The sequence below is a fragment of the Macrosteles quadrilineatus genome, unplaced genomic scaffold (assembly GCF_028750875.1).
Source record: "Macrosteles quadrilineatus isolate MER2022 unplaced genomic scaffold, UCM_ALF_1.0 Scaffold_2__2_contigs__length_208266976, whole genome shotgun sequence".
Taxonomy (NCBI): Eukaryota; Metazoa; Arthropoda; class Insecta; order Hemiptera; family Cicadellidae; genus Macrosteles; species Macrosteles quadrilineatus.
The window spans coordinates 85,445,780-85,506,727 of record NW_026542595.1 but is presented as its reverse complement, the minus strand read 5'-3'; the positions used below and the strand labels follow the sequence as shown (position 1 = coordinate 85,506,727).

The following is a 60,948-nucleotide window of genomic DNA, read 5'->3' as shown; positions in this document are numbered from 1 at the left end:
TGAATGCAATGAAGCCAGTAAATATTGTAACCGCCGTAAACGATAAAGAGTGAATTGTCGTCTGAATTAGTAGACTGGATAAAGCAAAGGTCTATTATCCAAATAAACAAATAAAACACCATGGACAACACCCTATTATTTTACGTGAATGCATATAAAACTCTCAAGAATTTATACGAAGCAAGGCGTAGGGGTCATAGGATATCTGCTGGCCGGCTACGAGGACATTAACTGCAGTTGGAGTTCGTGCTCAGAATGTTTTGAGAACTTTTCTTACCTTCTACGACATTTATAGCCACCCAACATTACATTAGATTTCACAAATAGTTCTCTATCATACTTTTAGGCTATTGTTTATTTATCGAAAAAGAATGGTTAACTTAAAATATTATTGTATTTCAAATATATTTTAGATAGTTTCAACACATGTTGTATGATTTCTAAGTAAATTATGCAAAAAATGTCAAGTTATATGATTACATTTTAATAAAATGTCCTTTCAAGCAAAAAATGAAAAACCAATTAAAAAAATACAAGTATGAAGTTATAATTTATTGTAGATTGAATATCAGTAACTAAATGTACAAGTCACTGATAAGATAAAGCGCTTAAAACAACACAAAGAGTGTAAAAAAACTAATTTATCACATCATCTACTAATACAAAATAATAACATATTGCTAAAAACCACCCCATAACAAACGTAACTGTCCAAACATTGAACAAAGACAACAAATTAATATTTGGAAAAAGAGCTTTAACGGTAGAACAAGCAGAAATGCTGCGCACTTAAAAGCCTCAACGTTAAAAACAATGTATTGTGGAAAATTAGCAAACGTAAAAAGATATAATAATGGTTTTAGCAAATATGAACAATTAAATAGCAATAACATGATTACAGTCACAAACCTAGGCTAACAATAAGTTGAAAGAACATACACATTTTATTTTTCAAAACTATTATTTCTAGGGAAATGTTTGATAAATTAGTTGTTATCAATAGCTTATTCGAAGATATATCAAATTCAGAATTAGGTTCCTTGCAATTCACGAAGAAAATTCATTTTTAGTCGTGTCAGCCAATCCAATGAATCGAGCGAAGCTATTAAATAAACTTGATGTGCACGTCCAACAGTAAATGTGCGGATGAGCGAGTCATCAGTATTAGTTTGTCCAATTAATAAAACTGAGCTGAATCGATGCGTGGACTGAATGCTGAGGTTGACAAACGTAAGTGATAAGACGACGACGAGAATGAGTCTTGTTGATATCAATCTCATACTGTAATCAGATGGAACCATGCAGTAGTATGTTGAAAGGGGACACTTGTGCCCCCTACAAACCCTTGACAGCGAGGCGACGACATGCGTGCAACATGAAGGTGCTTCTGGCTTGTGTCTTCGGTGTGCTCGTACTGACTGGGATAACTGGTAACGTCATATCAAATCACATCAAATCATCTTTATTCATTTTTTGTATTTACACGAATACATTGAATAGAGTCAAATCTTATAGCTAATGTCCTTAATTAAAATATGATGGTTACAAATAAAACTGTTTTTATGTTGTTGTATGACAATAACACTAATACAATTTTTTTTATTTTACATACCTTGAATAAAAAAAAATCTTTACTTGAAAAGATAGGATGAGGAGGTATTATTTAAGGCGAATTTTGAAACTGTTATATTTTTCTTCACAAAGAATATTCTTAGGCAGATTATAAAGAAATTTGGTACCAATAAAAGTTGTTTTAGTTTCAAAAACCTGTTATTTATGTGGTTCTACATATCTTTTATTTCTCAATTTGTATGTATGTCACTTTTGACTGTATTTTTGTGTGTTAAATTTTTTTACATGTAAAATGGTTTCAAATATATATAGGTCATAAACCGTCATGATACTTAATTTTGAAAAATATGGTTTTGTAGATTTTCTTTTTTTTATATTAAAGATAATTCGTAATGCTTTCTTTTGCTGTTTCAGAATTGTTTTAAGGTTTTTATTGCTAGTCCCGCCATATATAGCAATACCGTAAGCCATATGCGAGTCGATCAGAGCAAAATAGATTGATTTGAGAGTATCAATATGTTAGTTATTTGTTTATTTTAAACTGTAAGCACCACTTAATGATATGAACGATACATGATATAAACATTAAGAATTCTAACAAAGCAGAACAAGTTATGAATGATACACGATAAACATTAAGAATAAAAACAAAGTAAAACAAGTTGTAAATGCTACGGATAAAATATTAACATCTACATACAACATAAACATCTACAACATCAACAACATCTACAATGGTGTGTCTATAATTTGAATAAATCTTCAAAGTAAACTTTGTAAAGTAAAGCTCTCATCCTTTTGCTAAATTTATTGCATGCTATAAATATGCTTCGTGTTGGTAACATTTAGAATTCACTGATGTTTGATAAAAGTTTAGTTTAAACATACTCCCTTAGTTAATCCGTCATTCTTATGGATCAGCTGAAGTCAATTTTATTGTTAGTCCCGTCTGGTGCCAAGAGGACCGTGTGTTTGTTTGCAATTTGTTTGTTTTTATTTTAGTTATTTTAAACTTTGATTAACCAATGCTAACGATCTAATCATAAACAATAACTCTCCTGCTTATGACCAACCAGTAAAACACAAATCATAAAATTAACCTTAAAATAATAGAAAGAAAATGCGCCCATTGTCACCAACATAAACTAGACATAAAAAAGCTTCAGATTTTATAATGGGATAAGAAGTCTACTTGTGTTGGTTAGTATTTGCTGTAATTATTATTCTATTTCTTTTAGGGTTATATTTTACGATTTGTCCTATAATAATGGTTGTAGCCCCTGGGGAGAAGCTGTTGTTTATGATAGTTGTAAGTTGTTGTTTTAACAATCTTAAAATAAGTTAAATCGCAATAAAGAAACAGTAAACATAAACGAACACTAACAGTACGGAAATAACTGTCTTCATCAGATTCATTAGAATTATAAGTCATGGATGCATCCATGCAAGTAGTTGATATGGTAGTTTAGCTTTGTAACAAACAGAGAAGAATAATCAATGTCTTAACAAATCTAAAGCCATACCATGCAAAAAATAATATTTATGTTTTGAGATAAATAAAATGTACAAAATCATCAAAGTACAACAGAAAATATTAAAACTTGTGTTATTCTAAAGAAACACATTAAGTCATCAAATCCATGAATTTATTTTGACAATAATAATATTCTTCCGGTACCGCAGTGTACTAACTATACTAACTAATAAAAATAATTTATTAAACGTAAAAGAACACATGCATAACATGTTTCGAACAGTTTCCCCTGAATCATGGACAAAACATGTTAAAACCCACACCAAGGTTTGTAAACTTAAAAATTTTAATTCCAAGGAACATCACAAAACAAACACACATTGGTTTGTATATTCTTTTAAGCAACGATGGATTTAGAATGCGTTTAATAGGCTAGTTAGTAATGAACTGAAAGCGGGAAAAAGGGATTGTGTGATAAATAAAATGAACAATGTTAACGAAACTTGTACAGTTTATTTCAATCGGTATTCAATTATAAATAAGATCAATGAAGGTCTAATTGATATTTATTGCAAATTTAAGAAGTTTTTTTTAGGTTTTTCTTTACTAAATCAAACTTAAAATTTACCAAATGTTTTTGATTGGACATTTAATTAAAACATATTATTAAGGTTATATTTATCGATGGCCTGTGCTCTACCACTAGACTAGCTACACACTTCTATACTCTGAACTACAGTTGCGTAAAAATGTTTGTTATTTTAACTTTTAACACATGCATTTATAGAAAAACTATTCAAGTCGTCATTAATTTGCCACCACTCCAGTAATGGAACAATATAACATTGAACACTTGTAATTTAATGAACAAAGTGACTCGCCGGAGTAGTAGACCGTGAACGTGACCAAACCAAACACCGATTCTGAGGGGATCTGAGCTGGAGAAACACGTCAAATTGTCCCTTCATTGCTCTTGTTTGCAGAAAAAGCACTCAGTCATTTTGTGTCAGCAACTCAATTGAATTAACAGTAAATTGTGATATGAAAATGAGAAATGCCAACTAGGCTGCAACATAGAGTTTGATATCCTCTTTAGATAAGATAAAATGTAACATAAGAATTATTTTAGATCATACACACATACAGCAACATACGTTCTTAAGCATTACACTCCTAGGCTTATATTAGATCCTGGGCAGTATTAACACAATATTTTATTTAGATTCAATCGGCTATCATGAATTCACATGAATAATTACGTAACGTTCTTAACGAACTCATGTAGGACAAATGCTATGAAATGTGATATGTTGGATGTGACATGATGGATGTGATATGTCAAATGTAAAGTATCGGATGTGATATGCTGAATGTGACATGCTGGATGTGGTATGTCAGATGTTAAGTATCGGATGTGAAATGCTGGACGTGACATGCTGGATGTGATATGTCAGATGTAAAGTATCGGATGTGATATGTTGCAGGACATCTATTCAGCAGGAGAGAGGTAACCACAAATCCACCACCGTCACTAAACCCTCACCATGAGGCCTTGGCTAAGCTCATCAGAACGTCTGAGGATGCAATCGGCTGGAGTACGTAATTACTAATTCACAATTGGTGTAAACAAAGAGCATTATGACGTATATAGTAGCGATTTTGCATACTGGTAGTCCACAGTGAATATGTTTCACAAAAACTTCTTTAAAATATTGCACACTTTGCTTGCACTGTATTCTTCCATTCGTAAACGTATATTTTAAACGATTCAGACTCAAACGTTTTAGTGTTATAATGTTTAACTATTATGAGAGCAGTAGGCTGGTCCCTAAACGGTCGTTGGATATTTCTAAATCATAATTATACCATCCAGATCTACAAATACACTATTTGATCTAACTATATACTTAACCTCGCAATTTCAATAATGCAAGTAGTAGAACGGTTTTGTTTCTCAATAGTAAACTTGGTCAGGTTTGGAGGTGTGGGTTATCAGCGTGGGATGACAGCACAGTGGGATGAGATCGCCGCTTTCTAGGGGTTAGTATTTCCAGGAAGGACATAAAACTCATTCGTCTAATTGCAACAACTTATAATAGTTTTCTGGGTTATTAGGTTAAGAAAGGATCAGTTGCAGAAGAATGTTAAAAAGCGACTCGTCTTGTTGGCAACCTCACATGAACATCAAGCGTCCAACTTAACTCTGGAAATAAGATTTTTGCGCTGGGGCAAACAGCACATATATATAAATTTATAAATTATAAGTAATCCCAACGCCCGTCCTGCTAGGTAACTGAAGTGCGGAGTAGGTCAAACATTTAGACTGACGGCCGTTTGATGAGGATTGTAGACTGAATCGTATATCTAGTGCGGCCTTGCTGTATCCCATTATATACGCCATTTTACATTGCGCGCTCAGCACACGGCGCTGTCATTCCACTAACATATTACCATTGACAGTTGGATTGTTGTATTAATAGTCAAAGCTATTACCTTCCTGTTCTGCTTCATGCATGAGCGTACCACCGTTATATCTTCTATCAATGAGTCGTAGTCAAATTACTAACGTAAAAAGCAAGAAATTAATTTTGTTATCCTTTGTTACTTTGGATCGTGATTGTAAGATGTTTATAAGGGGAAACTATTGGGAAGAACCCATTTTAGCGTACAAAATATGACAAACCACATTACGTCTCAGACTACCAATTTAGCTAATAATAATTATTAGCTAAATGGGTATTCTGAGACTTAAACATATTTCATGAAACATCTTAGAAACGGGTTTGTGCTAGGTATTTTATTTTCACAGGCCTAATCTTCTTGAAAAAATTTATAAAATACTAGATTAGGATATTGTAATATTTAGTTATTAGTAAATGTTTTTTCGTAGAAAAATCTATACCTTGAACATACAGTCATAATGAACGAAATTTGAAGATTTTTTTTATGTCAACTTAAATTATTGTGTCAAAGCAAAATTATTGTTCTTTAAAAAATTGCTGTGCATTTATAACCCAGAATTGTCTTAAAACCATTATAAAATTATGTGTTTACCTATTTTTAAAGGTTTGTCCTCTATTAGATATCCTTTAAAAATAAATATGTACCTAACCCCTGTATTTTTGGGGGGCCACCAGTTGACCGACAAGATACTTGGTCGTCTTGCCACTAGACCGTCTTTTTTAATTAAATAGATAAATACTGAAAACCAGTACGTCGACAAGTTATTTCATCGTCAGTCCAGTTGACCGGCCTGTAAATCTAAATTATTATATACGAGAAACCAACTTGTCGTCAATCCTCCCGACCGACTTACCACTTGCTCGTCTTTTAGGTGGGGATGTGTTGAGCGGCAGTGCCAGCGGCGCGCGCAGCTGTGGAGGGCACTGCAGGCGTACCAACTTCTGTATCTTGTAGCGGCGGTTTTCATTCCGACGATTTTCAGCTATCACAATGCAGCGGACTAGCGAGGTTTTTATTACGTGTAATTGTTTGTTTCTCAATCGATATTTTGTTATACACAGTACAGTGAATATAAATAGGCCTATATTAGTTTACTTCAATTAAATAAATGTTTTATTTAGCTAAATAAATAAAAATACGCCGATTGAACAAATAAAATTGTTACAGACAACAGGAAGTCCTTAATATGATCAAAAAAGTGTTAATCTTTATTAAAAAATTACTGAAATTTGTAAACTTACTGCTGGCGACAAGGGTGGTGCCATGCATAGGTTTATCAATAAATAAGATAAACATGGACAACCTTATGCAGCTATAAGTCAGGAAACATTTGTAGAAACATTAAAAAGCAATACCAATTTATGAAATATGATAAAATATTTACAGGAAATGTTGATTACTGTATATACTGTACATCGTGAGTATCTCCAGCAGTTACACACTGGTGATCTTTGAGTTGACTCTTTTAAACTCATTAAATATTACTTTTTTTCGTTTTGAAATAAATTCTGTAATACTTTGAAATTGCTCGAATTCGAGCAACATGTACACGAGTTTGAATATTAAATTAACTAACATATTTATGTAATAGGAGGGTCAAATATTGTGAACAGTGGTGAGGTAACTACCGTTACATTTATTCAATTGAGAGATAAATACAAATTGATAATACCGGTTATTTAAAGCTTTGTTGTCTATTTTTCCCTCTATTAAAAAAATAAAATAAAGAACGAATTTAGACTTTTGGTGACATTAGTTTGTACTATTTCTCCTGACACTGCTGTCTTGGTAAGCAATAGTTATCTCGGTAAACTATTTATTTGCTGAAGTGCACAGTGTGCTACTTAGCCTGAGAAACATCTTTTGTTTTATGATTTTGTTGTAGGCCTATTGAAAACCTTGTCTAGAAGGAATTCCCATTGCCTGTGTTACCGGGGAGAAGTTTTTCTTAGTAAAGTCTGTAGACGTCTTCGGTTTTACACAGAAACATGTAATTATAATTGAAGAAGTACATGTTTTATCCTCTCACGTTGTTGCATGGACAATACTATGGTGATTCAATTCTGTGTACTTCAATTGTCTAACTGGCCCTAACTGACGCATCCTTGTTTTTTTTACTAAATAATGTTAAGTCTTTACTTCCGTGGATCTTTGCGTTTTATTGTGTAACTGTCCTCAAGTAAGTCTGTGTTCTGAGTAAGTACTTCAAATGCACGGCACTACTGCATATTCAGATTTTCTAATGAACTATCATAGATAAAAGGAGTATAGACATGTATGTATGACAGAGTATGTCTACTCCTTTTATCTATGGTACTATTTCCAAGTTCATCTGGACGACCCTGCAAATCGTTTCTAGTAAAAAAAAATTTATTTGGTTTATGTTTATGAACTTGTATGAGTGTTGTTAACTAAAGCTAAATTCACATCAAATTAATTAATTTAATTTATTTTAATAGTATTTCTAATTAATTTCAGTTTTAAGAACATATAGTAAATAAATCCTTGTTGAAACGGCTGTACTATCCATGCAATTATTGTCAAACTATATGTTCAAAGATTCCTGGACGGCAATGTTATAATACTAGTTGGAGCAGAGGTACTGGATCTAGGGTTAATACAGTTTTGTGACGTGTAAGGCCACTGCAGAAGTAGTTAGCTCAAGAATTATGACGCGGATGACAAAGATTGGTAGCTTTTGCTATAATTATAAAAAAAAACCCCAAGTACATAAAATCATTCACAGTTTTTTTTCACAGTCTATTGAATAGCCTGCAGTTAAGTTCACTCTAATGAAGAATATAGACGTGGCCAGAGTTCCAAACGATTTAAGTAACAACTGTTTACATGAACTATCCTAGTGTGCAATGTACTTATTGAATTTTCATTAGTAATATATCATGGCTATATCGTTTATGTAAAAGTATCAAAAGATAGTAAAACGAAAACGAAACAATCAACCAAGACCAGTGACCGAAACAAGTGTCGAGCTGGCGGCGCCGCGCCTACCTCGGGATTCCCCGAGGGCAATAATTCATCTTTGAAGTAACACCGGTAACACTGACTCACTGGCCGACACGGATACCCGCCTACCACCCCCTTTGTGTCGTCACCCTATGACCACCGGTCGGTCGGCCACCCATCCAAGGAAACTCTAGACATCGGCGGCTCTTTGTCGTTCGTTGACCAGCGTATTTTCTAGAGTTGAATGTATACCCTCACTCACACCAGGGAATAAGTAAACTGTAGTAGTTTTCTTGTTTATGAAAATATTTGCATCAAATTAGAAAAAAATCATTTATTTATTTATAAAATGTTATTATTTAAAAAAAAAACACACTTTTACCCTCCCTGTTGCAGCAAACCTAAGTACTTGTTAAACTTATTCTATTTAAATATGGAATAACTGTGATATTTTCAAGAAGTCATTTTAGTGTAAATCCAATCAGGCAAATAGAAATTTGCTTAGTCTGCAGGTTTGTTGCGGTGGGGGTATATTTCGTCATAAACTCTTTTGCCACTTAAGAGTCTTCAATAGTAAAGTGGCAACTAAAACGCGACTCCAGCGACCCAATTCTGGCGGCGCTCTAGAACTACCCGAAGGCCTTTTCCGGTATTACGCGTGCCGCATCACACAAGTAGTTTTCCCGCGCCCCTATACAAACGCTTGTAGGCGAAGAAAAAGAAAGCGAGTTGACGACCGAGGCTAGGTCGACCCGATCGACTTCGACAGCTGTTTTACTGTCTCTCTCCCTCCAGGTCCAGGTGTATATGATTGTGGCGACTAGCGCAAAGACCCCACTACACTACAGTAGTGTAGTGGGGTCTTGACTAGCGCCACGTCTGGGGAAGTGCCTGCTCGCTGGGAGCATATACTTCCGGTCTGCTGTGGGTCCAAGCCCTGGTAGCTCAGCTCTCTCTCTGTCTTTGGATGTGTAGGGTTGGCGAGGGTTGTAAAATTGCTGAAAGTGAAAGGGACGTGGCTGGCGCTACGTTCCTAGTTTTTGGCCTCTTGATGCTAACACTGGGTCGGCTACTCGAGATCAAACAACAGCGTGTGTTTAGTACAAAATTGGGTCCACAGTCACATTTATACTTATTTAATACGCAAGCAGGATTTTTGTGACAATTACTCCTCCGAAACTACTGAACCGATTGACATGTTTTTTGGTGTCATTGGAAAGAGCGTAACGTGAAGTTGTGCAGGAAACTTTCTTTTTAGGTAAATAATTAAAGAGTAAGGCCCTGGGACCCTTTAAAGTTTCGTATTTCTCCATAAGATTAACATGGGAAACAAACATTGTTTTGAAACTCCAGCTGTTGTCAGGAATTAAATATTAATAATTAATTGCTCCCCATGGAAGCATGAGAGTTATGTAGAGTTTAAAGTAGCCTACACCTTATTGTCTACAAATTGGCTAAATAACCTAGGTACAGTACATTATAAAAGCTGACAGACTTTTTATGTTGACTTAAATTGTAAGCTTACCATTTCCCGTACATGGGCAGTTTGATAGTTAAAAAATAACCCTTTAAACTGGAATAGGACTGTTATGTAAATTGTGAGTATTTCCATTAGTTAATAATCTTTTAGTTGAATCTTTTAAAATCATCGGAAATTATGACTGTTATTAGTTTTTTAACAAGTCGTTTGTTTATATGTAACTCCTGTACTTCTTTGCAATTGCTCGATTTCGAGCAACATGTACACTAGTTAACCTATAATTTTATACAATAGCTAAAATATTCCACATTCCAACCAAATATCTGGCCGAAAGTAGTTTTTAATTGCATTTTAATTGAATGATTTGTAACGAATCGAATTAAACCATGGCTGTGGTTAATACTAGGGACTAACAATAAGGGACACTAGGTTCTAAATACTACAAGTGCAGAAGGGCACGGTACCCATTTGAGCCGTGTCCATATTTTGTTAAATTAATAGTAGTTTACAGCAACTGGATAAACATTTTACAATATTTATGTAGAAATATGTGCATGATTTAGAACGTCATTAAGCTGGAAAACTGCAATATACTACAGACTTTTCAGAGAGGTTACGTATTCATTCAGCTTAGTGAAAACATAATATAGATACGTATACAAATAAGAACTTGAACTCTTTGAGAGCCATTGAATGTTATTAGACGAAAAGGGTTGTGCATGTTTACTAGCGCTACTCAGCAACAAAAACCATTTAATTTATCTCTAAAATGTATATTCTTAAAGTGCACTGAGCAGCAGCCTAAAAAAAATCTATGTAACTTACCTATATAGTTACAAAATACTCAAACTCGCATTGTGACATTATAATTCCGCTTATATTTCTCCAACAGATAATTCATCTACAGAGAAGAATTTTATTGTACTCTTACCGTGTCTAATAACATCCAAAGACAAAAACCTTGCCTAAAAATGGTACCTGTCTTAACAAATTATTTGCAGTGGCCTATATTACGGACCGTGGCTCACTGGTTGGTAACATTATTAAAAATAACACGACATTTTGGCTGTAAAAATGGCCAAATTAGTAAATACTATTTAAGCAGCTACTGTCATAACAGAAAGGTCATATTCCTTTTAAACTAGATCACATCATCCTTTATATGATACGTTGATTAACAATGCATGTAAACGTCAATAAATTACGTAACAGCCAATTTATTTTTTTTGCTTTTTGGAAATGTCAAATTTCTATGTAATCTATATAATTATTACGCTACATGAAAATTTGTCGGTTGAACTCCTCCGCCATTTCTTAACCAATTTTATCCATTGACGTCTCATTGGAAAGAGCGTGTCGCGTAGATTTGCAAACTGGCCTTACATTTTTGACAAATTCCCTTGGGTTCTGCCCCAGTGGCTTTGAAAGTTCCCATGTTATCCTTATGAAGAACATAATTGTTTACATTTTGATCAGCTGTATAATTTAATTGCTGCTATTTTTTTTAGATTCAATCAAAAGGCATTGAGTAAATTTATTTACTATTCGAGTTTTAAGCTTTTACACGCACTGATCTCACTCCAAAGATTATTCGTAGAGTATATTTTTTGGCCTTATTGTGGTCAAGTTGTTGTTTTAGAGTAATGCAATAAGAGCCAAAATTGTTCGAGTACAATGTAAAGTTAAATGTAAATTCAATCTTTTTGGGATGCACGGTATCTGGAACCGAACCGACATTTATTTATAGTTTAGTAATTGGCATTTGCACTATATGCACTGACCTTCGAGTAATACTATCTCCGATCCTCAGTGTTTCTCCAGTTGTCGGCGTTGAATTTTTGGGGTAACGACGCTCCGAGGTTCAGGCGTGAATTGCCATTGTTGTGGTGGACCGGCGTCACCACTGACGTTATAAATTGATTAGTCTTTCGTGCGTAGTCCGTCGTTACTCATACCTTACAAAGCACGTTCTAGGATGGTAGTTATGATGGAATTAGTTATACAAATTATTTTCCTCTGCTAAAATTCAATAAACACGTATATACCGTAAATACCCGCCTAACCACCATCGGTGCCCTCATGAGTGAAATTCAAAAACGTGTGTATGAGTAAAACTACCGAAAATGCATATATGTATGTGTGGGTTGGCACTACTGGGGTGGTTATGAGAGGTAGAGGAATGCATAACATAACATGTTATGTTGAGTGTACATTACACATAAGTGTACAAACTTATACTGACTGATAGGTGTCGTGCTTCGAGCGCCGCGGCTAAATTTGTGGTGCGAGCGCTGAAGCCATAAATCTTGTTTCCATTATTTGTTGCCAATGAAGCCGCACACCCATATAAATGAGGAGGCCCCTAACAGTTCAAGAATAAAAGCTAACTTCACTTCAAGTATATTCCACTACACCTAACATTCCGTAGAGAGATTATATTGACATCTTTATGAAATTGATAAGGCTGAGACAATTAACTGACATCCCCCATGTCAAGGAATTCCAGTTTTAACAGTAACCCCACAACCAATTAATTTCTCAAAACTGTGCTAGAGGGTTATTCATTGGCATAGAAGTACGATACGAACTGACGCGACGTGACGAAGAAAAAATCAAACTTACGCTGTAAACTGATATACCTTCCTTTAAAGTTAAAACATGTCTTCCCAACAAACAGATATATTTTTCAAATAAAATCATAGATTAATAGGCTACACTGATGAAATCACGGAAGTGTTTAGCTACAAAAGATCCACCAATACTATTTTAATACTATTTAAAGGTTCTTTCAAAGGAAGAGATACCAGATTAACATACTAATAAAAACTCCGATTACGTACAGTATGGGAAATATTTTATTCATTAAATGGTCAACTATATTTGGCAACTAACGCAATTAATATCATTTTAGCGAATTTCCACTATAGGGAATAAGCTATTACCGTAGTACTCATGGTAAGACCTGGACCCAGGACCGATTTACTTTTTCGTTTTGAGGTCCCTAGAGACCAAAAACACCATCAGTTCAAATTTATATATATGTGTGTGTGTGTCCGTTAGCGCGATAACTCGAGCAAAAGTCATCCGATTGTGATGAAATTTGGTACAAACGTGTAAACCTACGTTTATTCGAACGAGTTCGCGAACCAGCATGATCAGACTATGGGAACAGGGGGTTATGGGGGGTTTTATGGGGTAAAAATAGATTTTTCCCATAAAAACTTACCAACAAATAATTTAGTATATTTAAGCGTTAATATGCGCCTAATGGTTACAGAGAAAATTCCAAAAATCTGTAAATTTAAAATTCCCATGTTATTCTTATGGGGAATAAGTAAACCGTTGTAGTTTGCTTGCTTATGAACATATTTTGATCAAATTTGGAAAATGCATTAATTTCATACTAAACTATTACATTTTACAAAAAAAAAACATCTTTGGCTTTTGGTTATTTTTTAGCGAATTTCCCTATAGGAAAGTAGCTATTACCGTAGGTCTCATGGTAAGACCTAAGCCCGGGACCGATTTACTTTTTCATTTTGATGTCCCCAGAGGCCAAAAACACCATTCGTTCAAATTTATATATATATATTTTATTATTTCGCTTATTAATTGAAAAAGTAGCCCTAAAAAGTGAACAGAACTATCAAAAAATATATATATATATATATATGTGTGTGTCCATCCGCACGATAACTTGAGTAATTTTTGTCCGATTTTGATAAAATTTGGTTTAAAGGTGTAAGGCGGGATAAACTTGAATGAGTTCGCGAACCAGCATGATCGGACTATGGGAACGGGGGTTAAGGGGTGTTTTATGGGGTAAAAATAGGTTTTTCCCATTTTTGACCCTAAAACACAAAATTTCACAATTTCTTTTTAAACCATTTTGTAGAGCTTAAAAAACAAATAATTTAGTATATTGAAGCGTTATAATGCACCTAACTGTTACGTAGAAAATTAAAAAAAAATTGTAATTTTAAAATTTCCATGTTATTCTTATGGAGCATAAGTCAACTGTTGTAGTTTGCTTGTCTATGAACATATTTTGATCAAATTTGGAAAATACATTAATTTCTAACTAAACCACAGTACCTTTTAACATTTTACATAAAAAAACTGTTTACCCTCCCTGTTGCAGCAAACCTAAGTACTCGTTAAATTTAATTAGGAAATAAATGTGATATTTTTAAGGAGACATTTTAGTGTAAATCCAATCAGGTAAATGGAAATTCGCTTAGTCTGCAGGTTTGCTGCGGCGGGGGTATTTGTTTTTACACTTATTAATCTTTAAACAATGCTAAATGTTCAAAATATGTAAAATTTCACCCAATTTATCGCAGTTAGATGAATTAGCCTTGAAAGTAACTGTCGATTTCGACGGGTTTCACCTAGTTATAACACAGAATAAACACGACATAACAATGGAACAGTTCGAACATTTATGTTAAAACTGGATTACAAATATGATATAATTTTATACTGTGTATACAAGTATAAAATTATATTTTTGGATTGGTTTTTCTATGATTATTCTAAAAAACTCCCTCCAAAAAGTTAACTTAAAACAATATAACGAATAGAGACTAATCACACTATAACAATGGAACAGTTCCAGAATTTGTGTAAAACTGGTTTACAAATTGTTATACTGTACTGTATATACAACTTTATTTTACTTGGTGTTTTCTACGAAATAAACTAAAACAAAACTATAATGCGACAAGATGGTAAGGTCATAAGAATACTAGAATGATAAAATCGTCCATAAAACAACTACAAAAAAAAATACTAAAAAACCCGCCTAAGCCGTTTGAGTTCCAGATGGGGATGGGACTGGTTCTGACGACTTGGAGTTTCCTTGTTTGTTAGGCATTTCTAGGAAGACGCACTTTCTAGTTTACAGCCCCAATGTGCGGTTGTTTAGTTTGATCACATTTTTGCCACCCTTTTCGGGACACTAAATCTCCACAAAGGCAACACACAACACTACTAAACTTACCAATATTCGAAACAGATGGCTTTTAAAAACATTGGGCCCAATCAATACATTTTAAAGTACAGAATTTAATTATGACATTTAATATGATTAAAATCTTATCTCTAATTAAATTTAATTAGAGTACAGGTAAAATAAGCATCGCAACGTAAACAATGTCAAGCGTAAGTATTTTGTGACGGTTTGCTAAAAAAATGTTCACTTAAATGTGTTAAAATTTTGGTAGCATGAACTAACGTTTCGGAATCCAGACAGATAACGCAAAACTTATACAGTACGGTATGACATAAATTATAAATTAAATGTAACATGACTGTAAAAAATAAGATAAAAAATAAGATGGGACAACAACGATAATTAAGTTGTAAATAGCGATGTTGTGTTGCCTTCACTTGATGTTGATGTTCATTATCTGACAAGGTTTAAGTCATTTGTTTCTGTTTATTAATGTAAAATGTGACAATGTTTGATTAATACACGAGTATCAGGAGACCAAGCTTGCTCGAGGTGTCAGGTTATTTCATAAGTAGCGATGCATATTTGGCTAAATACACTCTCGCCAATTCAGTCAATACAAAAAGACTATTTGAATGCCTATCGTATTTCGTATTCGTATTTCAAGAGAAGACCTCTTGTTCATCTTTACATGCAAACACTACGTAAAATACCTTCTGGGCCGTGACAGACAGACAGAAATTGAGATAAAACACTAAAAGCTTTTTAATGTATAAACGCAAAAATAACCGAAAATAAATAATTCTGAACAGTGTACAGACAAAACTCTAATTTTATTTGTGATCAACTACCGTACATTAAAGTAAACAAAAATCAGCTGTGTGTGGTTTCTAATGCTATTCTTATGGAGAAAATGTTACGTTGTATATATATACAATATGTATGTATATGTATGTGTGTATATATATGTTATGTTGTTATATATAATTTTGTGTTGAAATTTGGGGAAATTAACTATTTTTCCCGCCGTCACGGAATCGAGTCCTTTAATTTGAGCCCTCTCCCGTCCTTCTACGACTTCCCAGTCACCCACAATTTTGAGGTAAAGACCCGCGGCTTACGTAATTAATATATAGATATGAGGAGTCTACTTGTATGGTATAATGTACCAATCGTAATAGACGAAATGATTAAATCCATTGCTAAACAGCTGCTTCTCATTTTGATAGGTTATCTATACACAAAACCTTATTCGTTTTCTAGTTTAGTTTGTTAATTAATTATGCATATGACGAAAAATATAGTTCACCACACGGGCAATTTTCAACTCTCGCTCATTTACCGACCTCGGCTTTGCCTAGGTCGTAAAACTTGACCTCGGGTCAAAAAGAGTCACTTGAGGTCCTAGTGATTAAATATTCTAATAAGAATAAGATAATTGTTTTGACACTATTATGCAGTTTGTAACAACTGTAAAAAATAAAGATGTTTGAGTAGCCGACCCTGTAAGTCAACATAAAGTTTAAATGAGTGTTTTAAAGTTTGTTTGATATTTATGCCTATGTTAGTAATTAACAATGTTTAATATTTAGAAAATCATAAAAAAATCTTACTTTAATAAAAACGATTGTTATTGTAGGCGTACCACTATCACACACTGTACACTACTGCAATGTCTTGTTTGTGTTTTTATGCCATATATTATGGTCTTTTGTCTTATGTATCCTTTTGTGTTCCTCGTTCACTTATAATAAATCAACATTAATAATTCATTATAATTAACAAGGGAAATCTAATTTTTTAACACCTTTTACAACTAAAATTAAGTCTCTTTGAATGATTAGCCAGCTGTACACTTTAATAACCCCAATATTATGTATTCGATATTGTTAATTATGCATTGTAATTACATTTTAACGTTGGTCAATTTTAGGAAAGGGGTTGTCAATCATTAAATTTTAAGTTGTTATTTCATGACAACGTAATACGAAGTTGACGTACCACTTTAGCATTGCTCTGCATTTTACCCAGAACTGAAAGAGTAATATTTTCTTTTTATTACAATTAAATAATATCTCATCAACTGCCATGCTGTAATAGCTAGTTTCCGGCGTAGGGCTATGGGAGTAACACCCTGGATGCCCCAAACTCGTGCCGATTATTGTGTGAACCCAAATCAGCTATTATTATTTCTTTTTCTTCGCCTCCATACTAGGTACATGGCTAAAACCTTCTTTTGCCGTGGTGTTAGCATCGCAACTACTGAGCCACAACTGAACAGAAAATAATAAATATTCAGGCGTGAATAATATTCTAATTAATAACTATAAACTTTTTAAAACCTCATACCATCAAAAGAGTTGGAGCAAGGTAATAAGAAAAAAACCTATAGTTTACGCAAGAATTGAGAGTTTTAAAGCAGGAAAGAGCTAAACCTAAAGAGCTAGACCTACAGTGACAGTTCCACGTGACGTCAGGCCTCTGCCAGACCATAGGACACTATACATACAACATACAACCATGATATGAGTCATGATGACATACTGTTTTTTTTTGGTCAGATATTGTAGAGATTTAAATCATATACATTGTATACTTATTCCCATACTGATGGGTTGAGGCGTTCGAAAGTTATGGGACTTTGAAATCTCAAATTTAGACAACTTTCTTCACCCAGAAAATCATATTTTCAGTCTTACAGTATTTTCAATTAAATTCTCAACAGTTGTTACAATTTGTCCTCTTGATTTAATGTTTAAAGGTATTTCAAACCTACATCCTTATTCCTTATAAAGTAAAATTCAGAGACATGCAGGCAGACAGCTATAGTGTAAGAGTTCCTTATCTATTATCAGGCTCATGTAACCTATATCCTTGTCCTTCTACTGTCTGTGCTGTAGTTTGACCAAGTTCATACAGCACAGGTCATTTTCATACAGCACGGACGGGATATAGGAATATTCTCAAGTCATTAATTAAACAAGCCAAGTGCAGTTTTTTCAAAAATAAAATCGAAGATGCAGACGGAGACTCCAGAAAATTGCGGCACATCGTAAATAAGGTTGCAGGACGTCCAAGTAGGAAGGAAAAATTCCCAATAGAAGCATTCTGCGCGCACGATGGCACTGCCACCTCTGACCAGATAATAATTGTATGCAATAATTTAGATTCAATTTAATTATTAATTAAATTAATTTAATTATTAATCATTCCCTAAGACTTTTGAAGCATGGCTTTGCATAATTCCATATTCAATTGACATTTCCCACCCTCCAAAATCTTTTGCCTTTGCAACTTGCCTCCACTTCCTCTACGTCGTGGACCTGTTTCCATCATTCCCTAAGACTTTTTAAGCATGGCTTTGTATAATTCCATAGTCTTTTGAAATTTCCCACACTCCAGGCCTTTTGCCCTTGCAACTTCCCTCCACTTCCTCTACGTCGTGAACCTGTTTCCATCATTCCTCAAGCCTTTTTAAGCATGTTGTTGTATATTACCATAGTCACTTGATATTTCCCACACTCCAGACCTTTTGCCTTTGCAACTTCCCTCCACTTCCTCTACGTCGAGGACCTGTTTCCATCATTCCTCAAGCCTTTTTAAGCATGGTTTTGTATTATTCCATAGTCACTTGATATTTCCCACACTGCAGACCTTTTGCCCTTGCAACTTGCCTCCACTTCCTCTACGTCGCGGACGTGTTTCCATCAATCCCTAAGCCTTTTTCAGCATGGCGTTGTATAATTCCATCGTCACTTGACATGTCCCACACTTAAAACCTTTTGCCTTTGCAACTTGCCTCCACTTCCTCTACGTCGCGGACCTGTTTCCATCATTCCCCAAGACTTTTTAAGCATGGCTTTGTATAACTCCATAGTCACTTGAAATTTCCCACACTCCAGACCTTTTGTCCTTGCAACTTCCCTCCACTTCCTCTACGTCGTGAACCTGTTTCCATCATTCATCAAGCCTTTTTAAGCATGTTGTTGTATATTTGCATAGTCACTTGATATTTCCCACACTCCAGACCTTTTGCCTTTGCAACTTCCCTCCACTTCCTCTACGTCGAGGACCTGTTTCCATCATTCCTCAAGCCTTTTTAAGCATGGCGTTGTATATTTCCATAGTCACTTGATATTTACCACACTCCAGACATTTTGCCTTTGCAACTTGCCTCCACTTCCTCTACGTCGTGGACCTGTTTCCATCATTCCTCAAGCCTTTTTAAGCATGGTGTTGTATATTTCCATAGTCACTTGATATTTCCCACACTCCAGACCTTTTGCCCTTGCAACTTGCCTCCACTTCCTCTACGTCGTGTGGACCTGTTTTCATCATTCCTCAAGCCTTTTTAAGCATGGTGTTGTATATTTCCATAGTCACTTTATATTTCCCACACTCCAGACCTTTTGCCCTTGCAACTTGCCTCCACTTCCTCTACGTCGTGGGCCTGTTTCCATCACTCCCTAAGCCTTTTTAAGCATGGTTTTGTATTATTCTATAGTCGCTTGGCATTTCCCACACTCCAGACCTTTTGCCTTTGCAACTTCCCTCCACTTCCTCTACGTCGTGGACCAGTTTCCACCACTCTGATACGTCTCAGGAAACAAGTGATACAAAATATGCCACAGAACATGAACAAGACGCAAGTGATACAACTTAGTACGAGAGAGTTCAATGACGAAACTGACGAAAAATCCAACGCAAAACCTGGTACATATATGTATATACTAGCTGTTGTACCCGTGCTTTGCAACGGGAAGAGGACACAAAATACAAACATTTTGATCTTTACATTTGTTGTATAAAATAGTTACACATATAGGCTACCACTTTTAGAAACAAAATTTGGCTGCACTTTAGTATCTGTCCTACACTCATAACAATGAAAAATATCAATATAGGCTATGGATTATTCTATATATTCATTTAAATTAATAGTACTGTATCCTGTCAGTAAACTCTATAACTTGTTAATGCGAATTTAATATCACAGAACCAACTTGTGTATTTGAAACAGCTGACGAAATTCTTTTATTCGTTTTAAATATTACTCATAAGGTTAACATGGGAAATTCCAGAGCCACTGGGGCGGAGCCCGAACGGACTTTTGAGATAAGAATGCGTCTATTTAATCGGGAATGTGAGCTATCATCACACCAAATTTCAGCCCAATCCGGCCAGTATTTTCTGCGTTTACTTGTCACAAACATACATTCATACATCCAAACTTTCTCATTTATAATATGAGTAGGATATACAGGGTGTCTCACGAGAGGTGTCTCAAATCGATTACGGAAAACGGCTTAACGTACAAGGATGAAATAAAATTATTTCCCGCTAAATTGACCCCAAGGAATAACGTAAAAATATTTATAACTTTTTCCCAATACAGGGTGTGCCGAAAACTGAGGGTCACTAGTTGGAATCTCGGAATTTTCAAATGTAAACATATGTCATGTTATACATCATTTTAAAGGTATTTGATAGACAAACATTTTAGTGAAAACAGAAAGTAGTTATCTTTTTCCGTTTCAAAATGGCGGCAGTTTTTTTGGAAAAAATCTATATTTTTTTAATATTCTGTGTTTCCTATACCAATGTATTTATCCCTTCTCCGGTTAAATTTTCTTACTCGTTATGAAATTAGCTTTACTTTGATATGCTACAAGTAACGGTTTTTTGAAATTATAAAAATAAAAAATAAAAATTATTTTTGAAAATTTGCAAATGCTCATTTTTCAAAAATTTCAAATAGCAACATATGTCAAGTGGCACATCATTTTATAGATTTTTTAATTACTAACAACTTTGTAATTTACACTTACTTCGTATCTCTTTTAGTTTTTGCGTAAATAACAAAAAACCTAATTTTCCTATATCAAATGCATGTTATTTGGGTTTGACGTGGTTTAACACTTCATCAAATTGGGCCTTTAGTGTTAAACCCAAATAACATGCATTTGATATAGGAAAATTAGGTTTTTTGTTATTTACGCAAAAACTAAAAGAGATACGAAGTAAGTGTAAATTACAAAGTGTTTAGGAATTAAAAAAACCTATAAAATTATGTGCCACTTAACATATGTTGCTATTTGCAATTTTTGAAAAATTAGCATTTGCAAATTTTCAAAAATAATTTTTTTGGGAATTTTTATAATTTCAAAAAACCGTTACTTGTAGCATATCAAAGTAAAGCTAATTTCATAACGAGTAAGAAAATTCAACCGGAGAAGGGATAAATGCATTGGTATAGGAAACACAGAGTATTAAAAAAATATAGATCTTTTCCAAAAAAACTGCCGCCATTTTGAAACGGAAAAAGATAACTACTTTCTGTTTTCGCTAAAATGTTTGTCTATTAAATACCTTTAAAATGATGTATAACATGACATATGTTTACATTTGAAAATTCCGAGATTCGAACTAGTGACCCTCAGTTTTTGGCACACCCTGTATTGGGAAAAAGTTAAAAATATTTTTACGTTATTCCTTGGGGTCGATTTAGCGGGAAATAACTTTATTTCATCCTTGTACGTTGAGCCGTTTTCCCGTAATCGATTTCAGACACCTCTCGTGAGACACCCTGTATATATATATATATATATACCATAATACCATATAACCACACTACAAATTTAATTCTACAATATACGGTACGTAGTTTTATCCAAACAAACGATCAAAAACCCCGAATGAAATTTTTAATTGACTCAATAGTCAATGCATATAAGCGAGTCTTATCTTTCGATGCAGATTAAATAATACAAAGGCAGAGGAATGCGCGAGACCAAGGACAATGTCACGGCACAGTTGCTATAGAAACGACGCAACGAGAATTGCGCGCCAACGTCAACTTAACGCCAGACTGTATAAACACGCCGCGTGTATAGTATTCGACGGAGCTAATACTTTCAGTTGGCAATACTGGCTTCTAACCTAGAGCGAGGTGGTTCAACCATGAGAAGCGCCTCAAACTCCTGGGTAATCCCCAGTTAGCTCCTCCCACTCTGCCCCTATCACCACCTAAAAGACGAGCAAGTGGTAAGTCGGTCGGGAGGATTGACGACAAGTTGGTTTCTCGAATATAATAATATAGTTTTACAGGCCGGTCAACTGGACTGACGATGAAATAACTTGTCGACGTACTGGTTTTCAGCATTTATCTATTTAATTAAAAAAGACGGTCTAGTGGCCAGACGACCAAGTATCTTGTCGGTCTACTGGTAGGCTCCCTGTATTTTTAGGTAGCCTAAAACAAAATTACTGTTAAAAAATACGCTAATTTCAATCTGATTTGTTATAAAATATCACTTGACCCAACAACTTCCGTAAGAGCTACGTGGGATTTATTAATGTGATTAGTTTTACTAATCGGTTAAAGTAACGAAAACTATCAAAGAACATGTAGCTACTTACAAAGAAGCAAAATTATAAATTCAAGGACTGGTGCATTAAATGAAGAGATAATGGAAGGGATTTCTGAGACAAAAATTAAAGGACGTTTTACAGTTCGTTAATTTTGTATCAGAGCAAGCTTTTTATCAGCCGCCAATGCCTTTACTGCTACTGACGAAGAGGAGGTTAATTTTAAAGTCAAAACAAATTTACTTAAGTACTTGTGTATATCAATTTTTTTTTTAAACGGCCAAAATATTCAATGACTTAAGAAGGCTATAATAGTCGCAAAGAAAATTATGTGATGTACACAAAAATCTATGTTTGGAGCCCAAATAGATAATAGCTGAAGCATGGCTTTGTTTACATTAAAAACTAGGTAGTAAACACTAAATTAACAAAAAACATTTATATTTCAAGATTTTCATAAGAATAGGTAAATAATGTATTATTAAATCATAAAATCCCTAAATCCAGTTTATGATTCAATGCGAACAAAGTAGAGTACGTTATTGAGTTTTATTCCGGCCAACAAGGCCATTGCTGTAGTAATTAGAAATTTCTTTTTCGTTTCATTATATTTCAAAGAGTTCTTAATTCTCTCTTAGTTGTATATAATATTGTATATAGTGATAATATAAACGATGAAATAGCTTCTCATTAGTGCCCTTCAAGTTTGGCAAGGTAAAACATTTCATGCATGAGAAAGAATCAGGAGAGAGAATCCGTAAATTTTTACACCGTAGGGGTAAAATAAACAGAGTTCCTCTTATTATTTTAAGACTGGTTTAGAGGTTAAAACATTAACATGGGGATGTCTAAATCGCGTTATTTTTTATATAGTTAAAGATAATATGTCCGTTCCTTATGCTGATTAACATAATATGTTGTTCCAGTTAGCAATAAAACTATTGATTCAATAAACAACATAAAGAACTTAACTGCGGCAGCAGTCACCCCTGAATCGCTGTTGGTGGTCAAGAAGAACGCGATTTTAAATTGGCGTAAGTATATAAATAATATTTACTCTTTAAGTAGCTTAGGTCAGCAAAAATACAATGTTGTCTAAATAAGAATTAAATAACAATAGCAGAAGAAGCTATATGCAGAAAAAAATTTAATCGTGGTATAAGTACGAGTAAATTAAATACTGTAGCCTACATGTTCAACCTTACATTTACCTTACACCTTACATTTTTTGAGCATGTTATGCTTATAATTGTTCTTTTAAAATTGTGACCGTTATGTCATATTTCAAGCTTAACTTCATATGATAAGTGATTATAGCCAATTTAAATATTAAGTCTAACAATTAGTAACGTAAAAGCTGCAATTTCAAAATACATTCTACAAAAATTGTTTGCTATTTAAAACTTAAAAAGGCATTTTAGCTAATACGAGAACCTTTTTAGGATTGCTATACAACATTTATATTATTTTTAAGTTTATAGGCACTTGATTTAACTTCATGCTGTTACCTACTGGATCGCTGGTATAATAATGAACAAATAACTAAATACCTTATACTGTCAAAGTGATCCTTAGTAGTCCATATATACTACTGCAAGGGAACTTCATCAGGCTTTGAAGGACATCAATTAATTCTAGAGGAAGTCGTCATAGTAAAAATACATCGAAGTCACATTTATGTGACTGTTGTATTCCGAACCATTTAAATTTTATTTAGACATTTTATCGTTTTAAGATTTTTTTTATAAAAATAAACATAGATCTCGTTGAATATGTTACTGTGTAAACATCTTTGTATTTTACCCCTCAAAAGGAAGACGTTTTATGCCAGATAATCTAATTAAGAAAAGTTGTAATCACAGGATCATGTCTGAAGAAATTTATAAGTTGTTGAAGTTGTCGGAAGTTAAAGGGCAAGAGTTAATTGAAGAATTCAGAGTTAACAAGAACTCCCCATTAGCAGCTTTCATTGGGATTCCACCCTTGGCGCGTCGTCGTTCTTTTGAAAGTAGACAGGAGTCTTGGAATCAAGCTCCATTCAGCGGGTCGTCATCAAACTCTTCATCCGACAAGTTTTTCGTTCGTAAAGATACTTGGGCTATTTGAGCTTAAAGTAATGAAATCAAACCAGAATCGTATGCCAAATAAATACACGATGTGTAATTAAGTAAATCCTTATGCATTAATTTCGTTGTTTTTACTGGATTGAGCAGGAAAATATAAGCTTATATTGATGTTACAATACTGTATAATAAGCTTAACGTGTAAAATTAGAATGATAATTTATCCTCACAAGGCTAGCTTTCTGCCCCAAATGAACATTACATTTGTTACATTTTGTTTTACATTTAATATGGTCATCTTATGCAATGAGTGGGTCGCCGGAATTGTACCCCCCTGGAATTGTACCCCCCGGCGATCGTTGACGTCATTTTGACGTCACGCCTAGAGGGGGTACAATTCCACCCTGTACACTTTGATTTTAACGAAATCTAATCTATTTAATGTGGGCAAGTGATCAGTGAACCGGATAATTATATTAGATATTAAAAAGAGCAGGAGATGTACGGCCCGGAATTGTACCCCCCTGGAATTGTACCCCCTGCCAACATCAAAATATTTACGTACGGGGTGGAATTGTACCCCCCTGGAATTGTACCCCCCATCAGAAAGCCAAATGTGTACGGGGTGGAATTGTACCCCCCGGAATTGTACCCCCCTCTTGGACAGCTAGCTTGGCTTGTGTACGGGCTGGAATTGTACCCCCCACCCACTCGATAAACCTACTGTAATTGGTATTATGAAAATGAAGTAGTAGAGAATGCCTTCTACAGTGACATATGTCGGATTTTCAAACCTGTACAGAATATAGGGATTGTACCAAGGAACTATAATTGTGAAGAGATTATCCAAAAATCTGGCTTCGCCACTTTACTTCGCCTCGGGCTATATATTGTTTTATTTTCCTTAAACCATGAACAACTTGAATGCATTATTGCTTAGTTTGTTTTTACTGTAATACTTTTTATACACTATTATCTAATAACATAAAACCTGATCATAAAATTTAACTTTTGATCCCCTTCAAACTTTGAAAATACACAAGACGAAGCCACAATCACATCATAGGTCAACGCTTTTTCTAAGAGGCTAATTAAGCAAACAGCAATGCAGGCCCGAAGATATAGGGATTATTGTAAGAGCCATGACCTTCGGTAATGATTCTTCGTAAAGCAACAAATCGCTCACAAGTAAGTGAGTGACAGGGTTTCCGGTCATCTCAGAACCGATTTGGTCTCAAAAATGTACTGAATTCCCGCGTTGCATACTCATTACTCAAGCATTCAGCCATTGGTGACATGGTTGTGACACAAGCACAGGCAAAAAGCGCTCAACTATATACTGTACAATGAAAATTAATGTCTACATACATACATACATTAAATGTGAGTAAAATGTAAGGGTACGTGTCATTGTGTTAAACGTGCATGCTATTTTTTTAATTATTGCTTAAGTGTACGTATTATGGTACATATTAATTTGAGGTTAGCTTGTATCACAATAATTATGTTACACATATTATCCAACCCCATACTAAGTCTTGTAGGCTACTCTGTTTATTTATTATATAAACAATCGCTGTAATGTGTTTAAGAGTGATAGTGGAACATTACATTTTGTACCTATATTGTTAACGTTATAAGTAGTTTACATTGTTATTATTTTGTATTAAATCAGTTTAATAAATTTATTTCATTGCGATATATTGATAGATCGATAGAGGGATAGATAGAAGGATAAATAGATAGTTAGATGGGTGGATAGATAAATGCATAGATTATCTCTGAATAATATAGTTAACGTAGCCGTTATTGTACAGAATGTCTTCTTCAAGTTTGTTTAGGAGTTTTTGATTTATTATCCTGGCTTTCGTCCAAGTACACATCATACAGATATTAGTAACATTGAATATTTATCGTAAACATAATTGTAAATTAATTTGTTTGTACCGTTGGAAGCAAAATGAGTAAAATAAACAAATAAATACAGTTAATACTAGGTAGTAATCGAACAGAGTAAGCAAAAAGTAGTAGTTAGGTAGTAAGCGAAAAGAGAAATTTACATTTTATAATATCCACCAAAGCAATCTGTAACGAGTCGCCGTTAGTTACCTTATCACGTCTTGTTTTTGTGTCTCTTAAATCGCGTTTTCGGTAAATTACCACATTGTATCAGAGATCGCAAGAGATGATAACAAACAGCGTTGCCGTAATCGTGGGAAATGACGACAAATTTGCTGTGATCGTTTGGGTAACTGCGATGTTCTTGTGATCGCAGGATATACCTGTTGCCTTCCTTAGTGACTTAATAAAAGGCCAAGCAATAAGGAATAAACGTTTACGAATTAACGCTGAGCTTGATTCCCTCATGGACAAAGCTTCTAAATAATTTATAACCGAAGCTGATTGATTTTTTAAAACGATACAAGCAGTGCAAATCCTAACAAACTTTGTTTTTAAGAGGAGTCGCAAGTAGTGAATTTCGGCTTGGTTATATAGATTTGAAATACTTGCCTTTTGATTACTGCACATAGGCCTAATAACTAAGCTAAACTAGTTTGTATACAATAACTACGCTATAAGAATGGAATGGTTATTTGTTCACGTCACTTTTCTTCGTTCTTTTTCAACGTAATTTAATATGACCGTGAAAAGAAGTTGATGTATTTCATTTTTGTTCATTCAAACATAATGTGCATTATTGTTCATTCGGTAACAAATTATGAACAGTTATTACTGGCAAAGATAGACAAAATACCTGTTGTAAAATTTAATTCGGGACCACGTAAGTTTGCAGATGGTGCCAGCCAATCACAAGACAAGGCTAGAGCGACTTTGCCACATCGCCCGTTGACAACACTAATTAAAATATACTAAGCAATATTATCAAATCAGCTGGTATTATTAGATTTGGCAACACCGCACGATTCTCATTGGTCCATTCAAAACCATATGGTAAATAGGCTCCTCCCTCAACTGCAAACTTACGTGGTCCCGAATGTAGGTATCTGGTACAAAGTAGTTCACAGTTTGTCAAAGTTTTAACCTTTGTGAATTTAAGCTAACCCATGAACAGTTATTACTTCGGAAGGAAAATATTAATGAATAACGTACAAAGAAGTCTGTTAGGCCTCTCGCACGTTACTCTGAATTAATTTGCAGTTTCTTAGATTATCCTTTTACAACAAGCAATTCATTAGGTGTCGGGTAATTTGCTTCATTTCACATTCGTGTGATTCCCCTCTAATATCCAACATAACTATTGTTTTGATTTTAGTTGGTAATCATAATAGACAAGCTCCTCGGTTAAATGGGGGGGGGGGGTACAATTCCAGGGGGTACAATTCCGGGCCGTACATCTTCTTCTGCCGTGACCAGGGGGTACAATTCCAGGGGGGTACAATTCCGGTCCTATAAGAAGGGCTAGACTCACCGGGGGGTACAATTCCAGGGGGGTACAATTCCACCCCGTACACTGGTCAAATAAAAGTGAGTTCTAACTGAGGGGGTACAATTCCAGGGGGGTACAATTCCGGTCCGTACAGTTTTTTAGATGCCAGTGGATTTAATCAAACCACTCGTGCATAACAATATCAAAGTTTTATGAGGGGGGTACAATTCCAGCCCGTACACGCCGTTTTGGTCGAGAAAATGAGACGTCATCGTGACGTCACAAACCAGCAGGGGGTACAATTCCAGGGGGGTACAATTCCGCCACCCCCAATGAGTTACCTCTCTTCCATTTATAAGGTGTAATTTTAAGGTTAAATTTACCCTAATGGAAAATAAAATTTTTAATGTTTTATGCAGTGTTCCACAACTACCTTGGTTTTGAGTATCTTTGAAGGTGAAGTTATCATATTGAAATAACCTATGAGTATAAATTTTATCGATCATATTTCAAAAGACTTTGGAAATATCTCGTGATCAGTATAATCCATTTCAGTAACAATACACAGATATTTTGGCTGAAGTAAAAACTTATCGAAATGATGAAATTTTGAGTGTTGGATTTAAATCAAGATTGAAAAATCGTTTGTACTTTTGAATACTATACATTTAAACTTGAAGAGGGTTTTGTTCAAAGATTCTGAATCAACCAACCCACGCATTTTGGATTTTTGTGATCCTTCTTTTGAAGAAAGGCTTATTTTGGTGGAAAGGGAATGCTGAAGCCATAACTTAGATTTTAGGTTGCTTTTTTAAGTCTAGTAAGTCTAGTAGCCGACGCCAACATTTTAAATCAGTTTTGGAATAATATTTTTTAATCATATTCAGCAAATGTGATACGATTTCAGCATTTGGATAAGAATGGGATATGCAGATTCAAGTCGTATTTGTTACTATATTTATTGCCATCATCTATGGTACTTATAACGCATGGCAAGATGGCAGGTAATTTATGTGTGCTTTACAACTGAAGGCTAAATGTTTCATTTAACTTTTTAACTCTAGTTAAATGAAACCATCTGAATGAATTGTATTTATTCGATTACATAATTGTGGATGAGTTTTGATGCACATAACGTTACTTGTTAGGCTTAACCTGTGTTTGTCCCCAGTACGAGGTGTGAGCAGCTACAACAGCAGTGTGGTGGCCGAGGGGGCGGAGTCCCACGGGACTGAAGACGTCGAGGACAGTGGGGAGAGTGTCGTGATCGCTCACCGCACTCCGGGCCACGGCTTCTCCTGGGGTAGGCCTACACCAGTCGACTGGGCTAGAGGGCTAGAGGGCTAGAGCCAACTAACTATTAATAAGTTAGAAGTTAAAAATAAAAGACTAGAGTTAGATTTTGGAGAGTTGACGCGTTATGGACCCGTTGGCAATAATTAAGAACGGCAATTTCCTTATATCTTCTGGTAGAAAATGTAAGATTTTTACTTGAAGTTGCTATTGGAAAGCATCATCTACTTGCCAATGTTAAAAAATTTCTGTAGATTGTTAGCTATTCAATACCAGACACAACTGTCCTTTATTATTATGATTTCAGTCAGTAGTGAAAGGTCCATGGCATTATGAATAGGGGTAGAATCATTGATAATAATTCATCAAATTCATACTAAATACCTAAATAATTTTTATATTATTATGTGGTTAGTCTAAATAAGAACATTGTTACTGTTAGCACAATGTAATTACAAACAAAATTCTTAATAATAATATTCATTTCACATTTCCTGAAAATCTACATAACTTCTTTAACTAATGATATGATTGTTGTGTTAATGTTCCTTAGTGGAATAAATTTTTTTTTTCGTAGACAACACTATTTAGTTCCCAACCAATATATACAGCCAAAAATATGCACATCAACTATATTTTCATTTTAATTACTCCTTTGAAATCAATTAATTACTTATTACACCACTAAATTATGCGTCTAATAATCATAATATAATCTGTTACACCTTATATTACTTATTGTACAAACATCACTGTATTTGATTGGTGAAACAGCCATTGAAAGATAGGTTGTGCATTACGATTTTAGGATGAATGAAAGAGTAGTGTATTGCCCTATATTTGGCCTGTATTCATCTTAAAAACTTACAAAGGAGGCAACTATATTAGTAACGCAACCTGAACAATGATTTAGAGTAAACACATTTGTATTGATGTTTTAGCATTTTAAAACGTTCCAAACATAATTGTAGTCATACTTGTGTGTTCACCAGGACCTCCCAAGAACACCAAAACTAATGAGGACGTACAGCCGGGAGGTCTGCTACATGCCGCTGGTAGAAGAGTGCACCGGATCTTCTCGTACTTGTACCATGCCTCTAGAAATGTCACTAGGAGAGGCAGGGCCTTCATTCAGGCTGGGATTGACAAAGGTACATTGAACCGGCAAACGAATACAAATTCCAAAATGTGTAACACACCGTATTATTTTGCTCAAATTTCACTCTATTTAGCAATTTATTTTGGAAGGTTAGCTATAGTTTAATGGTCTAGTTAAATTAAAAGTAATCAAAGCTGGCTTGGCCTGCTTCTGGTCTGGGTAAAGATCTTCGCCCTCTGGTCCCCCAACAACGTTTCTAATTAAATTGTCATTTTATGAAGGTAGCATAAGATAGCACGCTCTTAATTCCAACATGCTAGGGTCCTCCAGGCTCTAGCACAACAGTCAGGCAATTATATATTTCACTTAATTTGCAATAAAATATATCACATCACCACAATATACATAACTCGGTCTTCCCAATTGTTCAGCCAATTTTCCACCCGGCTAAAATCCCCAGTGGTCTTAGAGAAAACACATCAAAAGACAAAATAACAATCAATTTTGTTATTCAAAACTAATTAATTCTTGAACCATTTTCTTTACAAAGTTTCAATAATTCTGCTGGATTTTCTTTGGTGAATTCAAAACAAATAATTAGCTAGGTATGATTATTAAAAAAGTACATTTGTGAATATTCACGCTTTTTCTTTGGTCAACGGTATTTTATTGTTATAAGGAAAACATTCTCAAATATTGAACACAGACTTTAACGCTAGTATAATATTTTATGCATTGTGCAGTGTACGCTTTTCGCAGGATGGATCAGCCTTTCAATTATATTTCTGTAAAAAAGGTAAATTAATTTGTTAGGTAAAGGCTTGGTGTCTATTTTATTTATTTTTATTTTCGCCTCCATCAAAAAATTAAATAATAGACTCTGGAGTTGGCTCATTAAGATCAAAATATTCTGTACCACTTTATGCTAAAATTAAATTAAACTATTGAATTGTATTTAGATTTTGCATATTGTTGTAGTTAAACCCGTAAAGCAGCAGAGCAGCAAGTATTCGGAAAACATTGATAATACTAAAGGTAAGTAGAAAAAGTTTGTAAGTTGTTCATCTTAAATATCAATACTTTTACCTTAACTAGCTCGTTATCTTCTACTTATTGTTTGTATCAAGGAATCGATGATTAGAACTTTCGAGATAAATTCCTCTCTTGGTCTTTCCATTGCCTTCTTTAATGATATATCTTTTAACTGAATCATAGGAGTCGTTTTACAACGTCCAAAAACTTCATAATCCATTACGGAGACTACTTACATTTTACGGGGTCTACAATTAATTCGTGATCATTCCTAAATTAACTGTAACGATCAACACTTTTAATACGTTCGTAAAGTAAAACTACCATTTACTTAATTTTAATTAGTTCCTTTAAAACCTCCTAATTCCTTTAAAACACTTTCTAGTAGTATATAGTCTTAACTTTTGTCTGATTTAGGTACCCCGATGGTGGTCGAACACTGGGTTTGTGCAGTAGACTGGGGCATGGATGTCTTCACTATGGCCTTTCAGAACGGTGGTCAGGCTAAGGTCTATAACAAAGAGCACGGAACAAGTGAGTATAGGCCAATAACTTTGTAATATTCTTTAGGTTAAGTATAGAGAGTCTCGATTCTCTCAAGATCAAGAAGAAACTTCTTCTTGGTTTCATTAAATAATTTCCTTGACACCTTTGTAACGAGTGTTCAAGCATCAAATTTTAGGTGACGAAGTAGTCACCGATTGATTTTGGTGAGCTCTAGATAATCTTTCCATTTAAAATTAACGTAGTGAATGATATACCCATAGTGCACCACATTCTGAAATTCAATTTTCAACTTCAGTAATTTTCTTTTGTACGAGTGTGGAGAATCAAGGTTCTATATTTTAGTTTCCTCGGAGTTTTGAAAAGAGTTTACGTGTTGACTATTGGATGATAAAGTTGACATCTAATCGATTTTGACAAGGTCTAACTATTTCTTTTAATTAAAAAAAGAACTTATGTATACCATTCCCATAAACCGTTACTCATATGCAAGTTTATTATTCACACTGTAATATTCAGATTCATATAGATCCAACACTTGCATTCATAGTTAAATCTATAAAGTTATGTTTTAATTTTTTATTATAAATACACGAGGACTATAAAACAAAAAAACCTTTTGGATCACTCCGTAGCTGTCTCATTCACACTTTACATTATTATTATTATTCCTTTTAATTGATAGAAAATAATTTTTTACCTAACAATTTACACTAGTATAATCTCAACACTTTAAACCAAAATTAAACTTTTTGATTGCATTTACAACAGTCAATTCGACGTTTCTTGTACCAGGATTCAGGACGTCCTAATTGTGCTAAAATGCAATCACGTCGACGCTTTAGTCACTTCATTAGGATACAATTACAGACGCTTTGATCATACAATCCAGTGTTTTCTGCACTATAGTATTGCAAGGTGCCATGTAGTTAAGCCATTACAACATTAGGAATGTGTAACAATACTTTGAATGTTATAGTAGGGGTAGTCGATGTATGGACAGTTTTATTTAGGCTGTAAAGGAGTTTATAAGAGCAAAATGAATCAAGTCTCGTACGAAATCTGAATCCAACTTATGACAGTAAATATGTAACCACTGAGATCTGTATAAAATAACCGTTATGACGAGAACAGCAATAATACTGCTAAATAGCTATTGCTATAAGGTATCATACCACATTTCAAGGTTAAATTAATTGTGATCTGTTACTGCACCAGGCTGCATATTGCACGTAGATTCTCGCTTCTTCAATTTTAAGAAGTGCATAAAACCGATGACAAGTTGTTGAGTCTGCTGGATTATTGTATGACAAATAAGTGAGATTTTACTTTAAATATTCTAAGGGCAGTTTGTTTTATATCTGTGTTTGTGCGTTTTATTCTGGGGGGTTACGAAACTACTATATCTACTAAACTGAAATGTGTCACAAAATTTGATTATGTACGCAGTCAATACATCGCATTACTAATGAATGACCGTTTTGGTAATTAACGAGTGTGGGTAATTTTCATTCAATGTTTTTTAAACAATGTTTTGTAATGGATGAGTTAATTGATCCATTATCTTAAGAAATACAAATATCATCAGAAACTATGTGGGTACACTATAAACAAAATGTAAATGGCAAGTTAACTGTCACGGTAATCTAATAGATAAAAAGTGGCCATTCACTTGAATCTATATTTTCACGATCTTCAAGTGGTCATGTTTCTTGTACATAGGGTTCCAGCTTTGAGAATCTATAAAGGGCTAATTTGGGGAAAATGAGGGGGTTTAGTGAGATTATAAAATGTTATATAATATGTGGCCATTGATGAGTGCAATGATTTGCGTGCGATAAATTGTACTTTTCAACATTTTACATGAACATAATACATCAGGTTGTATCGTTAGGGAGTTCAGGAGAATACGGGTGATATTTTAAAACTATCCTATATATGGTAGCTTAATATGCTGTATCTCCATGTCAGATTAAATTGGAAACTCAAGCTAAAACGTTAATTTACTGATGCCCCTATCCTAAAGTTAGCTGTACTCGATTGAACAATATAGTATATTGGTTTATACATAAGCTTTAACAATTAAATACAATATATATGATTAACAATTAACAGTGATTTGAGTTTTGATACACCAAATAATGATCCATGCATAATAAGTCAAGTTTAATTAATTTTTTGACATTGATCCAAACAGTGTGAGTTAAGTACTTGGCTGTTAGTACAAGTATTAGTTGACAATGTACTAGGAAAACGCTAGCCAATAAAGTAATTATCATTCATAGAGAATTTTTTTCTCAGAAAACCTACACAAGTACCCACACATGTAATTCGTTCATCATTAATATTAATTTCTCTATTTTTTTGTGTGTTTTCTCCTATAATGTTTGCTGATGCCCCTAATAATGTGTTATCAGTTATTTAAAATGTTTCTCCTTGATATTATGTATTATTTCATCCAATTTTGTTCTATGTTATATAATATCCCATCACCCCACAGACACACTTATAACAAATAATATATCCTTGGAAGAAAATTGCAATATAATAAAATCTTAAATATAGTATTATTTTTCGAAATTAGTCCAAAGAAAATCAAAATTTCTGTGGCAAGTGTTATTTATGTGAATTCACCAGCTGTACCTTTCAACTATGGACGTGAGACTTCCAGAGCTTCAACCATTGCCTCTCCCCAAATTCTGCTAGGTCTTTACAGTGCTAACATCACTTTATAGGACATTTGTCCTAAATGAATTTCATTCCAATGTGTGGTCTAAGTTTTAAATTGCTTAGTTCCAAAAGTATTAGGGACAACTGCCAAGAAAAGTACCAAATTTAAACCAGACCCTATTTTTTTATTGCTTAGTACAAAGGTGATGACAGAGTCGCCAAATTGGTAACTATCGTCCATTTTGTTATAACAAAGTTTCATTGGACATTTTAAATCGGCATTGATGAATATACCTAATTATAACTTAAGTTTATCAAGATCTACGTACTTCAAACCGTTATTCTGATTAACCCTCAAATCTTGTTTTATTATATTAAATTCAGTGAAATAATGTTTTTTTTTTTTTTGGACATAGACATATTACAATATCATAATAAACTTAGCATATTTCAGAGCATCAATTGATTTATCTCAATCATCTGTATTAAGTTTATTACAAGGTCTTCGGGAAACAAGTACCTATTCACGAAGGAAAACTCGTGACGGGATTTCGAATACAAACGATCTTCAGCAATGAGTATATCATAGATGGCATCAGTACTGAAACCATTACAGAAGACCTGCCAAGCCAGGACATATAATAGGCCGCATTCTCCACGCACTGATAATAAAATTATATCCTTGTAAGAAATTGCAAAATAATAAAATCTTAATTATAGTATTATTTTTCGAGATTAGTTCAAAGAAAATCAAAACTTCTGTGGAAAGTGTTATTTATGTGAATTCACCAGCTGTACCATTCAACAATGTACATGTGACTTCCAGAGCTTTAACTATTGCCTCTCCCCAGATCCTGCCAGGTCTTTACAATGTTAAAATCACTGTATAGGACATTTTGCCTAAGTCAATTTCATTCCAAAGTGTGGTCTAAGTTTTAAATTGCTTAGTTCCAAAAGTATTAGGAACAATTGCCTAGAGAAGTACCAAATTTAAACCAGACCCTATTATTTTTTATTGCATGTAGTACAAAGGTGATGCACCGACTCTATATTGGTAACTATCATCCATTTTGTTATAACTAAGGAGAAAGTTATAATTGGACATTAACTCACTAGGGGATACAAATGTTTGAGCACTTCTAGAGGTGATAGGGAGTTGTAATTTGGCACGCTAGTAGGTACTGGGCCCAAACCCCAGGAAAATTATGAAAAGTGACATTTTAAAATTTTAACCCCCCCGAAATCTCGAATTTCTCTCCCATGTTATTCTTAAGGGGAATAGCATTGAAAGTGGTCGACTATGGTGTGCTCATCTGAACCGTTTAGTAACGTGATAGAGACTTGAAAGTTTGGTAGTATCGTAGTATGGGATCTTTAATTAGCGGTGAATTTTGCAAAAGCACCATTTTCAAATTTTAACCCCCCCCCCCCCCAAAAAAAAATCCAAAATAGCGGACATCTAAAAACGACAAAACACGTTTTTTTCAAACGCCTATAGATAAAAAATGGTAAGAGCTAGAAAAGATATGAAAGAATTTTCATGGTCAGGAATTAAATTTTCTACAAAACACTGTTGGGCGTTTTTTTCGAAAATTGCACTCCTTTAGCTTCAAAAAACGCCCTACTTTCAAAATTTGGTAAATTTCTTTCAAATTTTTTACGGTTTTCGCTACTTTTTCCAACCTAAGTAAATAATTTTTGCAAATACTATCAATGTTTTGTATTTAATCTGGGTTACTTTAAATTTGGTTTATTTACCATTTTTTCATAACTTTACTCCTTGACCCTTAGCTTTAGTGTCAAAATTTGAAAGATTTTACGCGCCTCATGTTATTCTTATGGTGAATAACATTGAAAGTGGCCGACTTTGGTGTGCTCATCTGAACCGTTTAGAAACGTGCAAGATACGTGAAATTTTTTAGTATCGTAGTAGTATTAAATTAACGGTGACATTTGCAAAAGTCCCGTTTTCAAATTTTAACCCCAGCAAAAATCCAAAATTGTGGACACCTAAAAACGACTAAACAAGTCTTTCTGAAAGGGCTATAACTAAAAACGGTAAGAGCACGAACAGATTTGAAAGAAAATCGTAAGTTAGGAATTAAATTTTCTACAAAACCGTGTTAAGCGTTTTCCGAAAATCACACCCCTTTAACCCTAAAGATCGCCTTACTTTCAAAAATTGGTATTTTTTTCAAATTTCTTGTGGTTTTCGCTACTTATTCCAACCTAAGTAAATTATTTTTGCAAATACTATTACTGCTTTGTATTCACTCTGGTTTACTTTAAATTTTAATAATTTTATGTTTTTTCGTTACTTTACTCTTTGACCCCCAAAACTTAAGATTAAATTCAAAATTTGAAGGTGTTTACCACTTTTGCGATTGTCATGTCATTCTTATGGAGAATAGCATTGTAATTTAATGGCTTTGGTAGTGTTAGAGTGTACGCATCCACATACACCAGGAAATGCATACAGAATCGTATTTTTAATATACCCTCCCCACTCTGTGTTCGGTAAGGCAGTTCGAAAGGTCGGAGTTGCAGTACCATATATGGTTCTCACTATTATTTTTGTTTCTCGATTTGACTACACATAATAACATTTTTTAGCTGTACTCGCTTGAATATCTTTTGCTGTTTTAACTGTGTGTGTAATTCCCTGTTGTGAATAATCACAGAATATTAGCCGTAATAGTCCAGGCGCCAAACGGGTTGAGTATGCACTGAAAGTCTGACAAAATTTGACTTTTGATTATTGTTGGGGACATCTAGTAGATGAAAAAAATCGATGATGTCGCATTTCTAGGGTGGTCACAACTCGGGGGGGAGGGGGGGAAGTTACGCGGGTCATCGGTTTACGTTTTCGCGTCTAACTCACAAACGGTTAATGATAGAAAGGTGAATTAAGCGTCTATCTACGCCTAAATATATTGTCTTTTAAAAAGGTCATTACAACCTTTCTTCTATCTCTTATACTTTAGGCGCTAATCAACATTTATTGCAAAAAATAAAATTTAAAAATACTTTAAAATGAAATATCGGAAATATTGCGCTTGTTTAGGGCATGTTACAAACTATTTATGGTTAGAAAAACTAACAAGTAGTACAACAACACCAAGTTTAAAGAAATCCGTGCAAAAACAACAGAGCTACGTTGATTTCAGTAAGAGTAAACGTGGAAAATTCGTAGTAGTATCGAGGCGCGCATGGATGGTACACGTAGCCCACAGTCAATATAGGTTTGATGTTGTAAGTAACTATGGGAAAGCTGAATTTTTCTATGCTGTTAGATTATGTTGAGATTATCATTTTCCCGAAAGTCAACACTCCTCCCCCCTTGTGCTTTCCTCTAACCCCCCTTTTAAGATAAATTTACAGCCTCTTAGCAATTAACACGTTGGGTGCTGATGACGGGAATTCCCGCAGTTGCTTAACATTGAAATAAATGCAACTTTTATGTTCAAACATGTCGACAGCACAAATAGTGTTAAGCTATAACTTTAAAACGGGTAAGGATAATAACGCAATCTTTTATTAATCATTTTGCGTTACGATATTCTACAAAAAGTGTATTTACCATGGTATCCTAAATATTCATAGTTAAAAATATCATAAACATAAAAAAATATTTTTTACGGATTAATTTATGAAACTTTTCTTTGTAGATTTTTTATACGAGGTCGCACAACAAAATGTTTGATACAAAATTTGGGGTTCATAGTTTACATTTTAAAATGATTAATAGTTATTAACAGTTTGATTACATATAGTGGTTATAGATAGTACAGTATATTGATTTTACAGGACTCTGGCTTTTTTGTGCACCGCAACAATGAAAAAAATTACGTATATTATGGTTTTCGTATTTGAATTTGCCGCTTTATATAGATTATATTAACGTTATGTAGCTCATTCAGTACATATACAGACTGTAGTGGATACATATGAATGAATATCGTGCATTTGCTGCTGTACGCCAGAGCCTCATTTTATTATACAGGGTGTCTCACCTAAAGTGAACCAATAGATAACTTTTTTATTATGAGATATAGAGTTAACTTTTTATGGGACACTACCCTTTATTTTAAGATGTTTTTTTAGTGGTTTCGAATTTTAAAAATATGTTCGCCATTTTCCAATATGGCTGACAACTTTGTTAGTCCTATGGAATACCCTGTATTTTATGATTGTTTTAGAATGTAAACGCACAATTTTTAAACCTTTTTATTCTTGACATTTTTCTCTAAAGCTACTTGTTTAGGAGTTACATCGAAAAAGAAATGGTTTGTGAGTACATCCTGCATCCTGTAGCTCATAAACGAGTAAGTTTAAGAGCGGAAATACAAAGAATAAACAATTTTTCAAATCACATCTACATAAAAAAAACCATAAAATAAATTGTTCCAATATCAAAGTAAGCTAGCATTTTTGAAAATGGTGGTCATTTTTAAAACAACAAAATCAGTATTTTTAACGTATTTTATATATTTTTTTGAACGAGGACTTATATGTGACTTATTTATTCTTTGCACTTTCTCTCTCAACTTACTCGTTTATGAGCTACAGGATGCCGAATGTACACCACAAGCCTTTCTTTTAGATATAACACGCTGTAACTCCTAAATGGGGTAGGTTTAGAGAACAAATTTCACGAATAAAAAAATAGCTTTTAAATTCTAAAACAATAATAAAATACAGCGTATTCCATAAGAAATAACAAAGTTGTTGGCCATATTGGAAAATGGTGGATATATATTTTTTATTCGTAACCATCCCTAAAAACTTTTTTTACAAATAAAAGGGGTCGTCTAATAAAAAGTTAACTCTATATGGAAAATAAAATGTATGTATGTTCACTATGTAATCTCAACCGGGATGAAACGTGTACCCTTTTATAGCAGAATGTCCAATTTAAAAAAAGTTACGTCAATTTTGGTCTAACAAGTTATATTTAAATGAATATGAGTTTTTTTGAATTTTAAAATGGCAAAGATTGGCGGGCACTTGGAAACTATCTTAAAGAGGCGTGGAGTAAAGGGTGGGAATTGATAATGGAGTATAATTATTAAATTTAAGAATTGAGATATCAATGCAAAAATTGGAAAAATCTATATAATTTAAAAAAATTTATAAAATATTGTTTGTTAAGTATCTATCAAAGTAAATGATAAAAGTAACAGGTTTGTTTTATGAATTATTAACTGTTTGTAGGAAAAATTCAGATTCTCAGTAGGCTACATTTAAATTTTATTATTCATTCAATTGATATCTGATCTATTAGTATGTAGTGCTATTTGTGTATGTTCTGTAGTGGAAATCAGTTTATTTTATGAATAATTGTATGTGATTCATGGATTTTTTTTAAACTGTTTTAAAATATATTAAAATCAGTGTGTCTAACACAAAACAGACGGTATTTGACCATTGTTCTTTGCATTTAAATAAAAAAAACACTGTATTGATATTTTATTACAATGAACACATTATCTTCTTCTTCTTCTTCAGAAATCTATAATACTTCTTTTTAAATATTTATTCATCTAATAATTCTTTTTGTAGATTATCGTAACGCAAAATGATTAATAAAATATTGCATTATTATCCTTACCCGTTTTAAAGTTATAGCTTAATTGCTAAGAGGCTGTAAATTTATCTTAAAAGGGGGGTTAGAGGAAAGCACAAGGGGGGAGGAGTGTTGACTTTCGGGAAAATGATAATCTCAACATGGTCTAACAGCATAGAAAAATTCAGCTTTCCCATAGTTACTTACAACATCAAACCTATATTGACTGTGGGCTACGTGTACCATCCATGCGCGCCTCAATACTACTACGAATTTTCCACGTTTACTCTTACTGAAATCAACGTAGCTCTGTTGTTTTTGCACGGATTTCTTTAAACTTGGTGTTGTTGTACTACTTGTTAGTTTTTCTAACCATAAATAGTTTGTAACATGCCCTAAACAAGCGCAATATTTCCGATATTTCATTTTAAAGTATTTTTAAATTTTATTTTTTGCAATAAATGTTGATTAGCGCCTAAAGTATAAGAGATAGAAGAAAGGTTGTAATGACCTTTTTAAAAGACAATATATTTAGGCGTAGATAGACGCTTAATTCACCTTTCTATCTTTAACCGTTTGTGAGTTAGACGCGAAAACGTAAACCGATGACCCGCGTAACTTCCCCCCCCCTCCCCCCCGAGTTGTGACCACCCTAGAAATGCGACATCATCGATTTTTTTCATCTACTAGATGTCCCCAACAATAATCAAAAGTCAAATTTTGTCAGACTTTTAGTGCATACTCAACCCGTTTGGCGCCTGGACTATAACACATAACTTAGGGTATAAGTTAAAACAAGACAATTTTTTTTTCAATAGGCTAACCTGATTAATTAGGATAACATAGGCCTACCAGTTGGTTGTGTTTGAAATTTTAATAAACTTAGGCCTAAGTTAGGTAATGATTTTGTATATCACCTTTATTATTTGTTTATTATTTGTAAAATAAAACATTTCAACTGCAAGACGAGGTATGTTTTTATTTAGTCGATATCTAAATAATTCAATTGTCAAAAATAAAGTTCAAGTTCATTTTCCTTTTTATTTTCCACAGCTAGTTTTCTATTGTTTACACTTTAGTACCTTTGTAAAATGAATGGTTTTTTTATGTAATTTTGTCACCTTTGTCTCTCAATGTTGTTGATGTTGTTGATAAGCTCCAAGAGGGCAAGCCGTGCCTCAGGTATCCATATGCTGGTATGCGTATGCTGGTATCCATATGCTGGTATGCGTATGCTGGTATCCATATGCTGGTATGCGTATGCTGGTATCCGTATGCTGGTATGCGTATGCTGGTATCCGTATGCTGGTATGCGTATGCTGGTATCCATATGCTGGTATGCGTATGCTGGTATCCATATGCTGGTATGCGTATGCTGGAATCCATATGCAACTATCGATATGCTGGAATCCATATGCCGCTATCCATATGCCGCTATCCATATGCCGCTATCCATATGCTGGTATCCATATGCCGCTATACTTATGCCGGTATCCTCAAGCACCCCTTATCCTCTGGGAGCTTATACTGGTGTTAGGGGAGTTGGGAAAGTATCATTCCCCATGTACAGTGCGGCCCAGGTCGTCCAGTGGCATGGGGCGACCAATGCACCGAATCCAAGATAAAAACATAACATAGCATCAGTCCGATCATTTTTACTTGAATTTATCTAACTTGAAATTTTAAATGTGTGTTTAATTGTTTGTGTCTAAGTTACATTGATTTTTTTTAATTACCACGGTAACCCTTTGATGTAACAGTTTGGGTATGGAGAATGGATCAATGTATTTTTGCAAGGGCATGCTACACAAATTAATTATACCGGGTGTCCATAAAGTCCTGAAAACATTTTGTTATGTAATAAAAAGAAAACCATTAGACATACAAAAGTGAAATTTTATTTTTTAGAAAGAGCATGGAAAAAAGTTTTATATACAATTCATATAACATTAGTACACTTCCACATGTGACCCATTTGTGTCCTGTAGAATTTCCAGGCCCAAGTCAATCTCCTCCCAAGTACTTGCCAACATTTCTCCAGTGATTGTTGAAATTGCTTCTCTGATCCTGGTCTTCAACACGCCCATTTCTGAGACAGGTGTAGCATAAACCTTGTCTTTCACAAAGCCCCAAAAGAAGAAGTCTAAAGGTGTGATATCTAAGATAGTTGTTATCTACATGAATGAAATCTAAAATTAGCAAAAGAAGCTCGGTAAGGGTAATCATTCGGTTTCAAAAATTGCAATAGTTGAATCTTGTATGCGCTTAGTTTGAGTTTTTTTACGCAAAATCTTATGTACAGTGGTAAACCAAGTTCCCTGGAAGCTTTGCGAACCGATGTACGTTGACTGCGTGCGAAGCATTGTCTAACGACATCAACGGTTTCTTCTGTAATTTTAGGCCTACCTGAACGCGGCAGGTCCACAACACTTCCATTGTTCTTGAAGTTATTAAACCAACGAATAATTTATCTATAGTTTGGAGCTTGCTCCCATAGTGCAATCTGATCTGTCTTTGAACGTAAACGGGTGAATTAGACTCGTGAAGATACAAAACACATTGAGCTTTTTCTTCCTTAGTAGCCATTTTTACGACAGACACAATAATTGTAACTTTTGTTTGGTATCACACTTAACAATGAAATTATGTGTTACCAACATATACAAACAAAACTTGATAAAATCAACTGTTAAACAACATATATATAAAACATGTATAATCCCATCAATTCTGCGAACAACAACTATTTCAAATGTTGTCAAGACTTTATGGACACCCGTTATTACTAAGCCATTTACACTTAAAGGTATATTTAGTTGATATTTTAAAAGAAAAATGAATTTGTATCTATTTATTTTAAGAGTTAATCTAATTTAATGACATGCTAAAAACAGTAAAAAAATATAATAAACAAATCTCATCTATTGCCTTATATATTCATATTTAATCAACATATTTACCACTTCATTTGTTTGACTATTAATATTAAATATAAAATATTGCTTTAGAATAAATGTGATGAAACGAAATAAGACATGGACCTTATACAGAAAGGCCAAGAAAATTAATTTTCCAAGTAGTTAATTAACATTTAAATTTTTGCATGTCATGAAAGATAAGTGTGTGTAATGAAGCTGACAGATAACTTAAATTTGTAATCGATAGCTTTCATTAGTGGACGAGGGACTGGGTGGGGCCTTTCAGCGGCGACTGGTTTTTGTTTTGATTCAATCTTGAAATAGCTCAAAATCATTTTGTTTGCATTTTTTAGGGAACATGGAGGATTCCAATTTGTTTCTTGATCAATATAGGCAGATAGACTGTACAATAGTTGATAGTTTTAAGGACATAAGCTCTGTTTTTAAAAGTTGCTCATACAATTTTTTCTACATGAATATTCGTAGTTACAATAAAAATGTCGATACACTTCTATTTATGTTACAGTCAATCGATGTAAGGTTTGATTTCATAGCGCTTGGGGAGACATGGCTGGGTAGGGATGGGGGGTCGGGGTTGGACAAAGAGGGGTATAAATTGTATTGCACGACTCGGGGAAAAAATAAAAATGATGGGGTCATGATGTATGTGAGTGAGAGAGTGAATGTGTGTGAATGCAAGGAACTGGAGCTGGGTGACGTGCATGGACTGACCTTGGACTTTGTCCATCAAGGAACTAGATCTAACGTTCTGACTGTATACCGTACACATGACAGTGACTTAGACAACTTTACTAACGCTCTTAGACATTACTATGAGAACAAAAATGACTGCAACACATACGTCTTCATGGGTGACACTAACGCTAACATTTTGCGACTTTCCAGAACCCCATACTATCTTTGAAAGAAACACACCTATGACCTACAAAGTAAGAGTGGGGAAAAAAGCTGATCAAGTATTCTCAGCTGTTTGCAGTTGTATATGTTACCACCATTGAGTAGACCACCACCATTGTGCACTTCAACGCATGTCTGCCAATCACCGAGAACAGGGCCATGGGTAGATCTACTAGTCACTTCGAGTGGTGAACTTTTGTCCTGGGGCGTCCAGATTGTAGACCTGGTGGTACTTTCTTCCCTCGATCTTGAAAAAAGAAAGACCACTGGGATGACGGTTCTCGCCTGACACTTCGAGCGCGCTGAAAGCAAACATGTCGTACGCACGGACTCTTTCCAGGAAGTGACGATCAGAATTAATGTGTTCTTGCAGAGGAGGGAGGTCAAGAACGTTGAATGCTCCCTCTCCGCAACACCATTGTTTTCTGTTTTTCTCTTCCTCGAAGAGCCGTGCGTGGCAATGACGACATCTGAATATGTCGTCCACCCAGAGGCTGACCCTCTTCAATTTATAAGGTTCTATAGATTCCAGTAATTCTCCACTCCAAACAGACAGTGGGCCATTTTTCACTACGGATCGAGCAAGTGGACCTGGCAGGTGTTGGAGTTCGGACAGTTTCGGATTTTCCAGTCGAAAAATCTTAACTCTTTCGGCAGAAGCACCAGGATGACGCAAGTCGTACTCCCGAACAGCACTTCTATTCACTTCAGGGTTATTTTGTGTACCACTAATTCTCATCTCTGTGGTGTAATACCTCTTCCTAGCCGCATCCACCTGCTCCTCCCGAGTAGTGTCTATAGTTTTTGGACGACCTCTTTTAATTTACTTTGGTCTTCCAGGACCTTTGGTTCCCTTAGTAACTGTCTGAGATGGAGATTCTAAGACTTGGGTCAAATCACTGTCTAGACATCCGATCGTATGGACCGTGTGATGGACGGAAAATTTAAGTTTAGTAACAGAGTCTGACCACCGACGAACGCCGTATTTACCAATAAGAGGGAGGCCAGGGAAGAAAGATTATCGCACAAATACAGCCGAGCCTTATTTTTGACTTCATCAATGTCTCGGCGACGGCGTTCGTTCACGGAATGGGAGTCAAATATGAAGAACTGCCCTTGGCGACGCCAAAATGAAACTGTTACCAATTTGTCTTGTAAACAGAAATCCGCCGTCGAGAGAATCGACGGACGAAATTTCTCGCAACACAGAAGATAAGTAACTGACAGTTTCGCCGAGGCCAGCTCCGCCTCTCGGGTACAAACCGTCACTGACACGATATTCCCTCTATAGAAATACGTTTGTCAGAAATATCAAAGTTTCTGGCAAGGTCTTCGGGAAACAAGTACCTATTCACGATGGAAAACTCATGACGGGATTTCGAATACAGACGATCCCCAGCTATGAGTATCTCATCGAAGGCATCATACTGAAACCATTACAGAACACCTGCCCATCGATTGATGCACCTGCCAAGCCAGCGCATATGCCGCATTTGCCACGCACTTATATAGTCTAGAAGCTTTTCACCCACTTTTGGAAGCCCCGTCATTTTCTAAGTTACCATTGTTAGTCCCCATAGAATTAAACCAGTATATTTAAAAGCTCTTAATAAATCTTATATTGAAACTTACTAAACCTGTTTATTCTTTAAGTAATTCATTTATTATAAGATAAAAACTAAGACTTACCACATCAGACAAATAAATAAAACATAAGTTAGGAATTATCTTTATGAAGACATAGAGTTAAATGTGGGCTAAGTTAACAGCCATAGGAATTTTGTAAATCTTTTTAAAGACACCACAAAAAAATGAATAGACATAAAGCTTTCCTGTGAGTAGTAATTGTTACAACTCCCACTCTAATGGCCTTATTTTTTCAGACTTCAGCGTCCACGGTAGTGATGTCTGCTTTACTCTTCTCGCCCGTCATCCTGAGAAGTATCAAAAGATCGATAATCCAAGCTTGTAAAACTTACCAATTAATTAAACACTGTATATTTTAAAACAAGTGGCTGTATCGTATTTAATATTGATGACCTTTGTAATAAAATATGTCTTTATAAATACTTAGTTCGTAATTTTTTCTAGCAGTAGCCATTTTTACGATAGAGCTAATTATAATGATATATTTGACTATTTATAGAGCAATCTTTGTACGCAGGCAGTATTTCAACAGTGCATCTTTTAAAGTTACCGTAAACATTTATCCTCAATTATATTGATTATAATTAAAATCATGTTGTACGTATTATTGAAAATGAAGGGAAATAGAGCTTAGGCAAATGTATGAAATAAAAATAATTGTCAGATAACTACATAATCCTTTTTATCACCTGGTTTAACAGTGGTTTTAAAATCTGTTGAAAAAACCTATTTAGAATAAGTTACTGATGGTTTAATCAGTGTAATCAGGTTGAAAAGACACGGGATTGAATATTTTTGTGATTAGTTAACGTGGAAGTGAATATTAAATAATAAATATATAATATAATTCTAATCCAAATTAATATCCCGGAGTAAAATATTATAAAATAATAAAGAAGTAAAAGAGTAAAAAAATATAAATTGATACGATAAATATACGCGTAATGCGTTTACATTGCAAGTTAAACAAAGTTTAATAAAAATCTAAAATTTTTCAACTAAACCATTCAAACAGGTATCAACCACCGAGGATGTCTATAAAAGTAAATTTAACTTAAGTAAAAATAAATCGTAATCTTAACAATATTACTATCACACAAAATTATTTCTGAACTTTAGTTCTTACTTAATTTTTTCAGCTTTACAAAGAAAAGCATCAGCGAGATGTGCAATCTAAAGATATTTTCCCGACTTAAAACCATATTTTCTATTAAATGGGGAGAAATGGGGGAGTTTTTGCGCACATTTTTTTATACTTTTTCATAGAATTTCTGCAAGGTAATGCAGTGACGTTTTGTCTACAACGGCCGAGTAGTTGGGAATAGTCGCTGGACAATTGGCTACTGAGTTCGAGTGACCCTTGCCTTAAAAAATTATATTGGCATGAGAAAAATGTATATAGATATATTTTGTATGTAAATAAACACTCCTATTGCGACATTATTACTTGTTTGTATCAATTTCATGTTCACTGTTTGTAACAGTTGTAATAAATCTTTCTCAATAAGAAGAATTGTTAGGTAATGACTATATAAGTATAAATAATTATACTCAAAAACTTTGGTTGACGTGTAACAGTTGACCCTGTGTACACATGACAATTAATCAAAACCATAACAATATAAATATAATAAATAATTGGAAAACTTTAATAGAAAACGTTTTCGTCTTTTAAAACCGGTTTAAAATATATAAAAAAACTTGGATATTAGAAAGAAAATGACAAGAACGTGGGTTAAATGTGTTCATAATAAAATATAAATTTCTGCTTTTTACGATTATCCAGACCTAAATTTAGATTACAGCATAACTAATGATTAGACATGTTGTTTTGTCACAATTATTATCTCTAAGCCTATAAATTATAAACAAATATGTAATCCGGTTCTTCTGAAGTAAATCCAAATCAGCTAAAACGAAAAAGGACATGATTAGGTTTTAGAACAGTTGGTCCAAAATATAATTTAGGAAATTAAAAGATTAAGCATTAATTTTTTATTTAGTGTTTTAAATTGTAGGTATAAGAGAAGAAAGAATTGCTTATTTACCTACGAGGTTTAACTATAAAAATGCTCTCTAAAGGTGTATTAACATTTCATTATCACAGTTTAAGTTTTAATTTTAGGTATATGAGTAAACAGAGTTTAATTCTTACCTACAAAATTTAACTTTAAACCCCATCTCGGTGTGTAAAAGATCTTTAACAGTTGTGTAAAACATCTTTTTACAGTTTTAGTTTTAACCATGACAAAAGTTTCTCGTTGGCAGTAAAATATAAAATTTACACTAAGATTAGCGCGGCAGTGTCAGCGGGTTAATGTGGTCTTATCTTGCTTCTCTTCCACCACAGAGTCGCACGAAACTGTTTGATTAAAACAAAATCCTAGCTGGCATATCTTACAAAGATTAAATAGCTTTAACATGTAATGATGATGTGCCTCCGAGTTTATTTAATTTAGAATGGATTCATCATCACAAATTTGTCCAATATTTTAGCCATGGATAAGCCTGGAGCCATAACCTTTCTTTTAATGTCTGTAAAACAAAGAACTGAATTTTAAACTACCTGGGTTAGACTGATCGTTAGTGAGCCAGACACCCTATGTTATGTTATACCATTGACTATTGGACAGTCAAAAGTTGTACTAGCTGATCAAATGACAATTATTTTCTCATGGTTGTTTATGTTTTGATTATTTCAAAAAACTTTCTGCAGGTGATCCAATGTCTTTGAAATATTAAAAATAAATTAAGAAAACTAAAGAGGGAGAATTGTTATTTTAACTACAGGGTGAATAAAAATACAAGACCCCCCCCATCTAACATTTTCCAAGTAAATATACAGAGATACCTTTTGGTGGTCGCGCAATCATAGCAGGAAGTTTCATTTTATGATTTTGAAATTTTTGAGTGTCCCCCCAAATGATTTGGGGGGCAACTCAAATATTTTAAACGTAAACCCTCTTCAAGTGACACCTCATTTTGAAAGGTTTACAAAAACGTAAAGAATGGTTAAAATTAGAGGTCGCTATCTCTTCTCTATCCAAAATGGTAGCCCGTCAAATGTTGTGGAAAATCAATAGTAAAATTGGTTCGCAATGGTAATATTGGCTACCATTTTGGATAGAGAAGAGATAGCGAACTCTGGTTTTCCCCATTCTTTAAGTTTTTGTAATCACTGCAAAACGAAGTGTCACTAAATGGGGATTAACATTTAAAAGTTTTGAGTGCTCTCCCAAAGGGGGATTTTCGGTCAACTAAGATGTTTTCAATGCAAACCCCCATCAAGTGACACCTTATTTTGAAGTGTTTACAAAAACCTAAAGAATGGTGAAAACCAGAGTTCGCTATCTCTTCTCTATCCAAAATGTTAGCCAATATTACCATTACGACCCAATTTTACCATTGATTTTCCACAACATTTGACGGGCTACTATTTTGGATAGAGAAGAGATAGCGACCTCTAGTTTTCACCATTCTTTAAGTTTTTGTGAATCCTTCAAAATGAGGTGTCATTTGCAGGGGGTTTACATTTAAAATATTTGATTTGCCCCCAAAATCCCCCCTTTTGGGGGGCACTCAAAAATTTCAAAATCATAAAATGAAACTTTCTGCTAAGATTACACGATCACCAAAAGGATATCTCTGTATATTTACTTGGAAAAATATTAGCTGAGGGGGTATTGACTTCTTATTCACCCAGTATAATCATTTTCTTATGATTGTTTATTTTTAGATTTTAATGTTTGGTTTTTCTGTTTACATCTGTGCTTGTAATATAAATTAATATTATAAATGTGAAATAATTATTTTCTTATGATTGTTTTTTTTTTATTTAATGTTTAGTTTTTCTGTTAACATCTGTGCTTGTAATATAAACTGAGATCAACTGTTTATTGTTAATATTTCAATTCGGTTATCTTTTGAATCATGTTTATTGATTTCAGTTGTCATAGCAATAAACTTACTAGTTGAGTACTGTTCTGTGGTTAAAGTTGTCTTTTGTAAAAGAATTAAAAATCTTTTCTTTTTGTTTAAATTAGTATGTTTAATTAATTACAAGCTGTTTTGCATTATATCAGGTACCAGTGTTAAGTTCTCAGACTTGATTAAACAGCACGATGGATGTGGGGATTTTAGTGGCTAAAGAAACTAGAGTTGGTTTGGAAGATACACAAGGTCAAAGAATTGCAGACAGTTCTTCCTCTGTTTCTGTCTGGAGGAGCATTTTCTTTTTATGACAGGCTTACAGAGAATGTCAAGAGTAACTATGAAGCTCTCACCATCGATGTATAAAACTAATATAACTAAATATGTATAAAACCACACATAAAATACCACACAATACTGAGCTTTAAAAGAAAAATCAAAATATTAATAAGAAATTATGTATTTTAAATGCAAAAGTATTTATCATGAATAGTTTCAACCATACTTCAGAAACTTAGTCACTGACAAAAGAACCGAAAACTTTTTTTCTGGATTTGAGAATAGAGTTCAGAGAAAATATACAGACCATTTCAAGATATTGGAGGTTGCGATACGAAAACACAGAGAGCTAAGAGAAATGTATTAACACTCAGATATAGGGGTGCTATCCAAAAGTAAAAGGTTTGAATGGACAGTCTATGCATGGTAGAGAGAAGATACACCAACCTTTAAAAGTGTATTCCATGGAGTACCTGTCTGGGCTATCCTTAAACTTCCTGAACTCTAGAGGAAAATTATCAAACTATTTTGTGCGGTTCAGTGTGTTGATTAGTGCTGCCATCAAGTGAAAGACTTTATCTGGGAAGGTATATTCACTTTACCTTTCTATTTTACAATCATGAATTGAAGCAAGCAGCATGTCCAGAGTTCTTCCCTCATTGTATGTAATTACAATGTAAAGTAAATTCAAAGTAGTGTTTTTTTTATGATATTAACTATTGTCCTCAAATTCATCGTGTGAAAGTGGGTAAGATCTCTCCGGGTTTTCCCCACAAATGAACAGTGAAAAAGTATCCTTTTTAATTCAGACAAATCTAAAGACTATGTGGCCACTTCCCACCAATTGCCTTTCCCAAAGCCTCAAACATAAAACTAATTTGTAAAATAATGATACTAATCTGACCACATGTATAGTATGAAAAAAATCAAAATAGTTTATTAAAATAATACGTAGAGTAAAATAAATGTATTGACCAAATATAGATTTTTTTATGTCAAACCCTCAAGTCACTGGATTCCCAGTCCACTCATGCCATGCCAAGTTTATTTTTTGGTATTGGTCAAAACATTATGGTTGATCACTCAAAACTTGGCTATCCAAGTTTCCTTGGTTTTTGGTTTGGTTTTTGGTTGGTTTTTGGCTCAGTTTATGGCTGCCCTCCAAAGCTCAATCTCAGGCACGTTGCAAACTCGTTGTTCCAGTATTCTTAAGAATGTACTAGAAGACAGGTCCAGGAATTGAGGAGAGGCCAGCACTCGGTCTGTTTCTTTCTGCAGGATCTCTTTAATAGCTGAGTTCAGCTCCAAGACAGTAAAGCACGCAGGGTTGTTCATAAGACTGCAAATATTTCCAACATATAGCATGGAAATCAAACGAAGTGAAAGTGATTTTTTCAGGTTGGCCATCTAGTATTTTTCTACCTCTTATAACAAGTCGTCAGCCTCATCAAAGGGTGAAGTTGCGGTGATGTCATACCCGTAAACATATCTTAGTTAGTTCTTGAAGTTTTCTGGGAAGATATCTTTAACTTTGACATCGTCCTTCAGCAAGCTTGGAGTCCTTCAGTTGTGCTCTAAGTACCACACTATGGGTAAGTAGCATTTTCTTCACTACGCCTATTCTCTCTAGGCGTAAAATTACCACACATAATAAAAAGCAAAATCAAAATATTACTAAGGTTAGGTATATTTAATTTAAAATTATTTGCCATGAATGGTTTCAAGCAATATTTAATTAGATTTTCTATAGCAAAATACAATGAATACATTTTTGGTTGCAGTATTTTTATGATCGAAACAAATCAAATTTCTTTAGCTCTTTTTTATTTAGTATGAAAATAAGAACAGAATGTTATTTGAAGGAATTTTCGTTATGAAAATGCCATTACATTTCATTATACTTTCTCCCACTATTTTTTATGGCCCAGGTGATGGCTGCCCTCCAAAGCTCAATCTCAGGCACATTGCAAACTCTTTGTTCCAGTATTCTCAAGAATGCACTAGAAGACAGGTCCAGGAATTGAGGAGAGGCCAGCACTCGGTCTGTTTCTTTCTGCAGGATCTCTTTAATAGCTGAGTTCAGCTCCAAGAAAGCGAAGCACGCAGCGTTGTTCATAGGACTGCAAATGTTGCCAACATATAGCATGGACATCAAACGAAGTGTAAGCGAATTTTTCGTTTTGATTATCTGGTATTTTTCTGCTGCATATAACATGTCATCAGCCTCATCAAAGGGTAATAATGTTGTGGCGATGTCTTACCCGTAAACATATCTTAAAATGTCTTGAAGGTTTGTGTGGAGATATCTTTAACTTTGACATCATCTTTTTCAGCAAGCTTTGAGTCCTTCAATTGTGCTCTAAGTACCACACTATGGGCAAGTAGCATTTTCTTGACTACGCCTATTCTCTGTACGCTATCCAAGTCAGGGTTCCCGACGACAAAGTAACAGTTGTAATCCACTTTTGGAACAAACAACCGTAACGTCGTATCCTAACCTACTACCACAACTTATCATACTTCTACCATAGATTAAACATACTCTTATGTTTAATTTATGCTTCTACTTAAATGACACTAGATTTGGAGGAGTTCCTACCTTCAGCGTGAATTCAAATTTATTAAAATTTAGTATCTTCAGCGAATCCTAGAAAACTTAGAGAAGGCATGTCATTGCATAGGCCCTAGCTTATACCCTAGCTCCTCATTTACGGGATGTTGTGATATTTCGGAGAGGTTATGGTCAATGATTGTATAAAGTGGGTGACAATGGAGAGATCCCTGTATTCTACAAATCAAAAAGAAAAAATCTAAAGAAAAAACAGAGCTACTCAAATGACAATAGACATTTGGAAAGTGCCTTCAAAATAGTGCTATTTTGGAGCATTATTGTCATTATGTTGTCCCTTTGTATTATGATTTGTCCTTTGCTTTGTTTTCCTCTATGAGTTTCTACTTTTGTTACATTGCCTATTTGGATTTTAATTATTTTTTCGATCAGTTTCCTAGGAATAGGTAACTCCTGCAAGACTGAGGATAAGTGGGAACGACCAATATTGTCGTACGCTTTCTCAATATCCAGAAACATAATACAGCAGTCGGTATTCTTAGTTTTTGCTTATCTCAATACCTCATTTGGAATGATGCTTGTATTTAGATGGGAACCAGGGGTATTAGAACAACTTCCTTGAAGCTGGTTAAATTGTATATATTCTTTTAGTCTTTTGTCTAATATTTTTTCTCCTAATCTTATATAACTAAAAATTTGGGTTTTCTCTTCAGAGTTCGTTTGGCAGATTTGCCATCAAGCATCGACATATAATTATCTATAGTCCCCTTGGGTTTATACGTAAACGAAATTTGATCCCCATGTATTTCCAATGGGAGTTAAATTTGGTTTTTCTTTTCCGAATTCGTTTGGCTCTTCCACCCGACCGATTTTCATGATTGAGGTCTCAAATTGAAGGTATGTACCCACAGATTTGCCATCAAGCATCGGCATATAATTAAGGTGAACAACCAACGTAAAAATAATTTTTCATAAGGTTTTTCTATAATTAAAAATCAGTAGCTCCAGTATTGTTTATGTCTTTTATATGTTTTAGACTCAAAATAATCAGAAAATTATAGGCTTTAATTTGATTTATTGATCGTTTGAATAAGTTAAGCTCAAGATACTGTGTTACTTAATCAAAAATCATAAATTTGATTATTTCTTGGATATTATATTCATTTTAACGCTGCGGAGCAGCATGGGTCCTCTAGTATCCTCCTTTAAAAAGAACATATTGTGAATGGTCTCCAGTTATCAACCCCCTTTTTGTCTCCACCATTATTAATTAAAATTGTTTGTGCTCTTTAAAATGATGACGTTAAATTTTTTACCATAATTCAAATCTAAGTAGTTCACTATTGTGTCTTCCACGTCGTTACGTGACATTTTCATTTGGGTAGAGAAACGTTTAGTAAAACCCTTGTGTAACGTTTTTCGATATATTTCACATCACATCCTTTATTACCGTCTCCGATTATCCTTCTCACAGATTTTCTACCCCTGTTATTATAGCATGTTGTTATTACCCCTGTATTATGTTGTTATAGCAAACATGTATTTTAAATTACTAGTCGATGAGGTCATGGACTAAATCTTCGTTCGAACATTACTTCTACCGTTTTCATAACTTACTTTTACTGCCCGTGGCATTTTATTCAAACACGTAAATATTATTGATATCGATATTTATTTGTAGGTATCTAACCCAATACTTGCTTCATATTAAACCACGTGTTGCTTGTTTATATTCAACTAACAACATGTACACATGTCGCAAAATATCTTGACTATTGAAAAAACCACTAATGAAGTAAGATTTATCAAACAGCTGGGTTGGTAAATTTTCTTCATAAGAAATACAATGGGATTTTGATGGCCTGTGGGGCAAAGCCCGAGGAATTAGGAATTGGTGAAAGGGTAAACAAAAAATACTTAATTTTGACACATCGATTGTAAAAATCCGACCTATTAACGGAAAAGTATTGTTTCGTAGAAATCGCCTTCATGTACCGGGTGTCCCACGAAGGGGTTTAAACGTTTGATTTTATATTACGTGACCATTCATGCACCGAACTTGTCTAAACTTTACAAAGTTTACAAAGTAGGTTCTAAAAATATTCTGGAAAAATTTCAACTCCCTAACCTTAGTAGAAACAAAATGGCGGCATATTGAAAAACTTACCAATTTGCTTCCTATAAAAACTATTTTCATGATTATGGGAAACAAAAATAATTTAGTATGTTCAAGTTTTTTGTACGGTTATTGTTTATAGAGAAAATTGAAAAAATAAATAAATTTATAATCTCCACGTTATGGCTAATATTGTAAATTGTTTAAGTTTGCTTGTTTATGGATGGATTTTGATCAAACTTGGTAAACTTTTTAATACGAAATCGTTATTAATAATTGAACCAATTAAAAAGAGGGCAAAATTTGGTGAATTTTAGACCAACGTGTTCATGACGAATTATGTAAAATGCTAAGTGAATTTGTTTTTACTGCAAGATCCCAGTGTATTTCTAGTCAGGATCGTCTATGAAAATGCGAATAATCAAGCTTGGTAGTTTCATTAAACAACATCAATAAACCCACATCATTTTGTTCGCAAATCACATAATCCACATAAAGCTACTGAATTGTCTCAGGATCGAAACAGAAACCTGTAGTCTGAACACTATAACCAAACTACTCAGTCACCTTGCTATGTATTTATCATCATTCGGCTAAGGAGATTGAATTGCAAAATGTTAGGAATAACAATCTTAAGAAACGGTTTGTTCTGTTCAATAACACATTTATTTTTATGGTAGAGCGCAACACAGTTTTGTACCTTCACGAGGACACAAATATTACGTCGTTCACAGAAACATTCTCGCTTATGACCTTATGTTCTGAAAGTATTCCAAAGTTAATTTTTTACATGAGCTTCTATAATACTCCACAATATAATTACAATTTTATTCTTATTTCATTAATTTCAGGATTCTTTTTCTTATAAGTTTTTTCTATAGTCTATCTTTGTAGCCCCTTTATCAAGAATTGGATACTGTAACATTTTTTTTGCACGAGTATGCATTTTTAATTAACAATGCATCTTTTTCAATACAATACATGTACTATTTTTAAATATTTAATTTTACCGCCTAATCCGTTGATAATGTATTTTAAAGAGTGAATTCGTTGCTTGTAAAAATCACTAGACAGTTAGTATGAAACCCTCCACTTAAAAAACAGATTGAGCTGTAAATAAAAATATATGTCATATATTTCTGAGGACGCGGTGGTGCTTAAACACTCGTGATGATGAGAACGAGCCACAGAGTAAATATTTGATGCTTAGGAATCGCTAGAGTCAGAGACCAATGAAGGAATTTCACGTGACCGAATTTCTTGTAAAAAATAAAATACCATGCCAAAATAATATATTAACTGAAGAGTCTCTTGTTGAAATGAATCGGGATTTATAGTAATCATTTGATATTAAAATTTCCTTCAAAAAATGAATATGCTTCCAAAATTTAGTTTTCATATGGTATTATCTTTATCTTGGAGTTTGAAGCCTTTAAACAAAGAATCCTGTAAAGCAATTGGAAATCCAGTGTAAGTTGGTAGAAAGTCGAAGCTTTGATAACCTTGTAATATTTTCGCATTAATTTCATTCCCTCTTACTCCTGGAAAATAACATTATCTGATCCTGTATCCGCTAGTTTTTACAGTATAATGTTGAGCTGTTTTGTTTCTTCTAATATAATATTACCATGTTATATTAAGATCAAACAATGCTACAAAACTAGTTAGTATTGTACCTCAATACTACATAGTTTTAGTAACTGAGCCAGTTTGTCTCTTAATGTTACATAGATTCCATCCCAAGTTTATTCTTGCAAACAAGTAAAATTTTGGGTAATAACCAGTCCCATAGTTGTAATAATTTGTTTCAAGGTATTTTAAATAGAATCATTTATTACACTTTTCCTTACAAAACTCACACAACACTGTGAAGGGAGAGAAGCAAGATAAGACCATATTAACCCGCTGACACTGCCGCGCTAATCACAGAATGAATTTTGTATTTCGCTGCCAACGAGAAACCGTCGCGGTCAAAAGTGAAAGTGTGAATAAGACATGTATTTGTATAAGCCCTGTGAGGTTTTTCGTTATGAAAATTAGTATATACACATAGTTCCCCGCAATTCCAAGGACTATACACCTGTTAGAATGAAGCCCTGATTTTGAGAAGAATTTACATGTCTACAGTTAACACAATATCAGAAAAGATTAAATATTTGAATAACGCAAGCGATTCGAGCATTTATGGTTTTTAGCATCAAAACTGAACCCTGAGTTATTAAGTTACATTCTATCCCCATGTTAAATTTGTAGGCAGCTTTTTATAAAAATCGTCGTAGTTGAAGTGAGCCATACAGATTGCGCTGAGCTAAATTATTAAATTCTGCCGAATACACAATCTTTGAAAAGATGACTTATAGCAACAGTTATGACCCATCAACCGTATTGCATTCTGTGACTGGCTCACAACACTACATTCTGTTTTATAAAAAAAAAAATGGCTGCAGCTGGTCCATATAGTTGGTTACATGCACTATTTGTTCATATAGTTCTTGGAGAAGCAAAAAGATCAATCAGATTTTAAACTGCCCTTCTACAATGTATGGATGGCAATTATTAAATTTCTATTTTGTTATTAATAGTTTATTTTGCCAAACAGACAGTATTTGAGAATTTTGTGTAGTTTACGTGATTATTTGTGTGGAGCGAAGTCAAAGTAATAGCTTATAGATATATAGAGTCGTTACTTCTATTTCATTGCTCATGTATATGTATCTCAGCGGTATGGTTAAGTAGGTGAATTTCATATGACCTTTAAGTATATTTGTTTCTTGAATATTGAGTTTGTAGTTTACTTGAAAACATATTAAATTTAGCAGAATATGTTTAAGAATATAGAAACATTAATATTCAATATATCATTTTGAATTATGAAACTGAATCAGACTGTTTATAAGAACCTATATAGGTGCTTATCAAACACATAATTTTAAGTAGTAACAATTTAAAATGTAAGGCGAAATTTGAAAGATAATAAACTACAAACATGTATTTAGTTATGTGATATTGTGTAGTGAATACATTTCTAAAAAAGCTATAGACAAATCCTCTGTTTTATTAATAAGTCCACCTGAAACATAATTGTCAGTAGAAAATCGTAATTCTTTTACAACTTCAGCAACAAAATACCTTTGTACTTAAAGAGCATCATTTCTACTTCAACACTCAATGTGTATTGGATAACAAATTGAAAATTGTTGTGTCTAAAACTTGGAGTCAAGTTTCCCTCACATACTTTAATTTGTTTTCTTTCCAATTTCCACATACTTTTTAGCCATAATAGAATGACGTTTTTACTCTCACTGTTAAAATGAAATCATCTTCTAACAAGTGAATTTCGCTCACATAAAAAAAAATCAAATAAACAACAAAAACAAAAATACACCCTCCGCAGCAAACCTAAAGACTAAGCGAATTTTAATTTGCCTGATTGGATTTTAATTGAAATATTTCCTTTTACATGTTATATGTATTCCATATTTAAATTCATTTAACTTTAACTAGTACTTAGCTTTGCTTCTACACGGAGGTTAATTAAGTTTGTTTTTTTAGTAAAATATTAATAGCTTAGTATAAAATAAATTACAATGGTAGAAAAAACATCTAAAATATATCAATAAATAAGCAAATTAGAGCAGTTTACTTATTCTTCATGGGAACAATATGGTAATTTTGAATTTACATTTTTTTATTTTCTTATTATTGACCATAATGGCCCCATTTCAAAAAAAACATTTTAGTGTTATACCCAAATAACATGCATTTGATATAGGAAAATTAGGTTTTTTGTTATTTACACAAAAACAAAAAGAGATACAGTACGAAGTAAGTGTAAATTACAAAGTTGTTCAGAATAAAAAAAAATCCTATAAAATGATGTGCCTATTGACATATGTTTCTATTTGAAAATTTTCAACAATGGGCATTTGAAAAAAAAAAAAAATTATTTTTTTGAATTTTTGTCGTTTAAAAAAAACCTTTACTTGTATCATATCAGAGTAAAGCTAATTTCATAACAAGTAAGAAAATTCAACCGGAGAAGGGCTAAGTGCATTGGTATAGGAAACAAAGAGTATTGTAGTAGAAGTCATTATAATTTCATATATGAACAGTCATAATTATTAGTAACGGAAGAGTTATTATGTTTTGCGGGGTGGCTGCACTGTGCACTGAGCCCTGAAGTGGGATGATTCGTCACGGCTCCTTCTTCTATGTCCACCAACGAACGTAAGTGGTTCTCTTCCTGTTTTGTCCACTTTTCTAGCGTAACGTTTAGGTTACGACATTTTGGCGCAGTCGGTAATAAACCTTTTTATCATAGTTAGGGTAGTACGCGATAACAGTTGTTGTTTTAGTGCGTATTATAGTTGAGATGATTAAAAATGGCGAGTATTAGTGTTGGCAGGATTTCTGAATTTAATCCAAGTGAGGAGGACATTGTGCCCTATTTGTTGCGCCTGAAACATTTTTTCAAAGCGAACAATGTCAAGAAGGAAAACGAGGTGTCGGTTTTAATTACAGTTATTGGTCCCAGGGTTTTATCGGTCCTATCCGATTTATTATCACCAGTAGAGGTAGATTCTAAGACCTATGATGAACTTGCAGCGTTGTTGAAATTACATTATGCGCCCAAGAAGTTGGTTGTGGCGGAGCGATATGTATTCTACTCTCGTGTGCAAAAGCCGGGCGAAAGCATAGCGGAGTTTGTGGTTTCAATAAAACATTTGGCTAGTTCGTGCAAATTTGGTACCTTTTTGAAAGACGCTTTGAGGGACAAAGTGATTTCCGGCATTTCTAATGAAACTATCCGGCAGAAATTGTTGTCGGAGGAATTGGACTTTGACGAAGCTTATGCGTCAGCGCTCAGGCTGGAACAGGCCGAATCGCAGTCAAGCCTATTTGTGCAACCTCGTGGGGACATTGCGAAAATCAATGTGAAAAGTCAAAATAGGCCTAAAACTTTCATGCATAGGAGTAGTGAAAATCAAAATTCTAGAAACTCTTGCTGGAGGTGTGGTTCTGCGGGTCATTGGCCTAGTGCGTGTGCGTTCGCCAGTTACAAGTGTCACGGTTGTCAGAGAGTAGGTCATCTCAAGAAAGTGTGTAAAGCCAAGAAATCTTCTAGTTTCCATGGTAAAAAGTCGACACCTAGGATGGGGGTCCATCAAGTGGAGGAAGAGGTAGGCCTAGGCCTAGAAGTTCCAATGGCAGAGATAGGTCTGTACAACCTTAAATCAGGATCAGACAACGGCTATAAGGTAGGCCTAGTGGCTAATGATGTATATTTAGAAATGATTCTAGATACAGGCAGTGCCTTGACTATATGTCCTTCTGAGATATTTTATGAAAAATTTTCTAACCTCAAACTTAGGCCAGCAAATGTGAAACTTACTACTTATTCAGGTCATGATGTACCTGTTCTGGGACAAGTGAATGTCAATGTTAAATATAATAATCAGCAGGCGAGTTTGCCTTTGACAGTAGTTAGTTTAGAAAGTAAGAGTCAGCCGATTCTGTTGGGGCGAAACTGGTTAGGCCAGTTGAGGTTAGATTGGCAAAATGTGTTTTCATGTAAAGCCACTGTGGATCACAGTTCTGATTTGGACATTGCTAAATTGAAGAGTAAATTTAAGTCAGTTTTTCAGCCTGGAACGGGCGAAATTAAGGGTGTTAAGGCTCATATTGTCTTAAAGGAGGGGACAGTCCCTAAGTTTTGTAAGGCGAGACCAGTGCCTTTTGCGTTAAGGGAGAAAGTTGAGAGTGAGTTGGACCGCATGGTTCAAGAGGATGTTGCGTACAGAGTTACTAATTCACAGTGGAGCACTCCACTTGTGGTTGTCCCTAAGCCTAATGGTGTTAGGCTTTGTGCCGATTATAAGATTACTCTTAATCAGTGTATTGAAATGGAACATTATCCGCTTCCTCAGGCTCAAGATATTTTTGCAACTCTTGGCGGTTGCTCAGTTTTTAGCTGCCTTGATCTTTCAAATGCGTATCAGCAATTGGCGGTAGCGGATGAATCGCAACATCTGTTGACCCTAGCTACCCATAAGGGTCTGTATCGTTTAAAAAGGCTACCATATGGTTTGTCTTCAGCTCCTGCAATTTTTCAGTCAGCCATCGACCAAATTTTAACAGGTCTTCCAGGAACGGTGGCGTACTTAGATGACGTCTTAGTGGCGGCTCGCTCTAAGGAAGAGGGGCTTGCCCGTCTGGCGCAGGTGCTGCAACGCCTTGATGAGTTTGGTGTTCGAGTAAACCAACAAAAGTGTAAGTTTTTGCAATCTTCAATCGAGTATTTAGGACATGTGATTACTCGAGATGGTCTCCGTCCACAAGAAAGTTTGTTAACTGCGCTGCGTAAAGCGCCTGAGCCTAGTACTAAGGAAGAGTTACGAGCCTATATTGGTCTAATAAATTATTATCATGCATTTATACCTAACCTGTCTGCTAGAATAAGCTGTTTTTATGACTTATTACATAAGGATCATCCATGGGTGTGGTCGGAGGTGTGTTCTAAGACTTTTCAGGAGAGTAAATCATGGGTGTTGGACTCAAGTTTGTTAGTTCACTATGATGTTAAAAAGCCCATAGTTCTGACGTGTGATGCGAGTCCCAGAGGGGTGGCTGCTGTTCTATCTCATCTTATCGATGGTCAGGAAAGGCCAATTGCCTTCGCAT

At 34.2% G+C, this 60,948-nt stretch overlaps 1 protein-coding gene across 1 annotated transcript; it reads left to right on the top strand.

Annotated features, from left to right (window-relative positions):
* The first annotated feature begins 1,303 nt into the window (after positions 1 to 1,303).
* Positions 1,304 to 45,795, top strand: LOC128987505 (uncharacterized). Its single transcript, XM_054408384.1, has 8 exons — positions 1,304 to 1,430; positions 4,531 to 4,641; positions 23,202 to 23,309; positions 28,898 to 29,029; positions 30,012 to 30,170; positions 31,097 to 31,153; positions 31,568 to 31,684; positions 45,610 to 45,795. The coding sequence occupies exons 1-8, from the start codon at positions 1,310 to 1,312 to the stop codon at positions 45,696 to 45,698; spliced, it is 894 nt and encodes a 297-aa protein (XP_054264359.1). The 5' UTR covers positions 1,304 to 1,309; the 3' UTR covers positions 45,699 to 45,795.
* The last annotated feature ends 15,153 nt before the right edge of the window (positions 45,796 to 60,948 follow it).

Bases quoted from the DNA above. Each gene is read 5' to 3' on its own strand.
- LOC128987505 (XM_054408384.1), top strand. From the start codon at position 1,310: ATGTTGAAAGGGGACACTTGTGCCCCCTACAAACCCTTGACAGCGAGG. The intron at 4,642-23,201 runs GTACGTAATTAC...ATGTTGTTCCAG, and splicing joins TGAGGATGCAATCGGCTGGA to TTAGCAATAAAACTATTGAT. The intron at 31,685-45,609 runs GTGAGTATAGGC...TTATTTTTTCAG, and splicing joins TAACAAAGAGCACGGAACAA to ACTTCAGCGTCCACGGTAGT.